The sequence below is a fragment of the Talpa europaea genome, assembly GCF_964194135.1.
Source record: "Talpa europaea genome assembly, chromosome: 7".
NCBI lineage: Eukaryota > Metazoa > Chordata > Mammalia > Eulipotyphla > Talpidae > Talpa > Talpa europaea.
In genome coordinates, this window is record NC_140074.1 from 125105124 (window position 1) to 125174428 (window position 69305).

The 69305-nt window shown below is 56.4% G+C and overlaps 4 protein-coding genes across 4 annotated transcripts; 1 reads left to right on the forward strand and 3 right to left on the reverse strand.

The window, feature by feature from the left end:
* Positions 1-1299: 1299 nt before the first annotated feature.
* ICAM2 (intercellular adhesion molecule 2) lies at positions 1300-6976 on the forward strand (the record flags this gene model as incomplete). The annotated part of the gene is made up of 6 exons (XM_084238033.1): positions 1300-1354; positions 3208-3474; positions 4347-4667; positions 4931-5209; positions 5732-6001; positions 6645-6976. 6 exons carry the CDS (start codon positions 1300-1302, stop codon positions 6974-6976), a joined length of 1524 nt encoding a protein of 507 aa, XP_084094159.1.
* Positions 6977-13074: 6098 nt separating this feature from the next.
* GH1 (growth hormone 1) lies at positions 13075-17268 on the reverse strand (the record flags this gene model as incomplete). The annotated part of the gene is given in 7 exon segments (XM_084238034.1): positions 13075-13275; positions 13429-13590; positions 13755-13871; positions 14052-14212; positions 14439-14451; positions 14453-14476; positions 17230-17268. Coding segments are annotated over 7 exon segments (717 nt in total).
* Positions 17269-21700: 4432 nt separating this feature from the next.
* On the reverse strand, positions 21701-25256 carry CD79B (CD79b molecule; the record flags this gene model as incomplete). The annotated part of the gene is made up of 5 exons (XM_084238035.1): positions 21701-22231; positions 22340-22381; positions 22651-22769; positions 22996-23304; positions 25190-25256. 5 exons carry the CDS (start codon positions 25254-25256, stop codon positions 22133-22135), a joined length of 636 nt encoding a protein of 211 aa, XP_084094161.1. The 3' UTR covers positions 21701-22132.
* A 5548-nt stretch (positions 25257-30804) lies between these two features.
* On the reverse strand, positions 30805-56160 carry SCN4A (sodium voltage-gated channel alpha subunit 4; the record flags this gene model as incomplete). Its single annotated transcript, XM_084237594.1, has 24 exons — positions 30805-32030; positions 32999-33269; positions 33841-33938; positions 34407-34548; positions 34792-34845; positions 35145-35423; positions 36558-36680; positions 37228-37401; positions 38228-38382; positions 39060-39195; positions 41005-41484; positions 45413-45769; positions 46512-46685; positions 48218-48456; positions 49877-50030; positions 50590-50799; positions 51486-51627; positions 51907-51970; positions 52735-53049; positions 54453-54544; positions 55070-55198; positions 55460-55549; positions 55690-55808; positions 55888-56160. 24 exons carry the CDS (start codon positions 56158-56160, stop codon positions 30805-30807), a joined length of 5496 nt encoding a protein of 1831 aa, XP_084093720.1.
* Between the last annotated feature and the right edge of the window lie 13145 nt (positions 56161-69305).

Below are 69305 nucleotides of genomic sequence, written 5' to 3' on the forward strand. Positions count from 1 at the left end.
AATTGGGATTCTACAATGCACAAATTAATGTTACTGATTTCTTTTTTTAATTATACAGGTAATTGAAAAGTACCTTCAAACATGTCCTTCTTCCCATGCCATTTTTAAAATAATATTTGATATGAACAACTGATAGTTTCTAAATCTTATTAAAATGTGAAAAAATATTTAGAATGCTGCTATTTTTATTGATCTGTAGTATACTTTAAGTAAAACCAATGTGTTTACTATGCGAACTCAGCCTACAGCCCCCATTTCCAGCCAGATTGAGAGTCCCCTAAACATCTTCTGCAGCCACTACTACCTTCCGGCTCTCACCGTATTTCCTTTAGATCACTGCAGAGCCTTCTAGTCGATTTTGTGGCCATTAATCTTTCCTTCATCTTTCTTTTCTCCCCACTGTCACTGTTATCATCTTGAAAAATAAAGCTGATTATCTCACACACACACCCTTAAAAGTTCTGTGAATTGGGCCTCCCCTGGTGGCGCAGCCGTTGAGCGCTGGGCTGCCACGAGGGTCCCACAAAAAAAAAAAAAAAAAAAGTTCTGTGAATTCCTGCTTGCTACTCAGTTGCTTGCTAACTTTCTTACCTTTATCCCACAACTCCTTTCTCTATAAGCTACACTCTACCTATACTGAATTTCTTTAATTTTTTCAAATAAACCTGACCTGACCTGTTCTCCATATCATTTTATCCCAATAAACTTCCACTATAATAGAAAACCCAGTTCAAAGAAGACCTCTCTGAGAAACCTTCTTAGCTCCTTCAGAGAGAAGTAGTGATTCCCTCCTAAATGTTCCCAGACTAATTTATTTATCATTATTAGTAGCATCACAATTATCACTAACATTTATGGAAGGCTTGTGCTGGGAGTTGGCTAAACACTCGAATCAACTAATTTAATCCTCACTTTACTCCCCTCTCCTAATTTTTGTAGTAACATTCTGTACAGCGTACAGTTATCTTTACTTCGGTTGTCTTTTCTGTTAACTTGTAGGACTTTCTATGTCATGGAATACATCCCAGCAACTGGCATGTCTTAGGTGCTCAATAATTGTTTGCTGAAAGAATGTATGAATATAAGCCGTCCTACTTGGGACTTTTGTACCTTTTTCTAAAAAAGCTTTTATTACTTAAAATTCCTGTTTTGAATTTCCTTCAGAGTCTGGGGTATATTATTTGGAATATCTTCAATGATAGGAGATCTTAGTAAGAGACATAAGTCTCTCTTTTTGTCACCTGCTCCAACATTGCCATCTCCTTTCTTTTTCTGCAGCTTTTGGCTCTTCTCATAAGGATGGAAATGCTACTGTTGGGTGTGTGGGCCCTGCTGGCCTTCATCCCTTGCCCAGGTAAGGCTACTTGAGAAGGTCTTTAGTCAGTATATGCCAGGGCGCAGGTAGCTGGGGAATTCCTGAGTGGATGGCGCTGTAGTATTCATCCGGGAGAGATTCCTATTTTGTTGATCACTAGGACACAGAACCCTTAACTGTCTCTGCCTTGTAGCTGGGATAACCCAAAGGGCAGGATAATAGACCACGAGAGAGAACTCTCCCTGAGATATATGCCTTCTCTGCTTGACTCCCTGCTGCCCCAAGACTCTCCTGTTTTCTGCTCTTGAAAGTATTTTTACCTCTTTGTTGCCACCCTTTCTGTTACGATAAGCTACAGTAAGTTCCTAATGGGATGGGGCCCATAGATTAGTTTTAAGGAGCAAGTTCTCCAGAACTTGCAAGAAAGGAACGGGAGGGTCTCCCTGGTGGCGCAGCGGCTTGAGCGCAGCACTGTGAAGCTGACCTCAGCCTCTGCAGTGCGGGTTTGAGTCCCGGCCAGCCAGGGAGCTACCCACATGGCGCAGCAGACCTCTCCTGTCTCGCCCACTGCTTCCCTCAGCAGTGTATTTCTGTCCTTCTGCCTGTTCTGCTCCCTGCTCTGTTTCTTGTGAATTCTTGTGCTTCTGACCTGTATCCCAGTGCTTGTATGTATAAATAAATCTTAAAAAAAAAAAAAAAAGGAATTGGAGCCTCAGTGGATAACACTGCTCAAGAGTTGTGTTTTCCCAGAAGGGACTGGTATTTGGGAGTTGAAGTGGGTGGTGGGCATGGAGTAGGAACCTGAGGGAGGCTGTGCCTTCCCCTGTGTCAGGCATCTAAAATTTACCTGATTGCTCTCTAACTGCACCTGAGATTTCCCCACCAGACTAAACTTGTAAGCATCTAAAACCATCTTTGCCTTAGCACCAGAGCAAAAGGGAACGATCTCTTTTTTGAGAAGAAGAGGTAAAAAGTTCCGTGGGTCGCCCTGGGAGTCACCCAGTGGTTCTCAAAACTTGGTGTGCACAAGGATCACCAGGAGTGCTGGTTTTGTTACTTGTATACTTCCAGATGCTCCCTTTATGAACTCCTAATCATTCAGGCTGCAGGAGCTGGGATCTGCAGTTACACAAGCACTCTATGTGATTCTGGTGCCGGCAAGCCTTAGACCATAATTGGAGAGCAGCACCACTTTGACATATATATAACAAAGCTCTTTTTCCTGGGGGGTCTGCTTAACCCCCTGAGGGCCCTCAGCAGCTCATCCTGGAAGTTTAGGAAGAGCATGGTTTCCTGGTTTAGCCCATGTAATCCAGCCTATGATTTCCACCGTGGTTCTAGTGGAGAAATCAGGATCCCAAGAAAGACAGCAGAGGGGGTGGTGACAGAATCGGGGCTCTCACTTGTTCATTAAGGAGCTTTTTCTTGCCTAGTCCCCTGTACCCTTTTTATTCCTAAAGAATAACCTTAGAGGGCCTCCCCGGTGGCGCAGCAGTTGAGCGCTGGGTTGCGAAGCTGCCCGCAGCCTCTGCAGCGCCGGTTCGATCCCCGGCTGCTCCCCAGCCACCGGAGGAGGGTCCCGCATGGCACGCAGACCTCTCCTGCCGCCCGCTGCTCCCCTCAGCAGTGTACTTCGGTCCTTCTGCCTGCTCTGCTCCCCACTCTGGCTCTGGTGAATTCTCTCACCCTCCCGCGCTTCTGACTGTACCCAGTGCTTGTATAAATAAATAAATAAATAAATAAATAAATCTTTAAAAAAAAAAAAAAAGAATAGCCTTAGAGAATGGAATTCCTAGTCTCTAACCTTGAACTAGATTAAGAATAGGCTGCATGTTTTTTTGGGTCTTGTGGTCCTCACCAGAGTCTTTGGCATGTGTGGTTGATCTTTGCAGGGGCCACAGAAGATCTATTTGAGGTTTCTGTTTGGCCAGATCAGGCCCTGGTAAAGTCTGGACAGTCTCTCATGGTCAACTGCAGCACCACCTGTCCAGCCCCAGGACCCAGTGGAATTGAGACCTTCTTAAAGAAAAGCCAGGTGGGCAGAGGGCCTCAGTGGAAGGCGTTCCTCCTGGAGGATGTCACAGAGAATGCCGTTCTGCAGTGCTTCTTCTCCTGCGCAGGGATCCAGAAGGACACGAGCCTTGGCATCACCGTGTATGGTGAGAGGGGCTGCGAGGTGGGAGGAGAGAGGAGTGGGGCGACCTGGTGATGTCTTATTTAGGGAATAGTTAGAAACTCCTTTTAGGGGAGAGACTCAGGGCTCTTAGTAAAGATTTCTGTAGGAGATCTAGAATGCTGTAGGAATTCCAGAGCCAATTACTTCTGTTTCCCTTTGGTGGGAGCTTTTAAATGAAAACACCATCAAGAGCGTCCAGACATCTGTGCTTGAGAATATGTTCAGATGCAGGAGGCATATGTGAATAATGCTAATTACTAAATTATCAGAAAGTATAAAAATTAATGCTGATTTATTTGCCACAAAGTCTTAGAGTAAGTAGGGGCTGGAGAAAGGAGGGTCACTGTGGGCTGGGGCGCTTGAAGTCTCCATGGGAAAGGAGGCTCTTGCACTTCACTCCTGCAGGATGATGGGGAGTTGAAGTGATGGGGGTGGGCAACAAGGGTCTTTCAAACGAGCAAACAGCATTAGCAAAGATATGGCCATGAGACCAAGTGTGATCGCTCTGGGGTAAAAGTTTGGTTAATTAGGGTTGGGTTTTTGTGTGGTGCTAAGGAGCTCCTCAGTAGCTGCTCATGTCTCTGATGTACCTCGGGTAAGAGATGAGAGTTCCCCAGGTCAGATGCAGCAGCAATCAAAGCTTGGAACTTCTGCTCAGAAACACAGCCGTGTTTCTTGGCTGAGGCTTTAATCGCCTTGGACAGGCAGAACCAGAAAACTGACTTGTCCTCTCTAGGGCTGGAGTGACAGGAAGCCGACACTGTTGTTGGGATGGTTGAAGGGTATCAGGCACCTAGCACATTTCCTTCTGGAGAAGGGAGTGACTTTCACCAAACTCATCCTTTTGTCTTAAAGAGCCACCAGAGCAGGTGATGCTGGAGCTGCAGCCGGCATGGGTGGCCGTGGATGAAGCCTTTACTCTGAAGTGCCATGTGCCCACTGTAGCGCCCCTGGAAAACCTCACCCTTACCCTTCTCCAGGGTAGCTCGGAACTGCATAGAAGGAACTTCATGAGCTTGGCTGTGGCCACACAAAGAGCTGAGATCACCGTCAGTGTCAGAGCCCAAAGGGAGGACGACAGGTGCAATTTCTCCTGCCATGCAGAACTGGACTTGAGTTCACATGGTGGAGGGCTCTTTCACGGCAACTCGGCCACCAAGGTGCTCCGCATCTTTGGTGAGTCAGAGACTGGGTGTGGAAAGAACCCCAAGGCTTGTTTCTGTCATCTAACCTTGGCTTTTTGGGACTACATTCCCATAGGATGTTGCACGAGGGTTTGAGGGTAATTGCGGTCTACCCCTACCTGGGGTAGACCATCACCCTGGTGGTGGTGGGGGAGCAGAGAACACTTTAAACCCTACTCCCTCCCTACGTTGTAGGGTCCTACATGACACATGACTTATCATGGCCATTCTTTTCTTTTCCTCATGTTTGGGCAGAATTCTCTCAGAACCCCCAAATCTGGGTCTCTCCTCTTCTGGAGGTTGGAATGGCCGAAACTGTGAGCTGTGAGGTGGCTAGGGTGTTTCCAGCCAAAGAGGCAATGTTCTACATGTCCCTGGGAGACCAGGAGCTGAGCCCCTTCTTCTTCTGGAAGGGAGACGCAGCATGGGTCAATGCCACCGTCCGGGCCATGGAGATGGGTGATCAGGAGCTGTCTTGTCGTGTGTCTCTGGGTCCAGTGGAACTGAAAACGAGAAAGACAGTGCATGTCTACAGTAAGTGCCTTGTCTCCGCTCTTTCCCAGGAAGGCTCTCTGCCACTGGAAACTGCCACAGTAAAGGCTGGTGATGCAACTGCAGATATCTCTGCTAATCTTCACAGGGTGCACTCCCAAGTGGACATTAGTCTTCATCTTTCTCTGCTAAGTGGAGGCAGATGGGAGACAGTAGACGGACCCTGTGACCTTAAGCCATCCTACTTACAGAGGGGGTGTGTCTGCTTGAACTCACTCCTAGGAACAATTATTTGAGGTTTGAACAATTATTTGAGACGTGAAGATGAAGAAACGTCTTGCCTCTGAGGTGTAGCCAGATGTCCACATGTGGCAGTTATTCTAGGAGAGGCTCTCAAATTCCTATGCTGCCTGGCTGCCCCTGCCATCCAGCACTGAAGCAGTAATGGTATTCGCTCTTTGCCTGTTGTCTGCCTGCCCACGTCACAGCACCAAGCAGCCAGAGCACAGACGTGGCTGTCAGTTTTGAGAAATAACTTTACATCTCTTTTTCCTTCTCTCATAGGCTTCCCCCCACCAGTCCTGGAGGTAGAGGAATTATACCCATTGGCAGGAACAGACATTAATGTGACCTGCTCTGGGCATGTACTAACATCACCTAGCCCTACTCTTCGACTTCAGGGAGCCCCAGACCTCCTCGTGCCTGGGGAGCCTGCCTGGTTTTTACTTACCGTCAGGGAGGAAGATGATGGCAGAAATTTCTCCTGTGAGGCCTCTTTGGAGGTCCAGGGTCAGCAATTGATCAAAACCACTGCCATCCAGCTCCATGTCTTATGTGAGTAGAGGCCTGGCCTTATCAAAACAAGGGTTATTAGTCTCCCGTTTCCAGGCACCTTGATCAGCAGCTTCATTATTAAAGATGCCATAGTTTTCTCATTAAAAAAAAATCAAAGGAGAATATAAAATTAAAGCTCTCCAAGCCTACCTTACCACTAGGAAAGTGAGTTGGGGAGATACCGGAAGGGGAAACTGGGCCCAGAAAAGAGAAAGTGTCTCAGTGGATGAGCAGCATTAGCTGAGGACTGGGGACATGGGAAGAGCATATGACATTTCCACATGAAAATTTCTATTTTGAAAAGTAGAAAAATCTTCTCTGGATTCATCCCTACCCATGTCCTCACTAACTGAGAAGCAAAGATGGGGAGCAGAGACCCCCCCCCTCAGGACCACCAGTAACTGAGGGGTTCGGATCATCTAGTCCAAAATCACTGAAATGTCCTATGCTGCATCGCAGCCACCTTGCCCACAGGGAAGGGAAGTGGGGAGGGTGGCTCAGAGCAGGGGCCTGACGGTCCTCCCCTGGGGAAGGAAAGCTTTTGGCGGAGCTTTTGAATTAGGGGGTGGAGAAGGAGCTAAGCATGATGGCAAGGAGGGAATGCAGCCCACTGAGCTCAGTTCCCTGGGGGACTCTTTTCCAGACAAGCCAAGGTTAGAGGAATCCAGTTGCCCTGGCAACCAAACATGGGTGGAAGGGGCTGAAGAGATGCTTGCCTGCATCGCCAAGGGAAACCCTGCTCCAACCTTGGTGTGTACCAGGAACAGCATGATCTTTAGTCTGGAAGTCCCACAGAAGGCAACCCAGAACCACTCTGGGACCTACTGCTGCACGGCCACGAACCAGCTGGGCTCTGTCAGCAAAAAAATTGCTGTCGTCGTCATTCAAGGGTTCCTGCTGCCAGACCCATGGGAAACCCCCTGGGACTGGGGTTTCGTACTCAGATATGGTAAGGGGAAAGATTTAGTGGGCTGAAGAGGGGGAGACTGAGAAGTGGGGTAGGTGGGCTGGGGTGGGCCTGATTCTCTTGTCCCTGTACCCTCCTCATTCTCTGTCTTCTATTCTGGGGCAGTGCTGAATGAAGACGGCGTCGAGTCCCCCAACTTTGTCATCATTATTGTTGCCCTTGGAGCAGGAGTAATCACCATCACGCTGTGCTTGTGCTGTTGGCCCTGCAAAGTACAGAGGAGGAAACTGCCCTGTCGGCAGAAAAAGAAGAACAGACAGGAGCAAAGCCAGTTAGCTATTCCACACACAGAAGAGTGCAGCGCACAGAACTGTTAAACAGAAACAGCTATTTGGTTGAAGGAGACTTCCACCGGGTTTCCTAAGGAGGGAAGAGGGAGTTGAGGAGAAGGGAAGAGACAGAATGTGAGGCCACATTATCCTTTGTGCTCTTAGGTCCCATAAAACAACTCGGGCACCCGTGTCCCTTATATCCAGTCCACCCACAAGCTCTTTTTTCCAAGTTCACTTTGGTTACCAGGAATCTCTGTATCAGTGTTCAACTAGTCAGATGGCCTCTTGCTCCTTGCTGTGTGTTTTATTGTTCCTCTCTTAGACTTGAAAAAAAAAAAAAAGATCCTGCTCTGCTTCATCACCCCACTAACTGCCCACTGCCCCCAAACATCAGACTAAAGAGATGGCCAGATACATCATAGAAATGCAACTCTCCCCACCTGGTTCCTCCTAAGTGAGAGCTACTTTCTTAGTCCAGGGCCTGGACGCCTAAGGGACAGAGTGCTGAACAGGGACGGGCACCGGCACCGTATTCCCACCTACGCAGCCCCAGCTTCTGCAGCTGGGCGTCTGGAATACCTGCTCCCAGAGCTGAGCTTGACAACAGCATTAAGGGTCAGCGACTGGTTAGGCTTCAACTCACTAACTCTGCCGTGTGCCTTGGGGGATTGTGACAATCATAAGAAATTCCACATTGGTCAGACAAGCAGCTTACCTAGCCAGGTGTTCTGCCCTGAAGTGGAAGGTAGAGATCTTCCATGAAATTGTCTCATAGGTTAAGGGTTCCAGCCATCTTTGAATTCCTTCTCGTAATCCATTGTAGTAGAATAATCATCTGAGCGTTCACATTCGACACATTAATTTTTTTTTTTTACTTAGACCGTTAGGGTAGAGTTCCAATATTTATTTTTCCTTCTCATAAGGAAGTATTTATTTTCACGTGTCTACAAAATATTTCCTTTAAATTTCAGGAGGAATCCACTCATGACAATGTTCACCATGTGGTTTTATGATTTGGGTTCCTTCTCTGTTCTTTGGGAGAGTATATCCACCCTTGGAGAAGACATTCATAAAACCCCATTTTTTTCTCCAAAATTAGTCCTGTGTGAGCCACTGAAATGATAGCTAAGGTAAAAATAAAAGTGATTTTATGACATCTGAATGTCTTTTGTGTCATTGTTGATCTTACTGAGCCAAATGGTTGCACCTTGAGTACAATTTCTAAGAAAAGAATGTTACATTGGTAGCATAAACAGCCAGCCCAGGGCAGATGGTGGATTAACTCAGGGCAGCAACCTGTTAGACCCTCAACCCTACAGTCCATACTTCCAGAGAGAGGTGTACAGCCTTCCAAATTTCAGATACCATCAGACATCAAAGTGAAAGAAACCCATTCTTGCCAGACCTTCCCTGAGGGTGGGGTTATGAATTAGAAATAAGTATAACCCTCTGGTTTCAACACATACAAAGCCCTGCACTAACAAAGGTGAAAACACACGCCCTGCCCCCCCTCCCCCCACGAGCTTGAAGTCTTGAGGGAAGGTGGGCAGGAAAGCTTCACTGCACCTTAGCTCCTATGGGGGTGGGGCACGGGGAGCGGGCAGAGCACAGGCTGTTAGAATGCCCAACTCGGGAAGGAGACTGGAAATACTGCTTTTGATTTCGCAAAACAGCATCCCCCAAATGACCTCAGCTTCAATGTTTCCACCAAATGTGGTAGCCACTGGTCTCATGTGCGCTGAGCACTTGGGGAAACACATTAGGAAAAAAGTTTAAGGGATTATGGAGTGGTCTGATCTAGGGATCTCCAGCCATGTTGGTGTCTTGGCATCAGTTGCATCTCAGGCCTGCAAACCCCACGTCATGACCTCCATGCCCAGAGACACAGAGACTCCAAAAATAAAAAATAAACTGGAGGGAGATGGCGGTCATTCTGACTTGTAGACCACCATGGAGAGCCGGGAGGCTCAGCCTCACCCTGCTTTTGCTTCCCACTGCCACATGGTGTCACTGTTGACAGTGTCTTACACCATCCCTCAGTCCTCAGGTTCTGCAGAGCTGCTCCTGGGTTGGCTGCCACGAATCTGAGAAGGACAGTTTGCTTCCTCCTGGCTTAGTCCAGCTAGGGATAAATCCTTGCCTGGGTTTTTAGGACTACAGCTCTTAGAGTCCAGTTCTATGGATTATTCCTCCTGAAAGGCTGCTCAGATTTGGGGTCTTCCTCATGTAGAAATAGAGCTTCAGTTCCCTTCCCCTCCTCAGGGATCCTCAGAACCAGGGACCTGGCTGCTCCTCCTTAAAGCACAAAGGGTCTCAAAGCACAAAGGGTCTCATTCCAGCTCTTTTCCAGAACCCCATGCACTGCAAGTTTCTGATCATACTTTTTCTGAACTAGAAAGCAACCAGCTCATACTTAACTAGAGTTACTCTGTTTTCAGAGGAAGAAGCTACCTTTAATACCCCAAAATTTTATCCTCTTAAGAAAGTCAAGATGACTTTCTAGTGTCTTTCTTAGACTTGAGGAAACACAAGTTAACTCTTCCTTACTATAGGGATAGCAATAGTAGTTCTCTGTAACAGGATTATAGTTGGAAAGACACGGCACAGTACTTGTGAAAACACTGGTGTGGTGTTGTGTACATGTGTTTACAAGGATCAGGTTTTATTATGACACTAATAATGCTGGTGGTAATTATACCCATAATGATTATAAACTTAAAGCAAGAGTCAGAAATCCATGGCAACCACTGACGCCTTGAAAAGTCATATACACAGTCTATACCTCCTCTGCTCCGTTGTGTTCTCTCTTCCTCCTTTTCTACTCCTTTTCCTCTTCCCTCCTCTACTTTTCCCCTCCTTTTATTCATCAGATTGAGGACCACAGCCAGCAGGATGACCAACTGTCCCAAGTTTGTACTGAGCTCAAGGGTTCCTGGGACGTGGGATTTTCAGCACTAATATTGGGAGAGTCTTGTGCAAAATCTGGAGGAGCTGGTAAGCTCACTGAAGGTGTTTCTCAGCCACGTCAGGGCCTTCTGAATTAAAGAAGCTGCGAGGCAAATTGTCAAGTTTGCTTGGCCCAGAAGCCCAGATCCTGTAACTCTGAAGCAGGCTTGTTAAGAAAGGGGAAATGCCAGTTGGTTCTGAAATACGTATAAATGGACAAAACTCATTGTGGTTCAGGAAAGCTGATGGAAGGTATTCAAAAGAGGACATTTTAAGTTAAGGTGATTTTAAAAGATAACATGGTGTGAGAAAGACATCCTAGGGATTCCAGATTTCTAGAATTCCAGAAATTTCAGATTTCTGCCTATTGAATTCTTCCCAGAATAAATCTCACTAACCTCAGGAAGATTTTTTTAAATTAGAAAATATTTGTAATGTTTTAATTGTGGTAAAACAAACATAATGTAAATTTACCATCTTAGCTATTTTTAAGGGTACACTTCAGTATTGTCAAGTACAATTCACTTGCACAACCAGTCTCTAGAAACTGTGGCTGTGAAACTATAGACTATGGTTTCATCTGGGAAAATCGAAACTTTGTCCGCATTAAACAAAACTCCTGGGCCTCCCCCGTGGAGCAGTAGTTGAGCACTGGGCTGCGAAACTGCCCACAGCCTCTACAGCTGCTCCCCTCAGCAGTGTACTTCGGTCCTTCTGCCTGTTCTGCTCCCGCTCTGCCTCTGGTGAATTCTCTCACCATGCCACGCTTCTGACTGTACCCAGTGCTTGTATAAATTAAATAAATCTTTAAAAACAAAACAAAACAACTCCCGATTCCCCAGCCCCAACCCCTGGCAGCCGCCATTCCACTTTCTGTCTCTATGAATCCGGCTGCTATGGGTCCCTCAATGGAGAGGAATCACGTAGAACAGTCTTTTTTTATTATTATTACTTTTTTTAAAAGAATTATTTATTTATACAAGCACCTGGTACAGTCAGAAGTGCGAGCGGGTGAGAGAATTCACCAGAGTCAGAGCAGAGAGCAGAACAGGCAGACTGAGGAAGTACACTGCTGAGGGGAGCAGCGGGCGGCAGGAGAGGTCTGCGCGCCATGTGGGACCCTCGCCCGGCGGGTGGGAATCAAACCGATGCTGCAGAGGCTGCGGGCAGCTTTGCAACCCAGCGCTCAGCCGCTGCGCCACCGGGGAGGCCCTAGAACTGTCTTTTTAACGACCTCTTAGAATTAGAAACTGAAAGAGCCACAACTTACCCACGCCACTCATCTCCTTTTGCTTCTTTTTGCCAATATAATAACTGTGGACAAGCATCCTAACATCTCTGTGATACTTAACTCACGGTCCTCAACCTCTCATGTTTAAAACTACGCTTATCCAGATCCCAAGCCTGACCAGTTAAGTCAGAACCTCAGGGAGTAGAGGATATTGCAAGAGTCATTTAAAACAGAACCTACCTGCATCCACTTTGGATAATTCTAATGTACAGGTGTTTCTCATTTGCGAGGAAGGTGGCTGTGGCTGCCTATTTGAAAAGCTGAAAGGCAGGCTGAGATTTGGCAAGTCAGAGAGTCTAGGGTAGATAGTCTTAAAATTTTTAAACCTTTGCAAAAAGTGCTGTAGTATGTTTGTCATTTTCTACCAGCAGGGATGGAGTTGATCCCGCCATGGCCTGAAGGAGCGGAGCGGATGCACTCTGGAGATGGCCACCCCCCCTGCAGTCTACTGCTCTCCTTACAGCCTCCCCTTACAGCCCTCTTAAAGAGCGCTGACACCACCTACTCCCCTCCCCCACCCTCTCTTCCTGCCACGTTCATTCAACAAATACTTCTTTCCACCCCCCAAAGATTTATTTTTATTTGTTTGTGCATACAAGAACTGGGGTGTAGGCCAAAGGTTCAGGGTGGGTTGTGTGTGCGTGTGAGGATTCACCAGAGACAGAGTGGAGAACAGAACAGGTGGATCTACTGAAATACACTGCAGAGGGGAGCAGCAGGAGAGACAGGCGTGTCTGCTGCACCATGTGGGTCAGCTCCCTGGCAGGGGATCGAACTCACGCTGCAGTGGCTGCCGATAGCATCATGGTGCAGCGATTTAACCCCTTGCAGCACCAGGGAGGCCCACTACCCACTGCTCTTAGAGCAATTAATTGCCCATGCACAGCTTGTGGACCAATGTGATTGGGTTAATTTTTGTCCTTAAAATAGTCCCAGTGTAGATTAGTGGCCAATCTGATTTAAAAACTAGGTTTCACAGCCCCTCCCTACCCCTCGCACCGTGTTGTGTCCCTCACAGGGAGGCTGAGCCTGCGGGGTGTGATTTAGCCCTTCATGTCCAACCCTCAGTACTTGTGCACTTGGGGCTAACGTGCATTCACCTTACAGTTTCTGCACAATAGTGATTCTGTTTTCTCTCTTCTCACTGCGGGGTTTGGGCCTCTGCTCTGCATAGCCAGTCCTGCTTACAGTTCTTCCCGCACCTGGGGCCTAGGCTTGGTGCTGCGGTGCTGGTGGGAAGGGAGGAATACTTCCAAGGCTTTTTGGGGGTGGTCCTGACCACTCACGCCCGGCCCGCTGGAACTCAGGCCCTGCGGAGTGGACTTGGTGTGAACAGAGAGGGGTGAATGTGTCAGTTTCATTCTAGCCCAGGAAGAGCCTGTTCTGTTTTGTTCAGCCCCCCGGGTGCCTAGTAGGCCCCATCAGGTCCCTGCAGCTGCCTCCCCAGCCTGCCCTGGCCCGTACCCCCCAGCCCAGCCTATAATAGAGTAACACCATTGAGACGATATATGATGCAACTTTATTTTATTATTAGGACAGGACAGTGGGCACAGCGTGGCACTGCCCAGGCCGGGGGCGGGGTGGCAGAAGCCAGCACCTAGAAGGCACAGCTGCTTTCCACGAAGCGGCGACACTTCATGACCCGCAGGTACGTCTCCGCCTTGTGCAGGTCCTTCTTGAAGCAGGAGAGCAGCCCGTAGTTCTTGAGCAGCGCGTCGTCACTGCGCAGGTTGGTGTCAAACCTGTCGTAGGTTTGCTTGAGGAGCTGCCCGGGCCGGGAGCTGCCGTCTTCCAGCTCCTGCGGGAGAAAAGGGGGAAAGAGACACCGAGTCCTTGCGAGCTCTGAGGCCAAGGCTGCTCTGCTCCAGAGAGCGCAGCATTTCTGCTCCCCCACCCCCAAGGTTACCCCAACCCTCAGCTAGTCATTGAGGGTCCCACACGCCATCCCCACCCGCATCAGGGCCAGGATGCCCTCTTCCAGGTCCTTGAGCTTCTCGTAGAAACGGTCCGAGGTGCCAAACACCAGGCTGTTGGTGAAGACCCGGCTGAGGAACTGCACTGGCCCGAGCCAGGACTGGATGAGCAGCAGCGAGAAGCGGAGCAGCTCCATGTCCTGCAGGCAGGGGTGGGCGGTGGTCATGGGGGATCCGTCACCCCCACAGCCCCCATTCCCTGGAGAGCAGCACCCCAGGGGGCTGCCCGGATTCCTGCAGCAAGAAGGGGTGATCTTCTTAGGAAGTGGGGAGCCCCTTTCCTTGGTGGGGCACAACCACTCACAGATCTTTGCTGGGCCTCGTCCTTGCCGGTGGGGGCTGGGATGGTCTCCGAGAAGCAGAAGGCAGCCTGGGCGTTCTGGATGGAATATCTCTGTCCCTCCGGGATGTAGGCGCGCTCCTGAGGGAGGGGACCCCCGCGCAGGGTTTATTTCCACCCTCCGGCAGTTTATGCTCACCGCGTGCACCTTCAGTTGGTTAAAATAACCCTGAACTTGTGAGTTTTCTCCCGTGATGTACCCGGGGAGAGGGGTCCACCTTCCTGCCACCCCCCGTGAGCACCCATTCCTGGGGAGCTTACAAACTCTTTGTAGGTGTCAGCAGCCAGTTGGTGAAGGTGCTGGGCTCGGAGCACAGCGTTGGCAAACAGGCTGGACAAGGGCATGGCCGGGAAGGCGCCCACCTCTTGAGGCCAGGGCAGGCAGAGCAGGATGAAAGCCAGGAGCACGGAGGTCCGAGGGCCTAGCGAGAAGGGAGGCCGAGGTGGGGCCCAGACGCAGGAAGTCAGCCTGTTCCCTGCCCCAGGGGCCTTCCCTTCTCCCCTCAACCCCCAGGGACTGCGAACACTGAAAATTTAGCCAAATGTCTGGGTGTAGCCGCAGGAGGGGCAGCGCCCCTGTCCATCTGCAGCGTCCCCACACTACCCCTCAAGACACATCAAACCCAAAGGGATTTTAGGGGAACTTACCTGCAGCCATTGCCACTGGGTGAGCTGTCCACGGGACCCTGAGTGGTTTGGGAGCTTGGTCCTGGGATCCTGGAATGGGTCCCCTGCTGGCCCTTTTTATACCCTGGCCCCTTCTCTCCCTCTCTATCCCCGCGTATTTGCTGTATATATTTATGCATGGGACCATGATGGCCTGTGCTGATGGATAATTTAGAACCTCCTCCCACTCAGCCTGTTCCCGCTCCTCTCCTGGGGTCATGTCCCTCAGGCTTGTCATCTTTTCCTCTCCACTGACACCAGCATCGTGAGGGGTGTGTGCTCAGGGGCCCAGCTAGAGAGACCACCCAACTGTCCTCTTTTGAAGGGGGATGTGGCAGAAGGGGAGGGGTCTGAGTCCAGGCAGGCTCTGGCTGGGGATCATGGTGGGCCTGTCCCCCAGGGTGAGAGGGCCCGATCTGGACCCCAAAGGGGGGACGATGTCAGATGGCTGTGTGGTGAGATGTGCCAGCCCCCTCCTCACCCTCCATGCCTTTCCTCCCCGCTGCACAGCTCCCCTCCACCCACCAGATTCCACACCTTCACCTCCAGCCCCATCCACCCGCCTGGCCCCACCTGAGGCAACGGGGTGCAGAGCTAGTGCTGGCAAATAGAGGGCGCCAGCCCCACACATCGCCCTCCCCTCTCCCTTCTGTGGGGGCTCCCCGGAAGGGTGGGGCAAAGAACCAAAGCTTCAGGCAAAGCCTCTGCTCCCGGGACCAGCTGCTGAGATGCAAACCAAGATGCAGAAATGCCTGGAACAGAGACCACAGGCGTCCTCCCGCGGCCCTGCCACCATCTGATGATCTCAGGTGGAAGAGCCCTGGAGGGCTGGAGTCTACTCCCCAGCCCTGAAGCTCAGGGCACAGCACCCTGAAAAATGCTGCACCCAGTCACTGCCTTGTCTTCGCGTTCTTTCCTCTCCTTTTCACATCCCTGCGGGGCCCACCAGGTCGTGCTGCGCATGCCTGTGCCCTCGTCCGGGCCCTCACGGCCACCTTGTGAAGGGGCATCTTCACAGCCCCATTTTACAGAAGAAGATATCGAGGCCCAGGGAGGCCACCTCAGGGAAGGCAGCTCTCCAAAGCCTCCCTCTCCACGTGTTGCACCCCCCAAGCCCTTTCTCCAAAGCAGACTGGATGGAAACCGCTGCTATTTTAACTCGCAATCCCTCTGAGCACCGAGGCCCTGCCCCTCATCTCAAAGGGCCCTTGGCGCCTTTTGTCCTCTCCTGGGGGCGGGTTGTCAGCCCTTACTTCCTAGATGAGAGAGGTCCAATCATGGGGTGCATGTCAGAGACCTCACAGAAAAGCAAGGCTGCTCCCTTCCAGCCTCCTGGTGCCCAGGGTCCCCAATTTCAACATCTGGAGGTCACCGGCATCAAATCACCCCCAGGGATCACCACAGGAAAGAACATAGCCCCTTCCACCCCTGGAGTCTAAGAACATTTACCACTTGACCCAGTGGGAAAACAAACAAACGAACAAGCAAACCCTTGTAGAGTGGTTGGTTATGCCGTTGGCAACCGACGTGGACAAGTCGAGCCCCGGAGCACCAGCGCCTGTGCCACCTCCCCTGTTAGAGCCAGAAGATAAAGCTTCCTTGTTCCCCATCATCCTGAGCCAGTGCCCAACTGGTACCCCTGGCTCAGTATCTCCAGGGGAGGGCCTGGGACCTATAGGAGCTGTTCCCCAGAGAGCAAGGGGGGATCAGAGGGGTTCTCATCAATGAAACTGGCTCTGAGGAAGGTGGGGCCTTGGGGCAGATGAGGACATTCCTTTCTTCTTCTTTCTCCAGTTCCACCAAAGAGGGTCTCTGAGTTCTATGCAGCCTGCCCCCCCCAAATCCCCTTCCTCCTACGTCACCTGGCCGAAAGGGCACTGACTTGGAATGACCCCCGACCCCCGTGACAGGCTTCTAGCTGATGCTGGAGAGACTTGTATGTGACTGTGGACCGTGGGAGAATTCTCGGCCTTCCCCTAGGAGTGAAGGGTACGGGCGGCGCTGCTCGAGAGCCACCCACGGCAGGCACGGGGAGGTGGAGCTGAGGCTCCCCGCACGAGGCAAGTGACTGCTCGGAGCAGGTGGGACCCGCCAGGGCAGGGGAGCCTCTCTCCTCACCACACCCACCTCAGTTCACCCCAGAATTAGCTGGACCCTGGGACTCCGGGAGCGCCAAGTATATGTTTGTGCAGAAGGTTACCATGGTAGCCATGGGACCCAAAGACGAACGACTTGAAGGGGGTGAGGGGATCTTGATGGTTCTTTTCTCAAGTCTGGACCTTTTCAGTGATGGAGACACACGTACGTTCAGTGCATGGACAACTGTGAATTAGACTTGGGGTCTTCCCTCAGGGCTGGGAAGTCAAGCTCTCCTCTGTGGGGCACCCTTTGGGCCAGAGCCGCAGCTGCTCCAGGTTCAGACTGTCCACTGACCTCCGGGTGGCTGCCAGAGGGGAGAGGCTGTGATTGGCATCTCAAGATCAAGAGACTTGGGGTGAAACCCCTACTCCCCGCCCCCAGCATCTTGCTTTTTCCCCCCTTTATAACTTGGAACCCCTGGCTTTCAGGGTGTTCGGAAGTCCTCTAGATGCCCAAGACGCGACTCCCTTCGGAGTCCTCTGTGCCTGTGGTGGAAGTTCATACAGCTCTTTCGGTCCGGAAGGGACCCCTTCAGGCTTCGAGAGCTCGGAGTTTCAAGTCTGAGGGGTATGAAGCAATCTCATTTTTAAAAAATGTTATTTTTAAATTTTTAAATGAAGTGCTTTTTTCTTACATTGTTGTTCATTTTGGCAATCTCGTTTTTCACTGTCATGATTGGCCTGGGCTGAGGAACAGCTTCAGAGGGGCCGGGGGCAGCTTTCCACTCCCTTCTTGGGCTCGTGAAGGCCACATGTCCCACCACTAGCTCTGTCCAACCTTCCTTGAGGCCCGAGGCAGGGATGGACGTGCTCCATCTCCTCTCTGCTTCCAGTGCGAGTCTCAGCACCAAGCTAAATGCACTGGATCAAGGTCTTTGGTGACTACTCTGTGGGGGTCCGAAGCGAGAGATGGGGAGGGAGATCCACATCCTGACGCTGGGGACAGGGTGAGGCCCATTTCATTCAGAGGACACTCAGCTTAAGGACATAAAGATTCTCTGAACATCCAAGTGGTGGCTCCCCAGTCTGGCTGTGGACGGAACTTTCTTCTGTGCAAAGCTAAAACTTGTTCGATGGAAGCAGAGGCAGCTGAACCCCAGGCACTTGAACCCCAGGATGAGGACCACAGGCATAAGAAAATCAGCACAAAAAACCCACCCAGTGTCACCCGATTTAATGAAGCAAGTCTCATCTTCCCTCACATCTGTATTGCACGTTTCAGTGTGCATCAAGTTTTCACTTCCTTTATCTCGCCAGACCCTTGGGTTTGCCAGAGGGTTCAAGCATGGAGGAAGGGCCTTTGGGGGCACTCCTGTGTGATGGGGGTGTTGTTTTCACTGGTTCAGGATCTCTGAACAATCCAGACATGCGTAGCAATCTACCTAACTGGCCTGACTAAGAATTTCCCACTCTGGGGAGGGAGTTCCATTGAACAGGAAGTAGCAAGAACCAAGGTGCTTTCCTGGTGGGTGCCCCTGGCTGGAAACGACCTTTCCTTCCTTTGATCTTATTCTGTTTTTCTTTTGGGAGGGGGGTGTGTGCACTTGTGTGTGTGGACATCTTACTCCCCTTACAGGACTATAAGCTCTTTTAGGCCACATGCTTGCTTTTCCTTTACCCACTCATTCATTCATTCATTCATTTTCTTTTTTTGTGCATGACCTGGTTCAATGAGTACTTGCCACTCCTTCCATGTGCCAGCCACTGTACCAGGCAGGTGGACACACAGAGATGAACAGAAGATGCCATCCCTGCTCTTCTGGAGCTTACAGTGTCTGGGGAAGAGACAGTAGCAAATATATACATAATAATGGTAAAATACACCATGGTTTTCCATTGTGCAAGCTGCCCGGAGGGAAATAGCTAAGCCACAGAGGGGAGTGACGGACCCCGAGTGAGGGAAAAAGCAGGATGGATCGTCCCAGGGTCAAGAACTCGACAAGCCTTTGCTGGGGGCAAGGGGTGTTTGGAGAGACAAACCGGCTGGCGGTGCCAGGTGTGCGTGTTGTTCTTGATGCCCTACCAGTCCACTTAGTCTAAAATAGCAACTACATAAAAGAGGAAAACAAGGACAGGAACTTTCAATGCATGGCGAAACACACATGAAAAAATTTCAGTGATAAAAGTACCAGGCGGCTTACTGGAGCTGGTTCCCACACCCCCAGTGTTCGCAGGGGCTGAGCCTGAGTCTGGAGCTTGGTCTCCCACAAAGAGAGAAAGTGCTGTTAGTTTCAAGAGAAAGACCTCTTTAAAAAAAAAAAAAAATCCTTTCAAATTGCATTAGGATCTGTCTAACGTGTCTCAAACTCTGCATCCAGGATTTAGTGCTTGTGAATCTGTGTTCTCTAAGGCGTCACCTGAGTTCCAAGGAAAGGCTTTTGGGGTGGAGGGGTCGCTGAGGCATCCCAAGTAGGGGGTTGGTTTATTGGTTTTTGTTTCTGTTTGGAGTCAACAGCAGGATTTGCCTGGCCCTGGAGCCGGCAGGTGCAGACAAGGCACTCCCCAGACACAGCTCCGAAGCCAGTGACTGAGACGTGGGAAGAGAGCAGGGCGCTTGCAGTGGAATCTGGGATCCCCAAACCATCGAGGCCTTGGAGACCCTCCTCAGAAGGCGGGGGCGCCTGGCGTGACAGTCAAACACAGGCAGCTTTTCATGTTTTGTTTTGTTTTTCTCTCACCTCTGATTCTGCTGGAAAAACACCCCCAGCCTGGCAGCACCTGCAGCGAAACAGCGGCGGAAGTCAAGCTACAATGGAGGAGGAACCGGGCTGGGCCCCGGGGGACTGGCTGGATTCCCCCAGTGGGCAGGGGGCATGTGCCCACCAGGGGCCTCAGGCAGGGCTGCATTCTGGGGTGGGGCAGGCCTGAGCTGAGCTGTGCTCTGCAGCGGAAGGCAGACGGAAGGCCCAGGGGCACGACATTGCCCCTCCCCCACCCCAAGAGGGGGCCATCGGAGCTTCAGGGCTTGTGAAGCCAGGGCAACCTTTGGAGGTGGCCAGAGTTTCCCAGGGGTGCTCCTCTGTCTGCTCTTCCTCCTTGCCTTCAGAGTCTCAGTGCTTCAAAGTCCTTCCAGACGCTGTGGTGTGGAAAGGATGCTGGCGTGTGACTTTCGGCCTGTTGTGCGAGCTCCCTGAGGCTTCCATTTCCTCACTTATAAAAGGAGGAGGGGGCGGCCCTGCCCTGGGGTTCTGCTGGGGCTCGGGAATGAACGTGGAGACACTGAATAAAATAGCATAGCATTTCACTACCTTTACTTGTTTGTTTTATTTTTTGTTTTGCTCTGACATTTCAGAGGGGTGCAATATACAAATATTTTGAGGATCAATGAAAGATTTTCATTCACGTGCTGCTATGTGCAGATGGTCCTGACACCCACAGGTACTCAGGCCAGAGTTCATAGACCCGCACAGCAGTAGGAAACAAAGTCAAGTTTACTGTGGGATCCACTCACTCAAAAACAGTCTCTGCTTCCACCTCCTGTCCCTGAGACAGTCCCCAGCACCGCCGGCATCATCAACCCTGCTTCCACTGCCCACATCAGCTCTGGGGTTCCAGAGACCAGCACAACACCACCCACGGTATAAGCCCTTAAGACAGAAAAACAGACCAGGGCGGGCTTCTCCCTCACAGCCAGGAAGGCCCTGCCCTCTGAGGTGTCTGGTGGAGGCAGGCTTTGCTGTACACAAGGCTGTTTGCCAACAGCACTTCCAAGCATTAGGGAAACTCTGTTTTTCAAAGATACGAAGTAGACTTTCAGTAAGGCCAAGGCCTCCTACCACCGGGGGCAGTCCAGGCTGAGGGAGACCCTGCTGGGGGGAGAAGTGAAGATGCTCCCCACCCCCCACCCCCCAGCCGGCTGCCCAGGGTCCCTGGTGGAGGTAAGAGGACAGAATTAGCGCCACTATGCAAAGCAGCAGGAGAGGAAGGGCTCCAGCTCAGTGGAGGCAAATGCCAAAACAAGCCAGCTCGCTGGACCAGCAGCCAGGGAGGGAGTCAGGCCCGCGGCTCACCTAGCCTGATTCCAAGTGGATGCCACTGAGCTGCTTAGGCCCAAGACCTGGGTGCCTCAGCCACCTGCCCCACCTGGAACTCCTAGGGAAGCTGGGAATGCTGGTGCGTGGTTCTTCAGTTCAGCTGGCAGCTCCGTGAGGGCAGGGCCTTCTCCCATCAGAGTCCAGCGCGTGAACGGCAAAGAGGGGTTTGGGGGACCCCCACAAGGTCAACAGGAAATGGAGCACCACCTGGTCCTGTATGCAGAGGCTAATTAAACTAGGGCTCCCAGTGGTGAGCCACTCCCAGAACTCCACAGCTGGCAGCTTGGGGCCCTAATTTGTAGGGCCCCAGGGATCATTTTATGGGGTCCTTAGGGCCCTAGGGAGCCTCTGCTGTGAAAATGGGGAAGTCTGAGTGGATCATCTGACTAAGAACCCCCCAAACTTCACTCCAAAGTCTCTCCCTTTAGGTGTACCTCTCTCTTACAGGGTTCTGAGTCAAACTTAAAATAATGTGCAGGCTTGACGGAGGGCAGGGGTGAGGGTGTGGTCGAAGCAGGGGAACCCTGTCCTCAGAAACCTTCTAGTTTAACTGCAGCATGAGCCAGCCTGGCAGCTGAGGCAGTAGTATCTACGCTGAGCTGCAGGGGCTGGTCCTGACGGGGCTTGGGGCATCTTGGGAGGACTTCCTGCAGGCAGAGGGCTCTGAAGATAGTAGGACTAGGATGTGGGTGGGGAAGGCTAACTCCTCAGGTGGAGCTCCCTCCTCATGCAACAGCAATCAAGTGCTGCTTGTTGGCTAAAGGGTATGCAGGAGAAGGGTCCCCTGCTCCCACCTGCCTCGGGGCTCTCCAGCTGCTCTGGACCCGCTAGGGAGCAAGGAGGAAGAGGCCTTCAGAGAGGAGCCTCGAGTGAGCCCAGGAGTGAGCCTCAAGTGGGGCCCATGAGCCCCATGTCCATCAGCCCCTCCCACGCCTGTGGGCCCACAGGTGCCCAAACACTTGTGCCCAAATAAGTACTCTCCTCCACCCCATGCCCACAGACGTCACAAGCCTGCGTGTGGTCCCTCAAAACACACTGTTTATTCCACGGGAGAATGGACTCAAGGCTCCCCTGGTGGGAGAGCGCAGGAGAGGACAGGAGAGGGATGAAGCTCTTGGCAGTCCATTTGTGGCCAAGGGAGATGGGCCGGGCTGTTCCCAGGCTCTGCAGGAGGAGGCTGGTCTGCTCTGAGTCCATTGCGGGTTCCACACATTCTCCATTGTCCCCGTCCTGAATGTGGGCTGGGTCCCCACACAGCACCCCCAGAAGTCTGGGTCCAGTCTGTCCCCAAAGAAGTCTTGCTCCAAACCACTGTCCTGTGGCCTTGTGCTCCTGTCCCTTGTGAGAGTTGGGACCAGGGCCTGGGGGTGCAGGCGGGTCCAGTGGGTCAATTTTGGAGACCAATTCGGGTCTGGGGCGGAGGGACAGGCTGGGAGCCAGATGGCTCTGAAGCAGTCGGTGAGGGCCTAGCAGGCTGCACCCAAGGCATCGGGAAGGCTGCTCATCACTCCTGGCTAGGGTGCTCGCCCACTGACCACTTCACCTCCCCTGTCCGCAGAGTCACTATGTCCTCATAGGTGGCTGTCTGATCAATGTTCAGGCCCTGGAGACACGGAATAGAAAGCTCAGGTGTTGCCTGCTCCCCAAACACCCCAAAAATGGTGACCGCTGACCACATGACCCTCAGGACTCCAGAGTGTCCTGCTCCTACCTCATAGGTGTGATCTTCTTCCATCCCAGATTTGCTGTCATCCTGGGGAAAGGGTTGGAAAGCAGTGTTAGCTTTCCCCGCCTCACCCACTGCTGGGCAGGCTGGAGAGGGCCAGGGAGATTGGCCTGGGGTGAAGGTGAGGACCAGGGGTGGGGTGCCCTCCGCAGGAACAACAGACTGAACCAGGGAGTGCTGAATAGGCCAGTCGACAGCAGGCTCTGGGGCGGGGCCAACAGGGCAGCAACAAGGCCTGGAGGTGAGCTCTGCCCCTGGGGCCTGCCCCACACTGGCCTCCCGGCCCCCGTGGTCACCTTGTCCAGCAGCAGGAAGATGGGCACCACGATGAAGAGGATGATGAGCAGGGTCTGGATCATGATGATGCCATCTTTCAGCGTGTTCCGCCGCTTCATCTGCTCCACCGTGCTGAACCCTGGTGGGAGGTGCGGGCCAGTGAGGCTGGGAACCACATTTGGACCTGCGCCCCTCGCGGCTTGCTCCCCAGTGGTCTTCCTGGGAGCTCTAGATCTTCCTGGAGCACGTGGACCCCTCTGCCGGTGTCAGGCTGGAGTGGGCAGGGGTGGGGCCAACTCCAGAATCCCCCACCCGTTCTGCTTCCACTAGCCTCACCCTGGGGCGGGAGGGAGGCCCGCACCCACCCATGACTCGAAGCTCTGTGCCGCAGCCCCTCTCCGAATTCTCTTCCGACAGGCACTCTTGCTGGCAGAAGTAGATGCCGCTGTCCTGGGCCTGGATGCCCCGGATGATGAGGGTGGAGACGTAGTCGTCCTGTTTCTGCTGGATGTGGCCCTTTTCCTTGGGCAGCGGTGTGGGCTCTATGTCCATCTTCTGTGTCCAGAGCCAGGTCACATTGGCCTGGCTCTCCATGCGGCACGTTATTGTCACGTTGGCACCCCGTTTCCTGGCCACAAAACGTGGGGACTGCCGCAACCGGGAACAAGCGCTTCCTGTGGGCACCAAGGCTGGGATGGGAATGTCTTCCTGACACCAGCTGACCTCGGGCCTGGCCCCTGGCTCAGCAACCCACCCCCTTGGCCCTCACTTCTTCTTACAGTGTGGAAAGACCTGGAGGCAGAGGTGTGGAGAGTCAGGCCTCGTGATTGGCCACAGGTCAAACCACTGGGCCCCGCCCTCTCTGACTGCTCCCCCCTAACCCCTTACACCCTGTTTCATTTTCCTTTAGGACTTGGAACCTGATGACAGGGCGCACGCCTACTCCAGCAGCCCGGTTCACCGCTGGGCCCACCTGGCCTGCAGCTCCCGCCCCTCCATGCCCCAGGCAGCCCTGCCCGCTGAAGCCCTGAGGGTGCTCCCCACTGCCTAGGGAATAAAGGACAAAGCCTTGGCTGGACGATTGAGGCCCTCGCATCTGTCCCCTGCTAGCCTTTCCTCCATCACCTTCTGCTGCCCTCCTGCCTGGACCTGCTCCTCAGCCCTTTTTTTCAGCCCAGCATGCTCTCCCCACCCGCCTACCCCGGAAGCCCCCCTCCTGCCTCCCTTCCAGTGAGTGGCCTGTCAGTGTCCCCAAGGTTCCTTCCACAGCTGAGGCCATCTCCCCAGCTAGACAGATCTGGGCCTGAGTTCGGGTGGGGTTCCCTCTGGCTTCCCCCACCCCCAGTGGCCAGGACAGGAGCACAAACACCAGCTTGTGACAGGGGAAGGCCAGAGGAGGTGGCCATTCAGAGCCAGGCTTCAGAGGGGGAGACCCTAGGAGACCTGGGGAGGGGAGTCCTGGGTGGGCAGACACAGGGGACAAGCGGCATGGGACAGTGACCAGCATTGGACCCAGACACACTTGTCCCCAGAAGGGGTGGGTGAAGGTGCTGACCTCTGAAATTCTGGTGCAGGTTTCCTGAGTTGGCTGCTGGCACCGGCTCACCTGCTGGGTGGGAGGAAGAAGATGAGGTGCCCCACCCCCTGCAGACCCTCCACGCTCCAGACCCACTTCCTCCTCCCGAACCTTGAGCTTCAAAGCTCCTCAATTTGGGGCCTCGCTGGTGACCTAGGGGTTGAGTCTCAGCACTACCACTGCTATGGCCTGAGTTCGATCCCCAGCCAGGGAGCTGACCCCCATATGGCACAGCAGACCTCTCCTGTCTGGCCCGCTGCTCCCCTCAGCAGTGTGTTTCAGTCGATCTGCCTGTTCTGTTCCCCACTCTGTCTCTGGTGAATCCTCTCACTCCCTGCCCCTCTGGCCTGTACCCCAGTTCTTGTATGCATAAATAAATAAAAATAAATCTTTTAAAAAACAAAGCCCCTCAACACTCTGGGCCCTGTTTCTTGGAGACAGGAGCAGACTCCTGTCTTGGAGTAGACTCCTGTTTCTTAGAGACGGGAGCACCATTTGACCTGCTTCCCAGCCCTCCCCTGCCTTTGACCAGTCAGAGGGCGCCTGAGTGGAGGGCGCCTGACAGGAGGAAGGCACAGCTGGGAGGACTCTCTCTTCCAGACATGGAACCTCTTCTGGAACATGAAGCGTGTTCCAGGGGTCCCCTGCCTCCCGCACCCAGTGCCCTCAGAGCCTGCCTGGGGTGCACCACACTCCTCTTCCTCCTGGGCCCAGTTCTTCCCCATCATGTCATACCACGACCCCTCAAGCCCAGCTCAGCCTGACACTCTCCAGGCAGGAGAGGGGCTGGGGCCACAGACCCCTGAGCCCAGTTAGCCTGACTGATACAACAGACCCAGGCCCTAGAGCAGTCGGAGGGAGGTGGGAGGCAGAAAGTGCAAGAGACAGAAAGAGGAGGCGGAAGAACGCTGGAGACAGAACCAGTGGAAACAGACAGCGGAACCAGCAGGCCATGTTTGGGGAGGGGGCGGGGGGAGCTCTACCTGAAAGGAGCAGCAGCAGAACCGCCAGCCAGGCGCTGGGCATGGGAGACAGCGCCAGCCCCACCATGGTCGCCGCCCGAGTCTGGCCCCAAGCTCACAGTAACTACCGAGGCTCCAGGGGAAAACGTGTAACTGATCAGACTGCAGCCTGTGTCCTCCCCGCCTCTTCCCCATCAGGCCTCTTCCTGCCATGCAAATGGGGACCCAAGGGAGGCACCCGCTCTCTGGGGACCCTGGGGGAAGGCAGGCTCTCTTGTCAGCTGGGCTGTAAGGTTCAAAGTTCACCCTTTGGGCTCCACAGCTGGGGTGCACAGTGGGCATTGCTGGGAGCCAGGGACCTCTGAGTCTTCTGTGGGCTGCCCACAGTGTCTCCAACCCACTAACGGTCACGCGAGGGCCCCCAGCCTCCGGCCCGGGATCTGTATTCCCAAGCTCTTGGCTGAATACGCCTGGGCCCTGGGGATGTGTGTCAGCGGGGCCCCTCTGCCCTGGACGGGCCTGCAGGAAGAGGCCCGAGGGTGCTGGGGGCAGCTATGGGCCCAGGCCAGGCACCTGAAGGGGCCTAGAGCACAGCCTCTTGGTTGGCAGCCATGTTGGGCTTGGGGAACTGAGCCTCCCTCGCTTGCTGGGGGTTTGCTGGGAGCTGCCACAGGCGGGGGGGCTTGGGTGCAGAGGGCTTAGAGAAAACCCTCCGTTCAGTGAGCAGAGCTGCTGTTTACAGCTGCAGGGCTCTTGGGTGGTGGCCTGGAGGTTTGTGTGGGGGGAACCCTGAGGGTCAGAAACTCAAAGGCTGTGGCTTGATCTTGCCAGTTAGCAGCACGTTGGCTGGAAACACAGTGTGCAGGAGCTCGACTCTCTGCCCCTGCCCCTGGGTGGGACCCAGCCCTCATCCCCCGCCCCACGAGGAGGGTTCCCAGGGCCGTTGCAGTCCGCACAGCTGTACACAGCAGGCAGGCATCCCCCAGCCCCACAGTTGGGCCCTGTGCCACCACTCCCTGCTCCCTCTCTTCTCACTCTTGTCTGCGCGCTGTCTCCTGCCCTCAGGAGGAGAAGATGCCTAATCCCATTTTCCCCGCCACCTCCCAGGCTTTAGTTGTCACTGGGTCTGTTCAGGTTTAGGGACATGAGTAACCACCTCCCGTGCCTGCGTTGGCGGTGAGGAAGGCAGGGGTCTGGGTGCTGACCCCTCAGGTCCTGGCATAGGTGTCCCGGGCACGTGGGGGGCCGGCCCCGAGGAGAACTGAGCCGTGGAAAGTGGGGCCAGGATGGTTACGGTTTCATCCAAGGAACAGCTCGTTCTGGGCAGCCCCAGATGTTCTTGCTGTTTCCAGATGTTCCCAATGAAAAAACATTTCTCTGAAAAGGTGTCAGATGTTCAGGTCACAGAACAAACAGCCCAGGAATATAAACATCACCTGAGGTGAGCCTGGGGACCGCGGGCCCCAGGTACTGGGGAGGGTAGTTGGAGACTCCCAGAGGGATGGGGGCAGACCCAGGGGTCTCTACCTTTAGCAGGTTACCTCCTGGGGACGGGGACCGTGGTTAGCTTTGGGACTAGCGTGCCCCCAAAGTTGGAAGGATGAGGTGGGAGGCTTGGGGCTCTGTGCTTGTGTGTGCTCACATGGCACCCGGCCCAGGCAGTGTGGCGGGGGCCTGACCAGGAGCAGGTCCTGGGGCCCAGGGGCTGGGAGGGGGGGCGCTTGGCATCCTCCAAACACACATACGTCCACATCCCCCGAGGGCGGGATGTAAATGTGTCCTTTGGACTTCATTCCCATTCATGCCAGGCCAGGATCTGTTTGCAGGAGCGGGTGGGGGAATGGGCGCCCCATCGCCCACAGGGTTATTTGTCACAGTTGGGGCTGTGCTGTTCCCTCCCCAGTGACAACAGCGCTGAGCTCTGAATGGGGCTCGTGACGCCCTTTCTTTCCCAGAACAGGAGGCCTCCTAACGTAAGCCCCCGGCTACCCTGGTTGCAAACCCCAATATCTGGCAGCCCCACCCCACCTTTCCAGGAAGACAGCCTCAAAACAAGGGGGGAGTGATGGACGGGGAAGGACAAGGAGCTCAGGACTTGGAAAAGCAATAGGGCAGGGACCCCAGCCACTCTGGGAAGGGTGGGAGGTGACCTCAGTTTGGAAATAAGGACTCAGGCCCCCGGCCCCTCCCGGCGTCTCCCCTTCCCCCAGATCTGCTGGACTAGCTGTCCGGCCAGGGTCTTGCCAGTTCAGGAGGGCACAGGCTTGGATCCTGGCCTGCAGGGCACCAGCCAGAAAGTTACCTGCTGGTTCCTAAGAAGGGGTGGTCCTGCCACACCTGGGAGCATTTGGAAATCCACCAGGGCTGGTGCAATGGTCACAGTGACTGACGGGAGCCACTGGCATCCAGGGCTGATGGCACCAAAGGCCCCGCGGTGGCAGGGACAGTGTCTCACAAAGCCGTCTACCTGCCCAATAGCACCCCAGTTAAGCAACTCTGCTAGCAGCTTAGTCACCTCATTTGTGTGAAATAAAGGTGACAATATGCCCTTCACAAGGCAGTTTTGAGACCCCGGAAATCCTAGTGAAGAACCAGGCGGCCAGGTCATCAGGGCCTGGCTGGGTTGGGGGTGCTGGAGGAGGCAGGTTTGGGAAGATCAGCCTTTGGCATCTGTATTTTCCGCCCAGGGGCAGTGCTGGGGGCCTGCAAGCTCTCCTATCCTTGTGGCTGCTGAGAAGTGAGAAGGAGCGCCTGCCCAGGAAAGGCTCTGCTCCTCAGAGCCCTGGTGAGGAGCTCAGAGAACCCAGCAGGGATGCTAGACCCCACCCCCCCACACACAAAGGGGCTGCAAGATGCAAAGGGGCTGGGCCTCCCTGGTGGCGCAGTGGGCTGAGCCCCAGCGCTGTGAAGCTGGCTGCAGCCTCTGCAGTGTGAGCTCGATTCCCGGCCTGCCAGGGAGGTAACCACATGGTGCAGCAGACCTCTCCTGTCTCGCCCGCTGCTCCCCTCAGCAGTGTATTTCTGCCAAACTGCCTGTTCTGTTCCCCACTCTGTCTCTGGTGAATCCTCTCACCTCCCGTGCCTCTGGCCTGTACCCCAGTTCTTGTATAAATAAATAAATCTTTCAAAAAAAAAAAAAAAAGATGTGAAGGGACTTCGGGGCCAGGCGGAGACACGTGGCTGGCAGAGGAACTTGACAGGGAAGCCTGGGGGGTCAAATTTGTCAGTCCCCTCCTTTTGTGTGCCATGTCACCCCAGAATGCAGGAAAAAAGGGGGTGCAGAAACCCTGCCTCATTGTTGGCTAGTGTGGAGGAATACCGCCCTCCTTTTGGAGTCAGAAATCCAGTTGTAGAAAATAAGATTACATGTAAACTTGCCTTTGGCCCGCTGGGATTGGGGTTGAACCTACTCTAGAACGCATGGAACCCTGGGCTCTTGGGGTCGGGGTCCTGTGGAGGCTCTCTGAGGGGAGGGAGGGGCCGCACTGTGAGCCCCACAACTGGGGCCTCTGGGGGAGCAGAGAAGGAGGCTTCCAGAGACGAGGGGTTCGGGACGCAGGGTCCTAGGGCCTCGTTCCTGGAGCTGTCGGGGGTGGGGAGAGGCGCTGGGGCCGCCTGTGGGGGAGGAGAGCAGGAGGCTGGGCTCCAAGCCTCCTCCTGGTGGAGGGAGTGGGGCCCAGCGTATCCTGCCTTCCCCGACCCCAGAGGCTCGCTCTGTCTGCCCGCCTTGGCTCCCGTCCTCCTGGCTGTTCCCGGCCGGTCTGTGTCTGCACGCAGCGGCGCAGAAGGAAGACGCCCCCACGTCCCAGGCGCCATGGGGAGGCTTTATTATAAGAACTGTACAAAGGACCCAGGCGGTCGGCCTGGCTTGCGCCTGTTTCCCACCCGGACTCGGCGGCTTGGGTGTGGGTCTGCAGGGGAGCCCGAGATCTGCGCGACGTCCTGTCCCACAGATGCTGAGGCTCTGGGGGCCACGCCGGCCCGGGGCGGGCAGGAAAGGCAGCGGGCAGGGTGCCGGCCAGGGACACGGCTGGCCTGACCTCCTGGCGCGAGGAGGCGGCCTCCTTCCCCGGAGAGCAGGGCGGGGGCAGCAGGTCTGATGGAGGAACCAGAGCAAAGGGGAGGCGTGGACTCGGCAGCGAGAGGGGGCCTAGGCCGGGCAGCAGGGGGGCAGAGCCGGACAGAGGCAGGGTGGCTCGGGGGGCACCGCATACACCCCAACACACGTGTGATGTTTTGGAGGTTTTGCTGCTTCCTGAGTTTAATCAAACCGTTCACGAGAAACAAGAAGACAGAAGAGGAACTGCCAGGGACTCAGTGTGCAAACTTACCACATTGTCATGCTCACACACACTCGCAGCACAGGCACGCTCACGTGAACGGGCCTGCGCACACCCCGGCACGGCGGGGCACTGGCACAGCCCCACACCCCCGCCACGTGCCCGTGCGGAGCGGGTGGGACCCGAGGCTCACACACTCACACGCACAGGCACCAAGCGCCACACGGCACGTACACAAGGGGGCGAATCGGCGACCCCTCCTCCCAGCGGGCCTGTCCGGGAGCCAGGAGGGCCTGGCACCGCCAAGCCCAGACCAGCGAGCCAGCAGGGAGCCGCCTGGCTTTCCAGACAGCAGCAGAAAGTTGGAAGGTTGGACCTAAGCTGGGTGGGCCGTGCTCAAAGCGCAGCGCTGAAAATAACCCCGCTTGACTGTAGCGCTCTTAGGAGCACTTTGGGGGGTGGGGTGGGCAACAGGGAGGAGGCGGAAGGGCGCTCTGAGGCTTGGGGAGACTGGGAGCCCCAGTGGTGCTGATGGAGGAGCCAGGAAGGGAGGAACAGGAATCTTCTTCCCAAGTGCAGGGTCCTCAGCCCCATCCTAGACGTGGGTGCTCAGGCCAAAGAGCCCCAGACAGTGATTCATGGGGGTGGGTGGGAGTGGGGGTGCTTCCTAGGAAAGACAATTCCCAACTGGAGCCCTCCCTTGTGCTCTTCCCCAAAGGGGCTGCAGGGACATGGGGGTTTGGACAGTGGACAAACCAGGAAATTGTTTCAGGACCCACAAACCCAGACTGATGTGTCAGAATCCAGCGGCCAATCAGGTTTGCAGAGCTATTTCTGGACCAATGACATTTCCCTTTTCCAGAAAATTCCTGAGTGGGTAGGGCGGCCCTGCATCTGACTCAGGCGGAGGGCTGGCGGGCTCTTGGGTCAGGTGAGCTTTGTCTGTGACCGCGGGGCTGGAGGCCTGGAAGGGGCCAGTAGCCCTTAAGACTCAGGTGGCAAGAGGGCAGCCAATCCCTCCGTTGTAACCTGGCTCCTCTTCCAGCAGGGCAGAGTTTCTGATGTTCTGACTCCCCTGAGGCATCAGGGCCCGCAAGGAGGTGAGAGCAACTTGAAGGCAAAATCACAGTGGCAGAAGGCTCGGGTCCAGCGTGGTGCCCCTGGGATGCAACCCCCATCTCACATGGTCTGGGGAGGCAGGCGCTCCAGCCTGGGTGTCAGCCCCATGGAGGCCAAACCCAGTCCCCTGTGAGGGAGCTGGATCAGCCCCAGACTTGCAGCCCTGCTCTCTCAGCGAGCAGGCACCCTGGGAACGCTGGTGGTTTCAGGCTCAGTTGGCCACCTTGATGCCACCTGCTAGACAAGAGACTCTTTGACCCCTGGGCGCACTGTCTGTCCCGGGGGTGGGGGCGGAGGGAGGGTGGAATCTGGGGAGCTGATGGGCGTGAGCCCTATAGCAGGTCCAGCATCCTCCGTTGCGCCCCCCTCCTCAACTGGGCTCTGCGCCCCGCTGCTCTCGTTCTCGGGGCCGTACATCTTGCTCATGGACTCGGCGATCAGTCCCTCCTTCTCAGGGGCCCTGTCCCCACTGCCATCCTGGTTGTGGCGGTACATGTAGGACGCCTGCTTCACGGAGCGCTGGAGCAGGTGCCGGCGGTAGGCCCTCTGGATCTTGATGGCGCACACCTCCTCGTGCTTCCGCTTGAGGGTGGTGGTGATGGGCTCGTAGGACACCTTGGAGGGGTTGGCTGCCATGAACTTCTCCTCCATGGTCTGCTTCAGGGCGTCCATTTCCCCAGAGTCACCCAGGACCTCTTTGGTCAGGGCGAAGAGGATGTCCAGGCAGTGGATCCTGTCCCCCGGCACCATGGGCAGGTCCAGCGTGATGAGCTTAATCTTGTTGGGCTTGGCGATCCTCAGCGGCTCCTGCAGGGTGTCCACGAAGTCAGACAGGCGGGTGTAGGCGATGAACTGCGTGGCGTCGGGGTCAAACTTCTCCCAGGTCTCATAGAACATCTCGAAGTCGTCCTCGCTGAGGGGCTCACTGCTCTCCTCTGTGGCCACGTTGAAGTTCTCCAGGATGATGGCGATGTACATGTTGACCACGATGAGGAAGGAGATGATGATGTAGCTGCAGAAGAAGCAGATGCCGATGGAGGGGTTGCCACAGTCACCCCTGACACTGGAGCCCGGGTTCTCGAGGTTGGGGTCACAGTCAGGGGGCCCGCTGTTGAGGATGGGGTTCAGCAGCCCATCCCAGCCAGCCGACGTGGTGATCTCGAAGAGGCAGATGATGCTGTTGCCGAAGGTCTCAAAGTTGAACATGTCATCGATGCCTGACTCCTTCTTGACGTAGGCGAAGTTGGACATGCCAAAGATGGAGTAGATGAACATGACCAGGAAGAGGAGGAGGCCGATGTTGAAGAGGGCAGGCAGCGACATCATGAGGGCGAAGAGCAGAGTCCGGATACCCTTGGCCCCACGGATCAACCGTAGGACGCGCCCGATCCGCGCCAGGCGGATCACACGGAACAGGGTGGGTGACACAAAGTATTTCTGGATCAGGTCGGAGAGTGCCAGGCCTGCAAGGAGGAGCTGATGAGGATGCCGTTGCTGCTCTGTGGGTGTGAGGCTGGTGGGGAGGGCAGCCTTGTGTGCTCATCCCCAGAAACGAGCAGCAACAGCTCAACCCTCAAAGCAGAACCTGGAAGAGTTCACCCATCAGGCGGGGCTCCCCTAGGATTCTGGGGGGTGGGGGTGGGCAGGGCCCACACCTTTGCCCTGAGTGCTGGATGAAGGTGGGATATGCCAAAGTTGGTGTTATGAGGGTAAGCCCCCTTCCCCAGACTTTGCAGATGCTGTGGGTGAGGGAGAGGGGCAGGGAAGGAGGGCTGAGTGTGTGACTCGGGCATGTCGCTTCATCTGTTTGTGTCACTTTCCTCATCCGTAAAAAATTGGCAATTTCATCACTGTGCAAACATCAGGGTACAACTGCACAGACCCAGGCGGCTCCTCCTTGCCACCTGGTGTGTATGTTACAACATGGCCCGTGTGACAACCGTCACAGCCATGGTCCAGCATTGACTGGAATGTCATTTAGCATCATTACCCATGACTACACCTGCCTCAAGTCTTGGTTATGAACAGTGAGTGAGCTAATGCCAGGCAGGCACATAGCAGCATGTCATGCAAATGGCGTGCACTGGTAAATGGTAGTTAGTTACTTCTGTGCTACACACACACCTGTGCACTTCTTTCTCCATCATATGTGGACATTGGAACTGTTTTATGTTTCCCACTAAGCACATGGGCCCCTGAACGTGCATTGACTGGTCAGGTAAATGTTCCTGGAGGTGTACTGGCGTGTGTGCAGGTGATAGGCTGCCTCCACCCCCTTACGTGCCATTGCACATGGAGTATGAAGGCTGGGTGCATAGGCATATGCATGCGTGCGTGTGTGAGCAGGCCAGGTACATGGACAGGTGTGTGCACACAAGGATGGGAGCACTGGGCCTTCCTGAATGACTCAGCCCAGCCCTGCCCTGCTCACCCACGATGGACAGGATGACAACCACAAAGTCAAAGATGTTCCAGCCGATGGTGAAGTAGTACTGGCGCAGGGCGAGCATCTTGAGCACGCACTCCCCCGTGAAGATGATGATGAAGACCATGTTGATGTAGTACAGGATGTCCACCTTGAGCTGGCTCTGGTCATCTGTCTCCACCATCATGGTGACCATGTTGAGGCAGATGAGGATCATGATGGTGATGTCGAACACCTGCTTAGTCACGAAGTCGTACACCAGGCCCTGGATCTTGTTCTGCAGCCCAGATGGCGGTGCGGGTGTGCAGGCAGTGGACATGGAGGATGGTGGTGGGGGCCCATGGGACATGACAGGGAGCAGGAGATGCAGGACGAGATGGGGACATGAGAACAAGAGAGGAAGGGAGGAGAGGAGGGAGGGAGGGAGAGGAGGTGTTAGGGCTCATGGTAGGTGGCCAGGGAAGGGAGTGGGACCCAATGATCCATGGATGTCCTTTCTTGCTCTGGGCCCTCCTTCTCCTGTTAAGCACCCCCCCCCCCCCAGTAACCCTACTTCCTTCTCCCAAAGCCATTGCTCACTGGGGAGGGTATCTGGACATCCTCTTCCTCCCCTTCTAGGCCTCTGAAGGCCACCAGGTGAGGATGGCCGTAGGAGGGCTGTGCGGGGCAGGGGAGAGGTAAACTCAGGCGGCAGCAGCACGTGCCTATGGTGCCTTTGTGCAGGTGGTGACCTCCCGGCAGGTGGGGTCACGCCAGGAACCCAGACTGGTGGGCTCTATTTGTCCCCCTTTGCCCCCTGGGGCAGGAGTCTCTATAGGCTATAGGAAGAGGGGCTCAGGGGGCTGTACCTGGGGCCGGGGAATTGGCTTCTGAGGCTTCTTGGAGCCAAGCTTCTTCATGGCATTATAGTATTTCTTCTGTTCCTCCGTCATGAAGATGTCTTTCCCTCCAAAGTATAATGGGATGGGGTCCATAAGATTGGGGGTCCCCCTTCTCTGCCTACTTCGGGCACCACCCTCAAAGCATCCCCCACCCCAGCAGGGAGGCTATTGGGGACGGGAGGCTCCTGGAGGGGCCAGAGCTGGCGAGCTGAGGGAGGAAGGGGCGCCGGGACCCAGAGAAGGGGGTGGGAGTGGGCTAACTGACGGCAGGAAGAGAACCAGCCCTTGCTCGAGGTTTGCTTGGGGCCACTTTCCAGCAACACCTCCCTGGGTGCTAGCATGACCCCCCGAGGGAGGTGGCATCAGCCTTATTTTATGGATAAGGACAATGAGGCTCGGGGAGGCCATGTCATTTGTTCAAGGTCACCTGGGAGGGTCTGAGCGCTGCAGCCCGGAGGCTCAGTGGGTGCCGAGAGGGCAGTGTGCGTGCATGAGGGCAGGCGTGCGCAGGAGGGGGAGGCTGGGCTGGATACTCATCTTCTTCTTCTGCTGGTTGAAGTTGTCGATGATGACCCCGATGAAGAGGTTCAGGGTGAAGAAGGACCCGAAGATGATGAAGATGACAAAATAAAGGTACATGTAGATGTTCACCTCATACTTTGGTTGCTCCTCCTTCTGCAGGGGCCACAGAATGGGACGGGGTGAGCTGAGGGGCCTAGAGGCACATGCTGGCTGCCCCTTGCTCCGCCCAGCCCCATTGTGGAAGGGCCCATCCACCTGCAGGATGCTGGAGAGGTGGCGTGGGGGTGGGGTTGGGCAGAAGGTGCCACTGTGTCTCCAGTCTGAGTCCCCGCTGGGCTCCTGCCCCGCCACACACACACACACACACACACACACACACACACACACACCGCTCACCTCCCGGGAGTCCACGGCTGCATACATGATGTCCATCCAGCCCTTGAAGGTGGCCTGAGACACAGCATTTGGGTCCAGAGGAGGTTGTGTGTTAGGGGAGGGGGCTGCTCTCTGCCTCCACCATCCACCAGCTTCCCTCCCTGGCCCGGTCTGGTCTTCCCTGGAGGCTGCTTGCCCAGAGCTTCCCTGGGTAAGCATCAAATATGGACCAGAGAGGTTCAGATACTACTTCAGGGTCCCACAGCACTGGAGGCAGGATGAATGGCCCCCAACAAGGAGCTCTGGGCTCAGGTCCAAGGAGAACCTGGGGTACCTCTATGCCTGTTTCATGCAGGGGCAGTAGTCACACTCACCACCTGCAGGAGGGAGAGGTAACCCAGACCCACGTTGTCATAGTTGACCTTGACATTGAGCCAGCGGACCTGACCCGTGTGCATCAGGCTTTCGCACTCCGACTTGTTGTTGACCTCGGAGATGTCAAACCTCTCGGAGGTGGTGGTGTTGATGCAGTAGTAGAACTTGCCAGCAAACAGGTTGACACCCATGATGCTGAAGATGAGCCAGAAAATGAGGCAGACAAGCAGCACGTTCATGATGGAGGGGATGGCTCCCAGGAGGGCGTTCACCACCACCTGGGGGGCCAGGGGCAGGTGTTATTGCCAAATCTCCTCCCAGGTGGGGGAGGGAGAGCTGGTCTCCTCTGACCGAGGGCTTCCCACCCACAGTGATCAGGGAACCAGGCAGGGCTGGGCATCATCATTCAGGGAAGACTTCCTGGAGGAAGGCCAGTCTGAACCAGGTCTGGGAGAGAAGTCATCTGTTGGGCGGTAAGAGTATGGGGGAGCAAGGACTAGGGTTGGGGGGAGGGGGCCGGGGTTGGGGAGGGCTCTCTGCTTGGCTGGCTCCGTCAGCCCCAAATGTGGGTGCTGGACTTCTCTGGAAGCAGCCAGGCCACGGGTCACCAGGCAGGAGACAAACACTCCTTCCTCGGCCCCCATAGGAAACTCAGCCCCCGTGACCTGGCTACAGAATTAGAGACACAGACACAGAAATGAAGCCACCGGGGTCTTCACAATAGCACGACTCCAGGGTCTGGAACGCCGGCCAGCTTTATTGTTTCAGGCTGGGCTGAGTCTGAGAATGTCCTTCTATAAGGAGAGGCTGTTTCGTGGCCCAGACAGAGTGGGTGGAGATACCCAAGGGAGCTCTGTTCCTGCTAGAGGCACCAGCCAGCTGCGTGGCCACGCACAGGTCATTTCCCCTCGTGGGGAGGGGTCTCTGACCCGGATGCATAAACAGGAGGGTGCTCCTGGGGCCGAGCACCCTGTAGGTCTGCGCCCCCCAAGTGGGTCTTGTTCCCACACCCTCCCTTGACTGGGGAAGTCCCATTTGTTTTGTTCAAAGGCTGTTTACCTGGTACTTCCACTCTGAAGGGCCTGTGGGGATCAGGGTGGGTAGGCTGGGAGGCCCGGTACCTTCCCCTTTGCTCAGACCTCAGAACCCCGGGGACCCCAGTCTGAGGTTGGGCAGAGATACCCATAAACCCACACAGTGGCTTTCCTTCCCCTTGGCTCCATGCCCGCCCGCCCTTGCGGTCCTCCGGCCTCTGCTGCCCCCCAGCGGTGGAAGACGAGCCACGAAAGGGGCCTGGCCTTCGGCGGGGCCACCGGTCTAGCCCTAGCCCTGAGCCTGCCCCGGTGGGGTGGGAGTACAGACAAGCCCCCTGTACCTTGCCCTGCCCTGGTCAGAGATGCCTCAGCACCTACCCTCATGCCTTCAAATCGGGACAGTGCCCTCAGGGGACGCAGAGCTCGAAGCGTCCGCAGGGATTTGATGGGTCCCAGCTCCGAGTAGCCCAGCCAGTTGGCCACCAGGCTGATGATGGAGACCTGCGAAGGGAGGGCGGGAGATAAGGGGGTGCAGGGCCGCAGTCTCCTCCCAAACCCCAGGTCACAGTTCCTGTAGACAGGACACCCCGGGGACCTTCCTGGACTCATAGCTCTAGGGTGCCTCCTCCAGGGCCTTCCCTAGTGGGTGGTCCTGTGAGGTGAGAACAGCAGCCCTGGGGCCAGTCCCTCCCAGCACTGACAGGAGCCTGGGCTTCCTCTCAGCAATGTCATCAATTAATTGGGGATGACAATAAATAGGGTCGGGGTGACAGGACCCCCCTCCCTTACAGAGCCTGTGAGTCCATCAAAGAGGAGGCAAAATCCTCCACTAACACCAGCAAGGGCTGTAAGTAATACTCCACTCACCCTCTTGCGCCCAAGGCTCCCATTTCTCTCAGAAGAAGGGGGTGCCCCATCCCTGATTCCCAACCCTAGGTGGCTGTGCCTAAGGAAACTAGACCCGATGTTTGGGGGTGCAGCGCAGCTGGGGTCCGAGGCTGTGTGGCCTTGGTGCTCGGGGCCTGGGCTGCCAGTGGGGCCAACTCACGTCCACGATGAGGAAGTCCAGCCAGCACCAGGCGTTGGTGAAGTAGACCTTGAAGCCGTAGGCCACCCACTTGAGCAGCATCTCGATGATGAAGACGTAGGTGAAGACTTTGTCTGCGTACTCCAGGATGGTGCGGATCATGGGCCGCTGCTCGATGTAGATGTCCTCGAAGGCCTGGGGGTGGCAGCACGGTTGGGGTGGCCAGGGCCCAGAGGCTGGGCGGTGGCCTCAGCCTCCCCCAGCCCAATGCAGCTGGTTCCCAGGTGCCTGGCACCCGGGCCTGGGCGGGGGCAGGCTGTGGGCTTCTTTTAGACCCTGCCACCCCCCTCATGGGGCTGAGTGGTGGGAGTTTCGGGGTGAGAAGGCCCTGGGCTCCTCTTCCCTAGGCCTAATTAAAGCAACTCTCAACGGTCTGCAAGGGGATTTCGCAGCTGCACATCTTGAATCCTATCCTCACCTGCCCCATCCCCACTCCAGGTTCCCAGGGCCTTCCCCACCTGCCCCAGGTGGGCACCTGTCTGCTGGGGTGCCCATCTGTTGACTCAGAGCCCATCTGTAGCTTTAAGAAAATTAATGAAGTTGACCCTTGAACAGCACGGGCTGGCACTGCGTGGGGCCACTTCCAAATGGGAGTTTTTTCCTGTCCTTGGAGTCCACATTCATGGATGCACCACCACCAACCCCCCCGTGGGTGTCGGTTGAGAACACGTGGGTAAGGACCCCGCCGCCACAGAGGGCCAGCCACAGGGGCTGGAGCGCCTGAGGATGTTCGTGTCTCCGGGAAGGGGATTTTGGTCATAAGGGAAGACTGGAGTCCAGTTCTGGGTTTTCTAAGGCTCAGGGCTGGGTGTCCCCTACCGCCTGGTTGCTCAAGGGCCGAGTGGCTGTTCTACACATACCTGCGGCCACAGGTGAGCTCCCGAGTCACAGGCAACTCTCCGGTCCCTCCCACGGTGTGGAAGACACCCGGGAGGCCCTGCCCACCCCCCGGGGCACCTACCAGGGCTCCGCTGCTGAGCAGGATCATGAAGACGATGAAGGTCTCGAACCAGTTGTGCTCGACAATCTTGAAGCAGGCCCTGCGGAGGGTCCACCACATCTTCCCACGGCCCTGGGAGACGTCCACGTAGAGGCAGGGGAAGCGTTTTACGCAGGCTGGGGAGGGCATGGGCACCACGTCACCCGCCAGGGGCTGCCTCGGGACACACGGTCACTGTGTTCCTCCATCTTCCAGGATGCCCCTCCCGCTGGCTGACCCCAGACCCCAGCTCCTCCCAGCACCCGGCCCCAGCTGCTGGAGCTGGAAATGGGGGGAAGCAGGAGGTGCAGTGGGTGGTTTTCCCTCTACCTAGCTGTCCACAGACGCACTGCAGCGCGGGTGCCCACCAGCCCAGGTCCTGCCGCTGTAGCTCTCCCCACCCTCCCCCCCACCCCCACCCTGCACACCCGCAGCCTTCCCTGAGCACAGCCCTGGGGGCAAAAGCGTTCCTGCAGGTTGTCTCCCTGAGTGGGCAGGCCCCTCTCCCTGAGGCGAATTTTGAGGAGGAGAAGGAGGAGGAGGGCAGGGAGGAGGGGGACAGGGAAGAGGAGGACAGGGAGGAGGGGAACAGGGAGGAGGGGCACAGGGAGGAGGGGGACAGGGAGGGGGGGGACAGGAGGGGGGAGGACTTGCAGGAGGAGTAGAAGGAGGGGCAGTGAGCAGGGTCGTGGCAGGGGAAGCAGCTCCAGCACTTGGGGTGACGCTCGGGTTCCGCGAGGCCGTGGCCTGGGCTGGGCCAGGTCCACGGGTGGGAGGCACGGGCGGGGTGGGGGTGCACGCAGCCTGCCCTCACCCTCAGTGAAGCACTCCTCTGGCTGCTCCCCCTCAGGGTTCTCCTCCACCTGGTCCTCCACGTCCTCCTCCGGGGGCTTGTAGTCGGCCGTGCTGCAGACGGAGGAGTTCCCGTCGCAGTGGGGCTGTGGAGGCTTCTGCAGGGCCACAGGGTCATGTGACCCCAGGGTCCCCCCACTGAGTGGGGCAGAGGTCAGGATGGGAGACCAGGGGGAGAGGAGAAGGGGGTGGAGGATCCTGCCTCCTCGCTCACTCATCCACTCAACCCTGGGGGCAGAGGTGGCCCTGGGCGGCGCAGCGGGCACGCGCACTCGGACTTGGAGCAGGACAGGGCTCAGGGCAGGGGTGGTGAGGACACGCGTGAGGGCCGCAGGGAAGTGAGGAGGCTGAAGGGAGCCAGCTGGAGGGCTAGCTGGGGTGACTCAGCCAGGCTGGGACTCTGGGGAGGAGACACAGGAGGCATGAGGGGCTCAGCAGAAGAATGAGACCTGAAAACACGCCTGAGGGGGCATGGGGTGCCAATTCCCACAGACTATAGGCACCAGCCGCTCCAAGGTCTGAGCCTTCCCACCCCGGGGGTCATTTGGTTGGAGACTCCAGAAAGGCTGGAAAGTTCCCCCTCCGCCCCCCCCCACCGAAACTCCAGCCTTGGGTGCAGGAGCCTGGTGGGAGTGGAATGGGGTGGAGCAGGCTGGTGCTGTGGCCTGGCCAGACCTCCCCACATCTCAGGCCGGCTACCTGGCCCAGCCTCCAATACACAAGGGACCCCTTCAAAGTTGGGGGTGAGGCCCCACAAGGGAAAATGGAGAAGGCAGCTTGGGGGGGTAATTCTGCATCACATCCAGAATGATGACTAGAAAACCAAGAGGGGGTGCCCAGATGACAGAAGGGGAAGCTGAGGCACAGGGTGTTCCATCAGCCAGAGCATCCACTGAGTCACTTGCCCTCCTGTGCACTGCACCCCCACAATCCCTTCGAGAGCAGCGCCTGCCCCTCTAGAGTCAGAGTCTTTGGCCTGAGCGCTCTCCAGCCCTCCCCGCCCTGTTCCTCATACCGAGGTCGAGGTTGGTGCCACATTTCCCTGGGTATTTATAGCTTGGTAGGCACTTGGCCCCCTGGTAAGTCCGTGTGCCACATATTTGGGGGGGAATAAGGAGTCAAGAACTTTCAGGGCAAAGTTCATTGAGGCGCTCATGCCCAGCCTGGTTTGGGGCCGGCAGGGTGGGCGTGGGCAGGGGCATGGCCCTAGCTGAGGGGCTGGTTCTCCCCTGGCACAGCTGGAGGGTGGGCTGGGGTCTCAGAGTTAGCTCCTCTAGGAGGCCCAGGCAGGACCCCAACCCCTGAACTTCTGGAGGCAACATCCAGTCCCTCCCCCACCCTCAAAGGGGAGAAAAGGTGGAGGGAACATCTCAGCCCAGTGGTGGGTCCCAGGGGTGCCCTGTACAGCCTGTGGGCTGGGTCTGGGCTCCTGCTGGGCTTGTGCCCAGCTCTGTGCTCTCCCTGTACCCAACTTCCAGACCCGCTCCCCAGTGTCCCGGGTGGAGACCCAGCACTTTGGACTCTCTGGGCAGGGTCTAAGCGGAAACAGGCAACAACAACAAGGACACCCAGGGGCTTCAAGCCCAGAGGGGGACTGAGAGAGGCCTCCTGGGTGCCAGGCCTGGAAGGGAGGAGCCACAGGTGAGAAGCACATCCTGTCTGAGGGCGCCACCTTCTGGCAAGAGGGGCCCAGGGGGAGCTGTGTGTTGGGAGACGCTAACATGGGCCCCCAGGCACCCACAGTCGCTCATCTAAGGCTCACAGCCACGCCCCGAGGTAGGTGCATTACCCCCACTTTGCAGATGGAGAAACTGAGGCTTGAACAGAATTTGTGACTTGCCTGAGGTCACATAAAAACATGAAGCCCCGTGTGTCACCTCACCCCGGCCCCGCCACCAGGCCCTCACCTTGCTGTCCTCAGGCTCCGAGAAAGTGTCCGTTTCCTCCTCCGTGGGCATCTCCAGGTCGGACTCCTCGGAGGCGATGGGCACGTGGATGGTCAGGTAGGGGTTGTTGATGAAGTTGAGGTGGTCCAGCTCGATGCTGGGGGGCGGGCCGTCCGCCAGGCCCACGTGGTTCAGGATGTGATTGTCCTTCTTCAGGTCCTTGTCGTCCTCCTCAGGCAGCGGCTCTTTCTTCTCTTCCTCCGGGGCGCTCTCCCCAGCCTCCTCGGCCTCCCCGGGCACCCCGAGGCTGAGCATGATCTCCTTGGGCCGCAGGATCTTGCCGCGCAGAAGCCCCAGGAGGAAGGCCTTGGCGAAGCCGATGCCCCACTTGATGCGGCCGATGGCGATCTGCAGGTTGTTCATCTCGCCGTCCTCGTCCGAGGCCGCCAGGCTGTCGGCGCTGAAGGAGCTCAGCAGCAGGGCCAAGAACAGGTTCAGGACCTGGGAGTGGCGTTTGGGGAGTCTTGCTCAGCCTCTGGGCACCTGAGGGTGCCACCTTCAGCCAGCAAGAGATCCTTAGACTCCCAGCCAGACCTACCCCAAGTCGGGCGTTGTAAGGACTTCGCCGGATGGGACCCTCAGAACTGCTCACGGAGGTGAGGAGTGTCACCTGTGCCCCCATTTTCAGATAAGGAAATGGAGGCTTGGGCACCTGATAGGACTCAGCTGCCCAAGGCAGAGGCAGGATTTGGGGAGGCCCGCTGGGTGACGGGGACTTTTCCAAGGCTCTGTTACTCTTCCTGTGCTGCTGAGGGGGGTGCAGAATAAAGACTCACCTCCCAGCTTCCAGGACTTATGGGGAGCTGAATCTTTTGGGCCTTCTTTTCTTGTTTAAATGGGACTTTAATAGACCCTGAGCACTCCAGTGCTCCGATGCATGCCCCCCATTGCTCTGGACCTATGCTCCCCTCTCGTGGGGGTTCTCTGCTCTACCTACTCCTGGCTCTCTTCCCATACCCCCACTGAAAGAGACTTAAGAGACTACTGGTCTGCCCCCCTTCAACTTCGTTTCCCAGTGGACACACATTTTCTGAGCTCCTCTCACTGCGAACAGGGGCAAGTGGCCTCAAGCTGCTCCCTGCCTAGTAGACAGACATTTGGTCAGATAATTACAGTCCAGTGTGCTTGGCTGGCAGTAGGTGGAGTGCACTGGGGCTGCGCTGCTTGGCTCAGAACGGAATACGCCAGCAGTGTGTCCTGAGGCAAGTCCCATCACTGCTCTGTGCCTGCGTTTCCACATCTGCAAAATGGGGATGCTTCTACCACCTGCCTCCTTGCATGGTGGTGAAGATGAGAAGATCAGATATTTTGGCTGATACGCGTGCTATCCAAGGTACAGGGAAGAGTGTGATTAACTCTGAGACCAGCTCAGCATTTTATAGATCAGGAAACAGTCTCAGAAAGATGGAGTAATTTGTCCCAGGACACACAGCACTGTCAGGACTAGAACCTAGGTTTCCAGTCATTGCACAATTTATTTAGACTACAAGGTGAATGGCAACCCTGGAGGTTGTGCAGTGCAGTGGCCCTGTCTTCCACCAGTATACCCATGCCTGGTCCGTGAAGAGGAAGATGGAGCTCAACTGGGCGGGGCTCCCAGATCCTGTCAGTCAGAGGCAGGGCCAGGTGCTTACCCTGGGGCACCTGGGGGCAAGGCTAGGTGTGTGATAGGACCTGAGGGAGCAGGGAAACCAGTGAATCAGTCACTCTTGACCATCTTCTCCACGTGTCTCTTACTGTCTGGCTTTCACCAGTGTCCTCCATAGTCTTCCTGTCATTGTCTTAGCTATTGAGTTAACATAATATCTTGTGTGTGTGTGTGTGTGTGCGCGCGCGCGCACATAGCATATTGTATATATTCTCTCTTTGGAGGATGTGCTGGCGGAATTCCTCCCCAGTTCTGTGCCCCAGTTAATTTTCTTCCTTTACCCACCACCAAGATGGGTCTTTCTCTCCCTCTCTCAGTGGGAGGTGTCCAGTTGCCAGAAGCACATCTGAGATGGGAATTAGCTGCTCTCTGGGTCAGCAGGGTTTGCACACGGCTCCTGTGTGGGACAGAAATAGCCGCCTCGGGCAAGGCGGAGTGGGGTGGGGTTGGCGAGGAGGGGGCAGACATCAGGCTCCCCTGGGGGCTCTGTGGGGTGGGCTACGTAAGACTTAGTCACTTCCTCTTCACAGTTATTCAAAGCAGCGAGCAAATGCCATGGGCACAAGGACACAGGTCCCCACACCCCCTGGAAGACTGCCCAGGTGGCCTCCAGCAGATAGCTTCTTCCTGGAGGCCTGGGGAGGACAGGGGTGGGGTGGGTGGGGAGAGTGCCCAAGGGACCCCCCCCCCACAACCTCTGATTAAAGTGGGAGAGCTACAGACCTGGGTGAGAAAAGGGAGTCAGGGGTGTGTGTGTGTGTATGTGTGTGTGTGTGAGAGAGATTGTGTATGTGTGAGATTGTGTGTGTGAGATTGTGTGTGTGTGTGTGTGTGTGTGTGTGTGTGTGAAAAACAGGAAGGGGCCTCAGAGGCAGGGCAGTGTGAATGGACATGAGGACCAGACTTTGGACCAAACTACTTGGCTCCAAATCCTGCACAGGCTACTAACTCACCTGCCTACAACACAGAAATAAAACATGCAACATCCCCATCGGGTGTGGCCGTTCCAACACAAAATACCCAGGACAAACAGTGGACGCTGAGCAGTGGTCAGCAGGTGGCGACACCCTTGCTGCTTCCCTGGCTGCTGTTGCTGATAGAACTGTCATTAGGGTCCCCAAGGCCCAGCTTCTAGTCTGGGCTCCGCTTCTCACTGGCTGTGTAGTTCTGGACTGGGCCTCCTTGGAGCACGCATGGAGCCAGCATTACCTGTCCCTCAGGGTTGTTGAGAGGATTAGGGATAATGCACGTAAAGCCTTGTGTGAGGAGTCTGGCCCGTGGCAGGAGCCCAGCACTCGGGACAAGATGTTGATGGCGGGTACTTAAACCACCACCTCCTCCCACACACCTGTGCCAGTTGGCTCCCCTGGCTAAGCCCCTAGACATGTGTCACGTAATCCGAAGACCAGCCAGTGAGGAGGTCACCACCATTAGCATCCCCATATAGCAGATGAGAAAAACTGAGGCCAGGGAGGTTCAATAGCTTGGTCAAGGCTTCCCAGTCAGGGAGTGAGTGGCAAAGCGGGCGCTTGAAATGATTTGGGGTTTGCACAGTGACAGCCAGAAACCCCTGCAGACCCACCGCTAAACTCACAAACTTCCAATCAGAGCTTACTACCCCCGTCCCAATCCTGACCCAAGGTTCTGCTGGGGAATCCCTGGAGTCCCCCTCCTATCCCCAAGACCCCCTTCTCAGCCAGCCTAGCTTCACCCTACCCCTGGGGGCCAGGAGCTCCTCCCACGGTCTCCTCAGTGGAAGTGACACCTCCCTCCCTCCCTCCGTCCCTGCCCCCAGCCAGAGCTCAGCGTTATCTGAGAAGTGCTGACCCAGCAGTGCAGGGATTCCACAGGCCTCTGAGGAACGTGGGGACGTGCGTCTTCCTGCCCTGTTGCCCAGGGTGGCGCAGGCCAGCACAGGGGCAGCTGGACACAGCCCTCCCGGCGGGAGCGACCCCCATCCCTCCTAGCATCGGTCGGCAGGATAAGGAGAGATGCCACCCCAGCCCTTGCCACAGAAATGCTGGTCAGCTGGCCAGAGGCCACGCCCAGTTCCTGCTCCTCCACAAGCTGAAGCTGCAGGATGGGTGCAGTTTGGCACCATCATGCCCAGGGGCTGATGCCCAGGAGGAGAAGCGAGTTAGAGTGTGGGAGAAGGACAAGGGGCCCAGGCATTCCTGGGGCCTTCTGCACACGGTCAGTCATCCCAGCCACGCTGTGGGCTGCCCACACTTTTCTTCCATGTGAAGTGATGGAAGGCAGCCCAGCCAGAGGAGATTTGTTCAAGGTCACACGGATGGCAAAGGAGCTGGGTTTGCAGCGTGGGCCTGCCTGACTCCAGTTATCATGTTACTTTACCCCAAACACTAGGCTTCAACAGCACAAACCACAGCGTGGTCCCTGGATCCGCAGCCTCACTCAGCATGCCTTAGCAATGCATATTCCCAGGCCCACCCAGACTTGCTGAATCGTACCAGGGAGGGGGTTGATGCCAGGAATCACCTGCCACTCCTAGGCGATTCTTACATAGGTTAAAATGTGAGGGCCGCGGGGTTCAGCCACATCAAATTGCCATTGGGGTGGGGGAGTCAAATAGCAGCAATTTCATGTAGCTCAACCTCACAGGAAAGGGGTCCTCAACCCGATTTAGAGGGAGCACAGGAATGGGACAGGCCCTGTGCGCTTGTGTTTCCTGGGCTGGGTGAGCCAGCCGGCCTCACTCACCACAAGGTTGCCGATGACCATGACCATGAGGAAGACGGTGAGGCACAGGGGCTGGCCGGCCACCTCCATGCAGTCCCACATGGTCTCGATCCACTCCCCGCACAGGATGCGGAAGACGATGAGGAAGGAGTGGAAGAAGTCGTGCATGTGCCAGCGGGGCAGGCTGCAGTCTGAGGCGATCTTGCACACACACTCCTTGTAGCTCTTGCCGAACAGCTGCATGCCCACCACGGCGAAGATGAACACGATGATGGCCAGCACCAGCGTCAGGTTGCCCAGCGCCCCCACCGAGTTGCCAATGATCTTGATGAGCATGTTCAGCGTGGGCCACGACTTGGCCAGCTTGAAGACCCGCAGCTGTCGGGCAGGGGGAGGGCGGGTGCACGAATGAGGCCCAGGGACCCAGTTCAGGGAGCCCCATCCTTAGGAGAACGGGCCCTCTCCAATGGCCAGACCCCCACCCCCACCCGCCCGGAGTGAGCCGAGGCCCTGTTCTGTGGGGTCCTCACTCCCCACCACCTCGGCCCTGTGTGTGATCAAGAGAAAGAGTCCTGATGTCTTAAAGATGCAGACTTAAGCATTTACAAGCCAAATGCATGTCAGGATTTGGATTCCGCGTCCCCTGGTGAAAAGCAGGGGGACGAATAGAAAAAGACCTGCGGAAAGTTGATGGCTGCTGGAGCTGAGTGGTAGGTACACAGAGGCTCTGCTTTGTGGCTGTATGGAAGATCCCATCGTAGAGTTTAAAAAGTAATAGAAACGCTCCTATGGCGTGCTGGAAGGGACACCCATCCGGAGCCCGCATTTCACGACTACAAGCGGAGCCTCAGCCTCAGGTCTGCAACAGGGTGAAGCCTCTGCTCCACCGCTGCCCTGGGTCACTGAGGGTGGAGCCGGAACGTCAGTTCCGAGGCCGTCATTTCGGCCCTGCCTGCAGCCGTGAGGGGCTCCGTGCTCCCTGCTTGCTGTAAGAACTGGCCTGCAGCCCAGGACACTAGGGACCTTACTCCAGCCCCTTGGGTTGTTGGGGGTATCTCCTCTCACCCCCCCTTAGCATCCTCACTCCCCCTGTGTAGCCCAGGCCTGGGGCCCCACGCACCAGGCGGAAGGAGCGGAGCACGGACAGGCCCTGCACGTTGGCCAGGCCCAGCTCCACCAGGCTGAGCGTGACGATGAAGCTGTCGAAGATGTTCCATCCCTGCTGGAAGTACTCGTAGGGGTCCATGGCGATGAGCTTCAGCACCATCTCGGCTGTGAAGATGCCCGTGAACACCTGCAGGGGGAGGGGGTTCCCGCTGAGAGCCTTGAGGGGCACGAGGCCCTGGGAGCTGCCCACCTCCCAAAGAGTCCTTGGCCCTAAGGGGAGGAGTTCAGAGTCCAGAGCAGGGAGGGCGGTGGCACCCCAACGGGGGGTGTTCAGTCACTTAACTTCTGGGGGGCATCACCTTAATCATACTATTCAATACTCAGACAGCGTTCTGCAGGTCACATTATGATCTCATGGGTATCCTGATTTCTCTGGATGTTGCAGGATCATCACACTCATCCCAGAGATGAGACAAGCAGACTCCCACGTGGGAATGATGGTCTCAAACCCAGATCTCAGGGTACTTAGTTCAGTCTCCTGTCTCATATCCTACAGCCTCTCTACCCTGGCTGGCAGAGCTTCCAGAACTAGCAAATCTTGGCGGAGTTAACCTCTAAGGCAGGGCCCAAAAGGGGATCAGAATCTGAGGATCGATGAGTAGGCCAGAGTCACCCCCCAAACCTCCAGACACAGGAGTCTGAGGTTGCGTAGCCCCCAAAATCTCCTTGGGCACAGCCCCCTTCCTGCCGTGCACCAGCTGCACGGGGTCCAGGCCTGCCTGGAGACATGCTGAGCCCTGCCCAGGAGCGTCTGTGGCCACACCAGGCGCCCACATGGCAGCAGACTGTGGGCAGGGGCTGGGCAGGGGCTGGGCCGGGCCCATCACGCACACCCAGCAGCTGTGCCTCTCTGTCCAGAGCGCCTGTGCCTCTTCAGCAGAGCCTGGCGGCCTGGGCATCTCTGTGGGAGCGACGTCCCGCCTTGCAGGCTGGGGAGTCCAGAGTCTGATTCCGCAGGCCGCCCTCCCAGTGTCCGTCCTGCCCAAGGAACTAAATCTTCCTCTCCCTGGACGCCCTCTCCCTGGGGATGATGGGGTGTCTTGCCCCTTTGCCATCCTGAAAACAATGAGCAGGGAACTGGGCAGGGTGGGGCAGGGCAGGAGGAGGAGGAGGCTTTCTCCTTTGTCAGGCTCCGGGCTGACGAGGTGCTAATGCTCCTAATGGGCCGGGATAAGCAGGCGGATCAGTGCGTGTCAACAATAGGGAGCAGGAAGGCCCAGCAGGGGAGCTAGCGCCTCTGGGGAAACTGCAGTGGGCAGGGGGCTGCCTGCGGGGGACTGGGTCCTGGGTAAGCAGGACCTCCACAGCCTGGGTGACCAGGCCTGGATGCCCCAGCTCCCAGGTGCTTCCACCCTCAGGCCCATGACAATCCCTGCAAGCCAGAGGTGTTGCCCAGGCTCCCCATCTCTATGCCCCCCTCCCCATCTCTGCTCCAGGCATGCCTGGGCCCCAGATCCCCAGGAGTCCTGAGTAAGAAGTCCAGTGCCTCATCCCCACCCTCTCTTCCCCCACACGCCTTGAAACCCAAATTCCATATCCCATGGATCACCCCACGGACCTGCCACGAATATCTGCCTGTTCTGCACACAGCCCAGATGGCCCCGCCCGGGCCCCTCCCCAACTGGCCCAGAACGGCCCCTCCCCATGGGCGCTCCCTACCAGGTTGCCAACGTTGAGCACGTTGTCAAAATGCTCGGTCATGGGGTAGTGCTCCATGGCCATGAAGAGGGTGTTGAGCACAATGCAGATGGTGATGCCCAGGTCCACAAAGGGGTCCATGACGATCAGGAAGATGATGTGCTTGAACTTCACCCACGGGGTGCAGCAGTTCCATATGAGCACTTTGTGGGCACACTTGTACCACCACGGCGGGCACTTCTGGTGGGCCTCTTCCAGCTCTGGGGGTGGGGGGACAGGCGCTGATGGCACTCGCCACTCACGCTCTCCACCTGGATCTCAGGAGCCACCTCCCAAATCTTGCCCCCTCGGCAAGCCTCACCCCAAGTCCTGGCTGTCTCATGAGCCCACCTCCCCCGGCCTCCCCAGTGACCCCCACTCTGTACTGTGGCCCAGAGCTGTGATCTGATAGCGAGACACCCCTATCTGTCTGGGTCCCCAGGGTGGAGCAGGAGGCTGCTGCAGGGTGTTGGGTCTGAGGTCTACTTGCTGCTGGCCAGGGCCTCGGAGCTGACTCAGATCACCGTCCCCAGCCAGTCTACCCCCTTCCTTGGGCTGTGCAAGGCCCATGGTTGAAGCTGCTCCCGGCTTTCCAGGCCTCCACTCCCAGGCAGGATCCCATCTTCCAGGCGAGGAGAGGGACCGGAGTCGGGCAGCCCCAGGGAGACCCGGGTTTGAGGGCATGATTGGGACCTCCCAGGCATGGGGGTGGCTGACGCTGACCCCCACCCAGGAATTAGCACAGCAGACCTCTCTCAAAGGCTGAGGATTCTGGTCTGAGAGACCCCCTCCCCAACCCGGGAGCTACTCCAGGGGCCTCTGCTCAATCTTCTCACCAGTTTCCAGCAAGGGCAGCATTGAGTGACCACCTTGGTCAGCTCTGCCTGGCATCCCCCTCGGGCACTCTCTGCCGGGTACACACACCTGGGTGCCTGTCATCCAGAGGTCTGCAGAGACCCCAAGGATGCCCAAGTCCTCTGGCACCAGGCTAGAGGGTCTGGGGGGGAACCAGACTGTTTCCATGTCAAATTTCCTTTCTTCCACTCTTCCTTCCTTGCGCCTTCCTGCTCTCCTCTTTCTCTCCCATTCACCCAGACACCACCTGCTCCTTTTCTTTTGTTAACCTTTCATCCAGGCATCCACCCACCCAACCATCCAGCCATCCGTGTGTGTGTGTGTGTGTGTGTGTTTGTGTGCGCGCGCGTGTGTGTCTAACCTATCCTCATTACCTGATCCTATGCCTGAGACTTGGGGGTGGAAGGCAGCACAGGGATTTAGGGGAGTCTGTGAAATCTACCTGTACACAGCTTGACTTTTGACTTTTACCTAGAAGACATCTGAGGAGCAGAAAAGTCCAGTTTCTGGAACTTTCTCATTTTAGTATTATTGTCCTGTCTTTCCCATGGCCTTGGCAGCCCCAAGGCCCTCCCGGAAGCCCCCAGTTCCCAGAGCAGCCCAGTCTCGCAGCCAGAACTGGGCCAGGGAGGCCAGAACTATATTTATCATGGCTATTTCTTCTACGCCAATATTAAGTTACTATCTTGATGCTGGGCCCAGCCAGCCCCGCTCCCCACAGGAGCCAAGTGGCCTGCTGGGCAGGAAGAGGCAGAGAGGGTGGGTGTGAGGGTGTCTGACACTTACCTTCCATAGCGTCAGAGATGCCGCTGTCTGCACTGCAGCTCTGCCTCGGGGGGCCCTTCTCCCCTGGTGCTGTGTCCACGCTCCCATTGCAGTCTTTGCTGCGGGCCGGGTCTCCATCTGTGTCCCCTCCTTCCAGAGCCTGGGCAGCCTTGGCCTGGGGGCCGGCAAGGAGGAGGGGCATGAAGTCCACCTCTGAGCTGGGGCTGGCCTACGTGACTTCTCTAGTCCTTTGGGTCGGGGTCCCTTTTCTTGGCCTGAGCCCAGCCTAGCGCAGGCAGACACGGTGGTAGTGGTGGGGGTGACAGGATGGGGGCCCTCATCCCTGAAGATCCACTACTCTCTAAAGCCCTCACTTGTCCCTACACTTCATGAGATGATGAGAAAGTGGGTGGCTGCTTTGTGGGGCATCATTGGGGCCTGCCTCTGCCTCCAGATGGGCCCACGGGCTGTGCAAAGAATCATAGATATTTGAGCTGGAAGGCCACTTCCGGTTTAACTACTCAGGTTCATTGTTACATGTGGGGAAACTGAGGCACAGAATAGCAAAATACTCTTTCTACTGCTTGATGCCTCCCAATCCCACCAAAGCCTCCCCCAGTGGCCTGGGGCCTTCTGCCTGGCAGCCTCAACCTCATCCCGCCCTCACCAGGGGCAACCAGGCTGAAGGATAGGGAGGTGCCTGAATCCCCAACATCCGCTCCCCATATCCAGACCTTCTCTAGCTCCTCTTGATGCTTTTTGTATTTCTCCAGCATCTGCTGAAACTCCTCTTCTTTCTCCTGGTCCTCAGCCAGGGTGGCCTCGTTCTGCTCGGCATAGGCCATGGCCACGACGGCCAGGATCAGGTTGATGAGGTAGAAGGAGCCCAGGAAAATGATGACTACAAAAAAGACCATGTAGGTCTTGCCGGCTGCTCGAAGGGTCTGAAGGGGGAGGAAGGGGAGGGTCACATGGGTCCCTGTCCCCTTCCAGCCACCCACCACCTCTCTCCATCTCAGACAGGTAGGCAGAGAGGGTCCCTCAGAGCCCGGCGACCGAGGGCCTTTGAGGCAGGTGTGGCTCTCCTTGGAGGGTGAAGCCACATTGGGAAGCTTCAAAATAAATACCTGGGACCCAGAGATTTCTGGGCTCCTGGCTCAGAGAGCCCTGTGAACCCCAGTGAGGACTCCTGAGATCAGGGTCAGGATAAATGATGGTGAACAGGCTTTGGGGTGCTTGAACCCTAGCTTTCCACGGCCCCCGGTAAGAGGTCAGAGACTGTAGCTGTTGTCGTTTTTTGTCATTCACATCATCAGCGTCAGAACCATCACCAGGGACTGGGAGGTGCTGTCTGCAGTGGGCGCTCACCAATTGGGGATGGGCCAGCTGCACTTCTAAGCTGCTCAACTGGAGGCCGGGAGGCCTGGGGGGCTCTGCAGTCTCCACTCTCATGATGGGGGGAGGAAGAAAAGGCTGTGGCTAGATCTCAGCAGGTATCAGGGGACCCATCTGTGAGGATCTCCTATGGGGGGGCTCCCACGGTCCTGCTGGGGGTTCTGCCAGGCCCTGAGGAGGCTGTGGGGGTGGGTGGGGTGGCCTAGGGCTAAGGGGCAGGGAGGGGTGGCTGTACCAGCTGAAAGAGGTTCTCCCAATAGTCTTGTGTCATGAGGCGGAAGAGCGCCAGGAAGGCCCAGCTGAAGGTGTCGTAGCTCGTGTAGCCGTAGTTGGGGTTCCGCCCAGCCTTGATGCACTCGTAGCCCTCGGGGCAGTGCCTGGGGAGAAGGGGGACTGGTTTTAGGGAGGAAGGACCCTCCTGCCTGTGTCCAGGAATCAGGAAACTGTCTCATCCACCTGCCCCAGGCCCTGTGCCCCACCTGTTCACACCCCGGGAAGCCTCTTCCCACCCAGCACCACCCACCTGCCCCAGGTCCTGTGCCCCACCTGCTCACACCCCGGGGCACCTCTTCTCACCCAGCACCACCCACCTGCCCCAGGTCCTGTCCCCACCTACTCACACCCCGGGGCGCCTCTTCTCACCCAGCACCACTCACCCTGCATCGCTGCTGTTCCCGCAGAGCAGGGCGTCGTTGGAGCCCTCCAGGAAGTAGAAGTTCCCTTTGGGAATCAGAGGTCACGGAGGAAACAGGTCACCCGCGTGGGCATGCGGTGGGTCCCGGCACTCCTTGCCCACCTCGGGCGCATCACCACGCGGCGCTTGCCGGGCGGCTCGTCCCTCCCCAAGGGCAGCCCTGAGCACCCGGGTCTCAGAGGAGGTTCGCTGCAGGGGCCCGGTGCTGAGGCAGTGTGGTGTGCTCCTGGGGTGCGGCAGGGAGATGGGGGACATGTGTGTGTGTGTGTGTGTGTGCGCGCGCGCGCGCGCGGGGCTACATTTACCTGGGCAGGCTCCCTGACTGAGGGAAGGGGCTAGAATCCAGGACACCAGGACGCAGAAGGGCTTCCTTTTTCTAACTTGCCAGGAGGCACCTTGGGGCCTGATAATGGCGGTGTGAGGACGTGTGTCTTTCTGAGCCTGTGAGGCGTGGGCCGCTGGAGGCGTGTGTGAGTCTGTGTGTGTGTGTGTGTGTGTGTGTGTGCGCATGTGTCTGGGGGTGACCGGGCTGCAGGCACACGGAGTGACGAACAGGGAGGGAGCAAGTAAGAGAATGAGGACCACGGACAGTTGCTTTTCTGGTAAATCTTCAGGATTTTCCAGGCATTTGTTATTATCTGAGAAAGGTGTTGCAGTCTCCGCTCTGCAGGTGGGATTCTGAAGGTCAGGGAGTCAAGTGGGCGATCAGAGGTCACCTAAGCTGGCTGGGAGCGGATGTAAGCTCTGGTCTCCCCTGGCCCATCACCAGGGGCGCCCTCGGGGTCCTCACCTTCATCGCTGATGTAGGCGTCCCAGTCGAAGGTGTAGTTGCCGCCCCAGCTCTCGTGGCTGTTCCACGTGTCATTGGCCAGCCACGTGTCGTTGCCGTACCAGGTGTCGTTGCTCAGCCACGTGTCGTTGCCGTACCACGTGGCGTTGGTGTCGTTGAAGGGCGGGGGCCAGCGCACACACTTCTGCCGCAGGTTTCCCATGAAGAGCTGTAGCCCCACCAGGGCAAAGACGCTCAGGCAGAAGACGGTGAGGATCATGACGTCCGACAGCTTTTTCACCGACTGGATCAGGGCCCCCACAATCGTCTTCAGCCCTGACCGGAAGGGGGGCCAGGGCGGGGTGGTAACTCACTCCCCTAGCCCCTGCCCACCTTCCCGCGCCCCTGCCAAGCCTTTGCCTACTCCATCTCCTTCCATGCTTGACTTCCTAGGGACACCACTTCCTTGAAGCCTTCCCACCCCTCTCTGATCAAGCCACGGTCTGCAGCCTTCCCAGGGCCACCGACTCCCAGCCGCTGGAGACCGGGTCGCAGACTTTGTGGGTGTTGCCTGGCTCGCAGAGATGCATGGTGGCGCTTACTAATTGTCGCCGGGTCAGCACCGCCACCCCAAGTGTGTTGTACGGAACACTAATCTTCCAAGTTGTACTTTTAAAAGGGGGTCAGTAGTGTTGGGGGAAGGCAGAACTCTGTATTCCACCCTCGGAGAGCCATTATGTGGATGATCTTATCCAAGGCTCCGAAAAGTCCGACAGAAACACTTTAATACCATGTCCCCTTCATTTATGTGATCACAGAACCCCTTTGCTTACAATGTCTATCAACACCCGGGGGCATCAGGGCTCACTCTGAGGCTCTGGAGCTCTGCGCAGACCTAGACATACCATTGTATTCCTCCCCTTTGGTCCCAGAAAGGCATAAACCACTCGTGTAGGGGCTCTCACCACCCCCACAACTTCTTCCTCATACCTGCACCTAGCATCTCCCATGTCAGTGTTAATCCATGTCCTTTCCGTATCTCTGCTCAGCTGCCACCTTACAAAATCCTCCTAGCTCTGAGGACGCAGGAGGCCTGGCATTGGGGAAAGGCGTGGGGCCTTGACCCAGGACCGGTGTGCCACGTGCCTCTCCTTAAACACTTCCTCTTGGGGCCTCTCGGGGTCTCCGTCCCTACTGCTGTACTAGGAATTTGGACTAGAAGGGAACTAAGGTACTTTCTGGCCTTAAGACTTAACTAATTTCCTCTCTCTTCAGAACTTGTACTACGTCCCTTTTTATTTTTATTTATGCATACAAGAACTGGGGTACAGGCCAGTGCAGATTCTCCAGAGACAGAGTGGGGAACAGAACAGGCAGAATTGACTGAAATACACTGCTGAGGGGAGCAGCGGGCAAGACAGGAGGAGTCTGCTGTGCCATGTGGGTAGCGCCCTGGCTGGGGATCGAACTCATGCTGTAGTGGCTGGGTGTGTGTATGAGCATGTGTGGGTCAAGGTTAGAAAATGGTGGAGGTGAGACTTGAACCAGGGCTGTCTGACTCCAGGGCCTGTGCTCGCATTCCTTGCCATGCTGCCCCTCAAACACTGTCCTCCTGCCGGGGGCCGTCGCCTCTCTGGCCACAGGCCCCTCTGTGTCTAGGGGCCCACGGGCACATGAGCCAGGAGCTCTGTGACCCTGGGTCAGGCTCCGAGCAGAGGGGTGCTGCGCCTCCCTGGTACCTGGGATGACCGTGATGGTTTTCAGGGCCCGCAGCACTCGGAAGGTCCTCAGAGCTGATATGTTGCCCAAGTCCACAAACTCTGTCAGGTACCTGGGCCAGGAGGACGGGATAAGGGTAGTGTCAGAGACGGCCGTGGGTGACAAGGCAGAAATCAGGGCTTCTTCAGGTTTAGAATGAGAATTCACAGACGTCCTTGGAGTTGGGGTTCCCACAGGGGAGTGGGGGGCAGGTCAGATACCCTGCAAGACTCCTATTGGGGTCCGAGAGTCGTGAGAAAGATAGTTTAGGAGCTTTGCTTGAGAGCGGTGGTGGTAAGGGCCTAGATCTCCTGGGTGAGGGCCTGTGGGCCTGGGACCAGGCTGCTGTGTGGTTGTACGGGTGTGACTGCACATGCGTGTGGTCGTACATGCATGTGGTTGCACAGGTAGCAGGAAAGCCTACACGCCAGGCCCTGGGGGTGGCAGCTCCCAGAGTGTCAGCTCACAGTCCACACAGCTGACCTGTGGCCCCATGGTCACCCCTCCGAGGGGGTCAGCCCACCCAGCTGCCCTCCTGGAGGTCTGGCTCGCCTCCCGCACCCACCGCAGCCTCTGGGTGCCCTTGGGCCCTGCTCACGCCATCATGATGACACTGAAGTCCAGCCAGTTCCAGGGGTCCCGGAGGAATGTGAAGTCATCGATGCAAAAGCCCCGAGCCAGCATCTTGATGAGGGACTCGAAGGTGTAGATCCCCGTGAAGGTGTACCTGGCGGGAGCGAGAGGCCAGTGGGGCAGGCGTGTCACCCGGGCCTGGGTGTGTGTGGCAGGCATGGGCCTCCCTGGAGGGACGGGGACGGGCACAGAAATGAAACATGCTCCTGGGGTTCTGTGGACACTGGTGGGGGTGATCGTGCATGCCAGCCAGGGACTTAGGGTGTTGCTGGTGACAAGGGCAGTGTCACGCTGAGCTTCCTTGGGGTGCAGATGCCTGTGATGGGCTGTGTCCCAGGGCCCAGGGAGAACTTACTCCACGTCCTTGGACCAGGGAGGTGGGTCGCTCATGGTCATGAACACGCAGTTGCTCAAGATGGTGATCATGATAAACATGCTGAACAGCGTTGGGGGGTGGGTCAAGGAAAGTGAGGTGCAAGGGGGAGGGGAGGTGGAAGAGGAACTCCTGGCCCAGAGCACCCTGCTTCGCCCTTCCCCGCCCTCCCCGCCGCCCCCTCCCCTGCACGCCCCACTCGGGCAGGATATGAGTGGATGAGCACCTTGATGGCGCCGCGCCTGATGATGCTGAAGGGGCTCAGCAGGTAGAGGGCAGGCGTGGCCGAGAAGCGGAAGATGGACTTGCCCTTGTTGAGCACAATGAAGGTCTGGGCAGGGAGAGAGCTGTGAGGCTAGGCAGACAGATGAACGATGGACAGACAGGCAGCAGGGCCCCCAGACCCATACCTTCTTGTCGCTGTAGTAGGGGTCCAGGTCCTCCAGGGGGATGCCGATGACCTCGGGCGGGGGATCCCCGTAAATAAGGGGCAGGTTCTTGCCAGCCTCCAGGTCACTGCGCGGCTTCCGCTCCGGCTCCTCAATCTCCATCTGCTTGTTGCGCAGCTGCCGGGCCTCCTCCTCCACCGCCCGCTGTTCTATGGCTGCCAGGGACTCCGGGGTGAAGGGGCGCAGGCTCTCGGGGCCCATAGGCAGCAGGGAGGGCAGAGACGGTCTGGCCATCCTTGCATCCTGGGCTCAGGGGCCAGGAGAGTGGCGGCAGCTGGGGCAGCTTCAGCGTGCAGCCCCGGGGTGGGTGCTGGGCCTGCTGTTTACTACTCACCTCCCAGCTGCCCAGGGGCTGAGCAGGGGAGGGCTTTTGGGTGATGTGTCTGCAAGGCCGGGGTGCTGCTGCTGCACAGGTGTTGGACACAAGTGCATCACCCCGAGTCCCACACTGCACCCTCCCCAGCAGAGGGTTGGCAGCCCTCTGGACTGCAGGAAACCAACCAGCTCCTCCTCACCCTCGGGGACTTTGGGCCGATGCCCCAGTGCCCTCAACTGCCGCCTGGGCCCAAGCTCTGGAACTGTGTAGCTTCAGCCTACGGGACAGAGAGAACCACAGCTAGCTATGTTCACGTGGCCTCTGTCCGGTAAAAAGGAGTCAATCGTGAAATGTGAAACAAAAAACAAAAAACAAAAAAGCAATTACTATGCAGCAACCATAAAAGGAAAAAAGGTGAAATGTGTGGGTGGGCCCAGAGGATGGGCCAAGATAGGGGCCTGGTGGGCTCCACCTAAAGTAAGAGCAGCAGGTGGTTTTTATGTTGAAGGGTGACTTGCATGGGCTGCTATTGGCTGCCTGAGATGTGGGCAGAGACCAAGGAGGCTGCAGCCAAAGCCAGAGCAAACAGACTGCTGTGATTGATTAGTGATGTCTGCTGGGGCACGAGAAAGGAGAATATGGCCCCTCCGCCTGTATTTGCCACCCTGGCCAATAGGGGGAAGGGAAAAGGAAGACGTAGGGGTGTGGAGCTCCCTTTCTGAGCTTTGGGGAAATGTGGTGTTGGGATGCCAGAGGGAAGAAGGAAGGGCATTGAGCCTCCCTGCCCTGGAGCACGAAGAGGTGGGTGCTGTATGGGGCCATGTCAGGAGAGACTGCAGGTGCTAATGTGCAAGAGGAAGACACTCAGGAAAGACACTGGGACAAGGAGATGGACAGTTCCAGTATGGGGCAGAGCTAGAGCTCCCCGGGGATGTTTGGACCCTGTGTGAACTGGCTGGATAAAGGGGGACCTGCCCTTTGAAGCCTCTGAGGCCTGTGAGGCCTGTGTCTCCTGAGCCAGTGACTTTGCCTCTCATGGCTCCTCCCCCTTCCTGCTCAGCCCTCCCAAGCTGGGAAGGAGGGAGGTGGGGGGGGTCACTATGGTAAAGGCCCTCAGGAGTGACCCAGGCAGGCAAAGACCATGGTAGCCAGTCACACGCAGCCTCCGCCAGGCCTGCACCAACAGACACCCAGAGCCACCCTCTCACCAAAGGGGCTTGGACAGACATCCCCCCACTACCCCAGGGACCCCAGGCAACAGCACACAGCAGGCTTCACAGAGAGCCAGACTCTGAGCAGTGCCCCTGGTCCAACCAGCGCAGGCCTCTCCCAAGGCTTGGTGAACAGGTGGGGAGGGTGGCCAGGGAGAGGCCTGAGCCATTGGGCAGTGCTGGCCACACCCCCATGCTGGGCTGCCCAGCTGCTCCCTACCATCACCCAGGGAGTCGTGTTTCCACGGGGATGACTCTGCTCATTCCTGCTGACCCCTCAGCTGCTCATTGGCCCCATGGTGTGTGGGGTGCGTGTGCGCGAGCACACACATGTACCCACAGGCACACATGCCCAGGCTGAACTCACCCCTCACGCCCACCCCACAGTCAGCACTTAGCGCACACCTTCCCTCCTTCATTCTGGACCCCAGACGCACCCCCATACAGAAGGCACTGACCTGCCAGATGGCCCTGGAGGGGCCCCCCGGCTGCAGGCAGCCTCCCAACTCACGGCCCCGCTTGGAGACAATCCTCCGGCCAGATGCCGCCCCCTCTCTCCTTCGCAGGAGCCCGAGGGAGCCACCGAGAACAGAGGAAGAGTCTGGGTCCTGCCCCAGCGCCCCCAGGAACTGTGCTCATTGAGTCCCCAGAGGCCCCGGGTAGACAGACTCTGAGGTTTCTCCTCAGGGGGCTTTCCCCCCAAGAAAGCACGCCACCGCCACTGCTGCTTTCTTCTCCAAAGAAGAACGTGGCCTGCCTTCTGGCCACTCCTTCCTCCTCTGCCACGTGAGCTCCCTCCTGCTCCTGGAAGACGCCGCTTCTCCGGGGCTGCTTTGCAGTCCCGTTTCCTTTCTCCGGGACCCATCTCTCCCCATGTTCTTTTCCTCTGCCACGGAGCAGCGGCCCCCCACCTCCTTTCGGTGGTCTCGACAGCTGGGCCATCTCTGAGCCACTTCTCCAGCAGCTCCAGAACACCAGCTCAGGCCCCTTCCAGGCTGCCGCGGCCTTCGGAGCCCTCCGGCCATGGCGATTCATCAAGTCGGGGCTACGCTCGTGCACTGGTGCTGGAATCTGTCTCCCCGCAGACGGCTCCCAGGCCAGGGTGCTGGGGTCACCACTGTCGGTTAAAGGTAGCTGCATGGCCCCTGCCCCTGTTTCCCAGCTCGCCCCTGTCCCCCCAGAGCTCCAGACCCCAGCCTGGCAGTGCCTGCTGTTCCCCAGTAGGCCACAGGACTAATCTTTCCCTTCAAAATATGTCCCCCATCCTAAATTCCTCTTCTACCCTCTTTACCAGCCCTGGAGCCACTTCATGTCTGGGTGTCTTCATACCTGGGGGAGTCCTGAGCTTGGCCGGTTGAGGCACTGTTTTGCTTGGTGGCTGAAAGCATCCTGGTGGTACACCCCAGGGCTCAGTTCCCAAGCCCTGCCGATGCCCCCTCCAGCCTCCACCCAGGCCAAAATCCTCCAGACTTCGTTGTCCCCTACCAGCTGCATTCAAACCTGCCTCCCTACCTCACGCGGGCTTCCCTCCAATCCCCCATCCACAATTCCAAAATCACAAATCTGATCACTTAATCCTTCAGTGGCTCCCACTGCTTAATAGCATGTTCACACTCCGCATAGCCTCCGAGGCCCTCGATAGGCCACTCCTAATGTGCCACCTCCATCTTCCCAAATGGGCCAAGCTTTTCCCATCTTGACCTCCAGAATTCAAGGATCCCCATAAGCCTTTGCTTATGGTCTTTTTTTTTTTTTTAAAGATTTATATTTACTTATACAAGCACTGGGTACAGTCAGAAGCGCGGGAGGGTGACAGAGTTCACCAGAGCCAGAGCAGGGAGCAGAGCAGGCAGAAGGACCAAGGTACACTGCTGAGGGAAGCAGCGGGCGGCAGGAGAGGTCTGCACGCCATGGGGGACCCTCCTCTGGTGGCCGGGGAGCAGCTGGGGATGGAACTGGTGTTGCAGAGGCTGCGGGCAGCTTCGCAACCCAGCGCTCAACCGCTGCGCCACCGGGGAGGCCCCTGCTTATGGTCTATTCACCACCCAGAGCACCCCGCTTTTTGTCTCCCTGGAGGGCTTCAATTCATCCTTCCAGACGCAAGCCACACAAGAAGCACCACCTCCAGGAAGTCCTCCTTGGACACTCTGAGTGGTCATTTCTTTGTGCCACCAACGTGCCTAATGCTGAATCAAAGCTTATTGAATGGAAGGATGAATGAATAAGTGAGTGAATGAATTAGAGGAACATTCCTCCTTAGCCCCTTTCTCCTTGAAGTGCACCCTAAATCTAAATCATAACCAGAAACTGTATCTACTTTGATATCTCCACATCGGGGCTCTACTACCCACCTCCTACCTCTCAGCTCCCATTCAAGTGCCTGCATGGAATCTTGGGTTTCTCTGTGCCCATTGCCCTTGGACCCTGCGCCTCCTCCCTTTCCGTCAGACCCCTCTGACGTCGGTTCCTGTCTCGTCCAGCCTTCATTACAAGATCCATCACCATAATCCAGTCCTCAAAAATACCATCAACTCCTATCTTCTTTATCCATCAAATTGACCCCAGGAACCCCAGGCTGCTTGTGCCCAGCTCTGCAGCTCCTGAGTCAGGCCCTGAGCTGCTGGATGTTGCTGGAGTGACCCCAGAACCTGGCTGGGATCACCCTGAATCTGTGGTTATGCTCTCCAGGCTAGCCCTGGGAACGCCATTTTCTCGGGTCACTCTACTTCCCCGTTGCTGGAGAACAACCGTTCTCTATTTTCTCTCCTTTCCCCAGCCTCTCCACACTCCTACAGAACTCGGGCCTCCCTGGTGGTGCAGGGGTAAAGTCTCCGTCCTATCAAGCTATCACCAGCCACTGCGACATGAGTTCAATCCCCAGCCAGGAGCTACCCACATGGTGCATAAAACCTCTCCTGTCTCGCCCGCTGCTCCCCTCAGCAGTGTATTTCAGTAGCTCTCTTGTTCTGCTCCCCACTCTGTCTCTGGTGGATCCTCTCACCTCCTGCCCCTGCACCTCTGGCCTGCACCCCAGTTTTTGTATGCATAAATAAATAAAATAAATCTTAAAAAAAATTTTACAGAACTCAATCCACTGCCCACCCCCCTGCTTCCTCCATCCTTCTAGATAATCAAAGAGCAGAAGAATAACCAAAGGCCAGCCCTGCCACTGGGGCTCTTCCCTTCCATAGGGCCTCTCCCTCTTTGTCTTCTTTCCCTCCATCTCCGTGTCTATGAACAGGCTCTTCTATCTTTCTTTATTTTTTTAAAGATTTATTTATTTATTTATTTATTTGTACAAGAACCGGGGTACAGGCCATATGCACGGGAGGGTGAGAGGATTCACCAGAGACAGAGCAGGGAACAGAACAGGCAGACTGACGAAGTACACTGCTGAGGGGAGCAGCAGGTGGCAGGAGAAGTCTGTCAAGCCATGTGGGACCCTTGCTGGCGGCTGGGGATTGAACCGGCGCTGCAGAGGCTGCTGCAGAGGCTGCGGACAGCTTCGCAGCCCAGCGCTCAACCGCTGCGCCACCAGGGGAGGCCCAGGCTCTTCTGTCTTAACAATAACAGCAGTGGTGACAAAAATGACCCTCCAGCCTCACCCCTGCCTTCATCCATTGCCCTGTTTTCCTGTTTCTCTGCATGGACACGCTTCTTGGAAAGTGCCTACGCCAGCTGTCTTTACTTCCTTACCTTTCATTTTCTCTCCAACACGCTCCAGCCTGGCTTCCATCCCCCCATTCAACCCAAAGGGCTTTTGTCAAGTCACTAGCACCCCCTCTGGTGCCAACACTCCTCTGTCTTCACCTCCCTCAGCCTCAGCATTCACCCACTTGGCCACAGCCCCCTTCTGGAAGCCCTCTGCACTGTCTGCCTCTGTGAACGCGCACCCATGGTCTCCCTCCTACTTCTCTGACGGCTCCTTCTCAATTTCCTCTGCGGGGCTCGCTTTCTCTCCTCGATCTCCAGATTTCTCAGGTCTAGTCTGGAGCTGGATGGTGGCATCACCCCATGACAGTAAACAGTGTCACAGGAATCTGATAAACCTTGCCCTGGAGCACCTGACCCGCGTTTCCAGCTGACAAGGGACCAGTCCGCGTGGACAGCTAACAGGCCTCCCGACCTGCAGTGACTGGAATGAAGCATTTGTGTTTTACGCATGGTCTTCATCAGCCCAGGAAATGGCTCCACCATCCATCTGGTTGCTCCAGTGAAAAGCTGAGTGTCCCCTTGATTTCTCCTTTTTCCTAAATTTCTATATCTTTCCATTTAAAGTTCTATTAGTATGAGTTTCCAAATATACATAGCCTCACTTCCCCCACGCCCAGAATGCACCAAATAATCTCCTGCACTAAATAGTTTGTTTACTGCTTTTGGCTTGTTCCCTCCAAACCGGTTCAAAAAACCCAGGGATCTTTTGAAAACAAGACCCTAATCATGTTATTTTTCCTGCTTAAATTTCTCTAGTAATTTCCGATTGCACTTGGACTATAAACAAACTTCTTTTGGCTCCCACCTCTCTGCCTCTGTGTCCTGATCTCTCCTCCCTTGCTCACTCTGTCCTGGTCCCACTGGCCTCCTGTCAGCTTCCTGACCATTGGCCTTGTGCCTGCTTTTGTGTTTTACCTGGCTCTGTGCCCCTCTCCCTTTTCCCTGGATTTTTCTTCTCATCCCCTGGTCTAGGCTTAACATCCTGCCTCCAAGAGGCTGTCTCCTCCTTCACTCTCTACCACAATGCCCTGGATTTTCCTTGACATCATTTATCATAATTTGTAATTACTTGTTTATTTGTCTAATTTCCTTGCCTGTCTCCACCACTAGATGGCAATGCCAGGAGGGCAGGAGCTGTGCCTGTCCAGGCGACCATGGCTAGTCCTAGCGCTGGGCACACAGTAGGCACTCAGTGTGTTTGCTGAAAGAATGAGTGGATGAGGCCTTGGATACAGACCTTTCCAGGGATGAAATAGATTCTCTGTTCCATCTATCCATCCGTCCGTCCATCTATCCATCCATCCATCCACCCATCCGTCCGTCCGTCCGTCCATCCATCCATCCACCCATCCATCTATCCATCCATCCGTCTGTCCATTCATCCATCCATCCATCTACCCACCCACCCATCCATCCAGGTGGTAAGCCAGAGTCAAACTAGTCCTCAGTAGGACACCGAGACAGCTGGGCATCCTGACTTCCAGGAGTTGATAGTTGGGGCGAGGGCAGACATGGACACACCTAACTGTGCTGTGAGGAGAAAATGATGCCCACCCTAAAGAAGGAGCTGATTGTGCTGCAGGGGTGCAGGCAGATAAGAGTTTACTTCTAGGCCAGGGAAGGAAAGATGTGGCTTTTCAGCAGGGTCTCAAAGGGGCACTAAGTGGCAGACACGGGCAAGTGGAGGGGAGGGACACTGCAGGGAACAGAACAGCTGGAGCAAAGACAGAGGCGGGGCCTGGGAACTACATTGGCCAGTCTTTGTGGGGCTCAGAAGAGGGGACCCGGGGGGTGCTGGGCCAGGACCTTGAATGCCAGGTCTGGGAGTCTGTACTTCATCCTGCAGGTGGGTGGTGGGGTCGGTGGGGCCACGCCTGCTCAGCACGCATGAGCCTTCTCTTCCCCGTTCATTGTTCGTGGCCAGACGGGACTAGCTGCGCTGTCTTCAGGGGCGTCAGTGGAGGAAAGCAGCGATCTCAGGAGTGTGTGCAAGGACAAGCCCTGACAATCGCCCAGACTGGGGGTGTCGTGCTGGCTGATCTCCATGCAACCCCATCAGACACAGCCTGGAGTGAAGGGGCCAGGGTGAAAGCTCCACCCCCCTCCTTCCACCCCAGAGCTCCACCCCAGCCTGTTCCTGAGATGTGGCAGCTGAGGGTCAGGGCACCCAGGCAATTTCTTCCCATTGAGTGTGGGGAGAAATGTTGGAGTTACAAGGACTAGGTAGGTTAACAAGTCCACTTCCCTTATTTAATGCATGGGGAAACGGAGGCCCAAAGAGAAACAGGAACTCCCTCCCCCTGCCGACTTTTATTCATTCAACAAACATTTCCTGAGCATTTTCCCCCTTGCCAGGTTCTCTGCTGGCAGCCAGGCAGATGGCAGTGGCAGAGTCCCTGTCCTCATTGAGCTTGCATTCCAGAGGGAGGAGGCAGGTAATAAATAGGGACACAAATAAGATAATTTTAGAGAGTGATAAACGAGACACTGTGCCAAGACTTAACCCAGCTCCCCGGGCGCCAGGGCCAGAGCCTTTAGTAAGTGAGAAGTCCTATCAGAACCTCTGTTGAAACGGAAGTTTGGGTGAAGTAGCAGGTAAAGTCGGGTCGTCTTGGGAGCCTGGAGGTGGTGAGCAAACAGGGACAGGGTGAGGGAGGGAGACTGGGAGTTGGGGAGCCAGGCTGGGCCCAGCTGTCAACAGGCAGGGAGCCAAAGGCGAGATGCCGGAGGGCCCAGCAACTCTGCTCTGGAGCGGGCCCAGCCCCACACTGTCTCTGTGGGGCTGCCAGATCGGAACACCCTATTCTAGATATAGTCTGACCACAGAGGAGGCTTTTTCTCTCTGGGCTGGCCACCCTTTGTATTCACTCATCCCAAGATGGCTCCTTCAGCAGTCCACTCACAAGGTGGGTCTTTTCCTTGGGGATCTGTGGCTATGTTAAATCCTCTCCATCATTAAATTGTGCAGCTGTTTTTTCCTCTTTTAGATTCAGGTGGGCCTCAACAAAATATTAGCAAGTTAAATCCAAGAGTGGCTTTAAAGGAGAATTATATACAATGACCAAGTGGGATTTATTCCAGGTATGCAAGGCAGGTTTAACATTAGAAAATCAAATTAATGGAAGCCATCACATCAAGAGGTTAAAGAAGAAAGATCACGTGATCATATCAAAGGCTGCAGGAAAAACTTTTGAGAAAATCCAGCACCTCTTTGCAATAAAATCTCCACAAACCAGGGAATAGAGGGGAACTTTTTCCACTTGATAAGGAACACTTACAAAAACCCTATAGTTAGCATATTAATGGTAAGAAGATAGAAAGATTTCCCACTAGATCAGGAACAAGGCGAGGATGTCCCCTCTCACCACTCTTTTTCAAGAGTGGAAATCCTAGCTGATGCAATATGACAAGAAAAGGATGTTCCTTCTATCCATCCATCCACCCACCCACCCATCCATCCATCCATCCATCCGCCCACCCACCCACTCATCCATCCACCCACCCATCCATCCATCCACCCATCCATCCACCCATCCATCCAGCCAGCCAGCCATCCACCCACCCATCCATCCATCCATCCATCCACCCACCCACCTATCCATCTACCCATCCATCCATCCACCCATCCATCCATCTACCCACCCACCCACCCACCTATCCATCCATCCATCCACCCACCCACCCATCCACCCATCCAGTTTGTAAGCCAGAGCCAAGCTAGTCCTCAGTAGGACACCAAGACCAGTTGGGCATCCTGCTTTCCAAGAGTTGATACTTGGGGAAAAGGCAGACATGAACACACCTAACTGTGCTATGAGGAAAGGCTGAGCCAAGACATAACAATAAAAGGAAAGAAAAGATATACTGATTAGGAAGGAAAAAATAACTGTCTTTGTTTGCAGATGACATGACTTTTATGTACAAAATCCAAGTGATTTAACCAAAAAAACTCCTGGAACTTATGATTATAGCAAAGTTTCATGATGCAAAGTCAGTATAAATTCAGGAGTTGGAGTTTACATTCTCCTCTACTTAAGTTCCTTGACATTGTACCTTTTCCTCTCCTGTCTTTGATGAAGGCTGTTGGATCTTGACCTTCCCTATCATTTCAAGGCCATACCTCATGACTGAACATCTATGATCCTGATTGTTCCAAATTATTGACTAAATAAGGCTCAGGACAGACATCACCTACCATCATATGCTTCGAGAACCTTCTCTCCTCGGACACCTAAGCTTTCAAACATCCAGAAACTCACCCAATCATACTGCATTGACCTGAAATCCCCCAAGTAGACAATCATGATCCACCAGGCTGCTATGTAAGAGCCACAGTGAGAAACTCTCCTGGAAGACAGAGAAAGGGTGTGACCTGCCCATCACAGGCATCCCTGTTCACTCCAGGACACATCCCCAAGGATGCAGAGATGGTAGGTAGCTTGCTGGCCTTGCTCAGGGCCCTAGTCACCAATCCCTCTTGCCAACCAAGCATGCCCTTCATCTCCACAAAGCTGATGGTCACTCACCAGGGTCTGGCTGTTGTGTTTTCCTGTGGATTGGGAGCAAAATTACCCAGAACTGTAGGCAACCAGTAGAGACCTGTCCTCAAACCTTACCTGCCGTGGGGCCTCAGACTCAGAACTTACTAGATGACTGACAGATCAAACTTCTTCCATTCTGGCCAAAGTCCACACTGGGCATCCTAGTGAACTGCCTCCCAATTCCTGCACTCCCGTATGGCCCAGCTCCAATAATACAAAAGGGACCCCTGTGTCTCCCTAGTTATAAATCTCTAGTCACAACTTTTTCTCAGCTGGTTTAGGCTGGGGCCTGGGGTTGGAGGAAAAGGGGGTAGCTGTGTCATTTCTCTGCCAGCAGTTAAGACCTTGGCCTTGGCTGGGCAGGGCCTGGAGGAAGTCAGCCCGGCGGCCCTCCCCACCTGGTGTAACAGTCTCCGCAGAGGAAGTCTGCTCCAAGAGGTCTTGGAAGGTGGCCTGGAGCTGGGAGCCTAGAGCGGAAGCCTCTTGAGACTCAGGAACAATCAGGGTCACATGTGGGGTGCTCTTGGTAAGTGGGTGGCTAATATTGATTGCATTTTCCAAGTGGAGTTCACTAAGTCAAAACGAGCTTCCTTTATCTCTTAGGCATCGGTTTCAACCATTCAGCTCATACTTACTGTATGCCAGATTGTTTTTCATTTGGGATATGTTCACAGACCTTCCCCCCACAACCAGCTCCAGTCTCTGCCAACCCCCAAAGACCCTCTAAGAATGTTGGTTCGTTTCTCCCAACCTGCCTCCTCTGCCCAAACCTAACTTTGCCTCTGCTCACAGAGCTTCTGGTAGCCAAGGAAATAAAACCCCACAAATGTGCTGTTTGAGTCTGTGCACTGTGCCCCCTTCCCACTGACCCCCGCCCTTTCCCCCACCCCAAACCATCTATCGGCCCTGGAAGCTTTTTCTCCCCAGAAGCAAAGACCCAAGAGTGCGTTCCAGGCAATGTTCCACCTCCGTCATCCCTGCTGAAGGTACAGAGCAGGATTTGAGCTCAGCTCTCTAGGCCACAGACACCTGCTGCTAGCACAGAGGTGGCCTCTCTAGCCCTTCGGCTGGCGTGGCTGCCCCTCCCCCAGCACAGGGCTGAGGGGCTGAGGTCCCATCCCCTTGGTTGGCCTGACTCCCATGTGTCTACCTACATCACAGGGCAGACTGGACCTAGCCCCTACAAGGTCCTGGCAGCCCCCCAGCTCAGGCCTCTTGGGGCCTGGGGCTGGGAGCTGTGGGTGGCGGGGATTGCAAGTCAGTAGTTTAGTGAAGCGCTTTCACCATGGACTGGCTTTTATTTGCACCAATAGACCTTCAAGTAGCCCCCACCCCCCCATCTCCCTCTGCAGCCGGTGCACATGCAGGCACGCGTTCCCCCCATCATTAATTCCACCCAGGCCTGGGGCGTCCTGCCCTCTGTTGGCTCACCTCTTTCTAAGGAGCCCCAAGTATGGTGACCCGGCTGCACAGGTGCCCCCTCAGACTCGTGTGTGCCCACACTCTCCCACACACTTGCCTAGGCGCACCTTCCCACCCTCGGGTAGATCTACCCACAGCCCATGGGCCACCTCTCTTCCCCCAGCTGGCCCTGGTCAACCCCGGGGCCGCCCGCCTCTGCTCTCTCCTCTCTGTCCCTACCCTCGCCCTCCCAGACCTTGGAGGACGGGCCTTTTTCCTGCCTTGGGTCCATGAGGCCGAGAGGACTGTTCAGAACTAATCCTGAGCCCAGAGAACTCACTTTCCCTCCATCAGCCCCAGCCACGCAGGTGCCCCGGGCTCTGCACTGTCCCAAATCGGGCCCTGGGTCTGCCCACCCCCCAGGCCATGGGCACCAGCACAGGTGTGTGCCCTCTACCTGCCTGCAGGGCCGGGCCAAGAGCCGAAACCCCCAGGAACAGTGGCTGGACTGCGTCCTGCCCCCTTGGCCAGCCTGGCCCGCTGGAGGGCTTTGCTCCCCCGGAGGTTGCTGCAAGGCCGCCGGCTCCCCACCCGCTCTGGGAAAAGACCCTTTTCCCCGTTGAGGCCCACCAAGCACTCAGGAGCCTCGGGAAAGGTGAGAGTCGCCGGAAGTTCTCACGACGACGTGCGGAAGATGCCCCATCCCAGCTCTGCAGGTGCCAGAGCCAGGCAGAGCGCCTTCCCCCCTCCACCCCCACGACAGCGAGGCCCCGCGTTTCAGAGTCGAAGGCTGGAACAAGCACAATAATCGCCTGCTGGTTCACGTGTGCAGAGCTGACCGCGTGCCAGGCCCTGCCCTGGCACTTCGTGTGTCATGAGCTCACTTCACCCTCACCACGACCGGTCGCTAGCCCTCCATTTGCCAGATGAGGAAACTGAGGCACAGAGGCGCTAAGTAACTCACTAGCGTTTACTATGTAGGAAACAGGCTGGCAGCTCGGCCCTCGGGCTCGTGGCAGAGACCTTGGCTGTCAACTGCCACCTTAGGTCACCCCTCCTGTCCACGCTGGACCTTGACCTCCCAGCACCCAACTGTCGCCGGGGCGGGAGGACAGGAGGACGAGAGGACGCCGGGTTTCAACAGCAGAGCAGGGCGGTGACCACCTGGTTTTGCACCTTGTCTTATTGCTCTGGCTGCAGGCCGCGGGCAGCGAGGCTGTGGGGAGGGGCGGCAGCCTGCCCCTTGAGGGGCACAGTGACCGCCCCCTCGAGCCACCCCCTCGAGCGACCCCCACTGCTCCTCTGCTCCTCCTGCGGCCCTGCCCCCCGACAAGGGCTGTTGACTGAAAACTGCAGGGAATAAAAATAGCTGCTGCTGACTAGGCAGAACGGGGGCCAGAGCACACGAAGGGCCTGGGGCAGGGGCCATGACGCCGAGGGAACCTGGGCTCCCCCAGCCCGGCCAGGCAGCACCTTCTGATGGAGCCTCGGGGAGCCCTGGCCTGGCCCTGCCACTGCAGAGCTAGGGCCCCTGCAGGTGAGCTGGGTGCCGGGGGTGGGGTGGTGGGGGGGAAGGGCCCCGCCGGGCCTGGGCTCTCGCCTAAGGAAGGACAGGCTGGTAGGACCTTGCTGAGGTTGTTGACGACCCCCCTCTCCTACCCCCCCATGTCTCCTTCCTCCTCCTCCCTCCCTGCCCCCTGATCTCTCAGGCTCAAGTCATTCATTCCCTGCGTCTCCCCCCGGGCGCCGGAGAGAGCCTGTCCACTCCTCTTGGCAAGTTTCAAGCCCTTCTTTCCCCCCAGGATTCCGGAGAACCCTTCTCTCCTGCCCCAGGGAGCTTTCTCTGAACCCCACCCCCCACCTGTGCCCCCACCCCTTCCTGTCATTATCTACCCTTGACCTCTCTTCTGGTGGCCAGAGTTGCACCAACTTCAGGGACTTTGTAAGATCACCCCCAACATCTGACATCAGCAGGGCGCTCAGGCCTTCCCCTTCGCTGGGGCCTGGGGCTGGGGCACAGAAACCCTGGAGAGGGAAGCATTAAGCTGGGACGATCACCCCAAGTATGAGCCCCAGTCTATGTGGGTTCCCAAGCAGAAATGACAAGCAGGCCAGGCTGGGGCAGGTCACCTAGGAAGGACCTTCCACAACTTCAGCTGATCTGAGTCAACCCCTCAAGGGATGCCCGGGCTGGAG